This window comes from Bidens hawaiensis, unplaced genomic scaffold, assembly GCF_021521415.1.
Source record: "Bidens hawaiensis isolate Kalapana, Puna unplaced genomic scaffold, B.hawaiensis_p1.1 tig00024866_1, whole genome shotgun sequence".
Classification (NCBI taxonomy): domain Eukaryota; kingdom Viridiplantae; phylum Streptophyta; class Magnoliopsida; order Asterales; family Asteraceae; genus Bidens; species Bidens hawaiensis.
The window spans coordinates 99177-171265 of record NW_027493949.1 but is presented as its reverse complement, the minus strand read 5'-3'; the positions used below and the strand labels follow the sequence as shown (position 1 = coordinate 171265).

General features: G+C 35.4%; 1 protein-coding gene, 2 long non-coding RNA genes and 1 pseudogene across 5 annotated transcripts; 3 read left to right on the top strand and 1 right to left on the bottom strand.

Annotated features, from left to right (window-relative positions):
• Positions 1–4759: 4759 nt before the first annotated feature.
• On the top strand, positions 4760–6422 carry LOC143570259 (uncharacterized). The gene is made up of 3 exons (XR_013141896.1): positions 4760–4820; positions 6080–6166; positions 6249–6422. It is a non-coding gene; the product is annotated as an uncharacterized LOC143570259 (long non-coding RNA).
• Positions 6423–6492: 70 nt separating this feature from the next.
• On the top strand, positions 6493–7850 carry LOC143570258 (uncharacterized). 2 transcript variants are annotated; one of them, XR_013141895.1, is made up of 5 exons: positions 6493–6606; positions 6692–6808; positions 6898–7005; positions 7123–7289; positions 7437–7850. It is a non-coding gene; the product is annotated as an uncharacterized LOC143570258 (long non-coding RNA). The 2 variants fall into 2 exon arrangements; XR_013141894.1 differs by having other exon boundaries at positions 6692–7005.
• Positions 7851–10439: 2589 nt separating this feature from the next.
• On the bottom strand, positions 10440–10808 carry LOC143570266 (glutaredoxin-C6 pseudogene; annotated as a pseudogene).
• Positions 10809–51698: 40890 nt separating this feature from the next.
• On the top strand, positions 51699–55411 carry LOC143570257 (nucleosome assembly protein 1;1-like). 2 transcript variants are annotated; one of them, XM_077055948.1, is made up of 12 exons: positions 51699–51755; positions 52242–52324; positions 52399–52442; positions 52518–52613; positions 53530–53622; positions 53817–53904; positions 53989–54044; positions 54148–54332; positions 54426–54606; positions 54712–54755; positions 54837–55044; positions 55138–55411. In XM_077055948.1, the coding sequence occupies exons 2-12, from the start codon at positions 52252–52254 to the stop codon at positions 55138–55140; spliced, it is 1071 nt and encodes a 356-aa protein (XP_076912063.1). In that variant the 5' UTR covers positions 51699–51755; positions 52242–52251; the 3' UTR covers positions 55141–55411. The 2 variants fall into 2 exon arrangements, with proteins under 2 accessions (XP_076912063.1, XP_076912062.1); XM_077055947.1 differs by lacking the exon at positions 51699–51755 and having other exon boundaries at positions 52170–52324.
• The last annotated feature ends 16678 nt before the right edge of the window (positions 55412–72089 follow it).

Sequence of the window (72089 nt, the reverse complement as noted above, 5' to 3'; positions counted from 1 at the left end):
AATTTATTTTTGGTGTTCGGATGAAGATGTTCAATGAGATCACCCATCCTGATATTACACTTACATGAGCTTTTTTATTTGTGAAGTGTACACCCCTCATCCATAGTCATTTCCCTTAAAGCCCGTTAATGATATTTGGGGGTTTGATATTTCTTATGAACTCAAAATCTCTTATTTCTAATTAACAAATATTGTTTCTATCTCTTATGCTTACAAAACGAGTTTTCAAGAAATATGTTGTCTATCTTCTTACATGTGCTTCGACATATTTAAGATTAGTAGAGATACTCTCTTTCAAGTTTCAAACACCTCTTAACATACATATAGTAAGTTAAAATGACAAAATAAAATATGGTATTATGCTTGAATTTACGACTATTCCTCTTTTCTTTTCTTACTTTCTTGATATTATATACGAGTATAAATGAAAATACATAACAAAGTTGATATAAAGACAAACACATTGGAAGGAGACAGGGTCGTCTCAGAAAATTTATATGCCTCGGTCGAGCCGAAATAAAAAGACCCGTAGAATCTAACGAGTAACGAAATATTATAAGCAAAAAAAATTCAGGCCTTATGTAAATGAGTTTTTTGTTTGGTTTAAACAACTAAATTTTTAAATGAGCTTACTTGGTTATGATTTAGGTTGTGTAAAAAATTTTGTATATAAAAATATGTTCAAAAATCTCAAGTGAAACTAGAACCTACAACCTTGTGATTCAAAGTCATACCCTTTGCCACTAGACCAAGCTAGTTATTGTATAATTAGAGTAAAACATTAAATATACATATATCTTTTTCATAAAAACACACACACACACACACACACACATATATATATATTAAAAAAAATTGTGCCCCCCAAAATTAAGTGCCTCGGCCGGTCACTCACATCGCCCTATGCCGAAGCCGGCCCTGGAAGGAGAAAATGCCAGCAACTAACACTTAGTAAGAACAACTAACACTTGTAATTAAGACTACACATGACTTAGAAAACACGATTATACTTTTGTCTGGAACTAGAGAAGACATTGTTTATCAAATATCATAAAAAATGTATTATTAAACACTATCGTGTCTAATTCTAAATACATATTTAAAATTATTCGTCATTAAGATATTTCGTTATTGAGGATGAGTTGGATGCCCAAAATTTATGAATAAAGAAGTTTATAGGAAAGAAGTCAAATCAACTAAAAGATTGAAGATAATTAGAGTTTTTTCGGAGTAACAATGTTGAGAAAACTATGGCACTATGGCACTTTGTATCGAAAAGCCTCGTAGATATGATTCTAGTAGTGTGAACTAATCTAGGCACGATTTATTCCTCTTTACGCAATCAATCAATCAATCTTATACCTGGCTAAGTTAACTAATAGCGAAATTGGCATGATCTGTTAAAGCACAAATAAAGTACATCCAACGATTTTATAGCAAAATATGCAAGACTATCATTTCCAAAATAAATTTGATATCTCAATGACTACGTAATCAAACAAATAAAGCGTAACACAATTTATATTTAGTCCGTACTGTCAAGTTTACTTCAAAATCACATGATTAAATATTACTTTAATCACCAATTCTGGTAACAAATCACTTCGTAGGCCTTCAACCTGTTTTCCTTTCATGTGCTGTCCAGCCCATTAGGACAATAACTCATATCAAATATAGTCATTTTTATTTCTTGTATTTGATGTTGCAAAGAGTCCAGCCCAAATAATTTTTACGTTTTATACGAAATTGATTTATTTAAACTATCAAATATAATATTTAGTTATGTATGTTTTTATGCAATCTCGAGTCGCTTTGACTGTTTAAGCAATATCTATATGCTCAATTTACATTTTTTTGTAGGTATCTTGTTTAAAGCTTAATTGTATTGTTTTAGCTCAAATTTCTTCTAGGCCTTCAACATAACGAAAACCATCAAGCTATCGAAATATTATGTATGGATAATGTGGTGCCTATTTAAATAATTAAACCACAAAAGGAATATTTAGTGGGTGTTTGGGTGAGCTTCTTTTTTTTGCTTTTTGCTTTTTTGGATGTCCCTCCAAAAGCACCTAAAAGCTCCATTATGTTCAAAATGTCCCTCCAAAAGCACCAATGAAGCTTTTAGGTGCTTTAGGAGGGACATTTTGCCTCTCTAAAAAGCAAAAAAAAAAGCTCACCCAAACACCCCCTTAATATACTTGTGAATATCGTGTCAAACACAAGATCTCTTCATATAGCGATTGCAAAACATAAAAGAAAAATAGAGAAACTAAAAGAAAAGACATATCCTTGCTTATCACTCCAAATTCACAAAAAGATAATCATGAGTAATTATTAATTAACAAGATCAACCGAATCAAGATTGATAATAAAAGTTGAGATCAAACTCTTAACAAGTTAGGAGTCGTCTTAGAAAAAAATGGCAGGAGTAATGATTTTTTGCATGGACCTACTAATGATGTTATATGTAGAAGCTATCATCACACCATGCTATGTTATCAATCACGTTCATACGTGTGACATCCTAAGTATCCCATATATTATTACTCTCTCCGTCCCATTATAAGTGTCCTAATTTGAATTTTCAAGTCTTTCTTGTTTAACTTTGACCGACAATATTTTTGTTTGTGTTATATAATACTTGATGTAAAATGTATTTTACATTGATATAATTTTCATCAAGTATTATATAACACAAACAAAAATATTGTCGGTCAAAGTTAAACAAGAAAGACTTGAAAATTCAAATTAGGACACTTAAAATGGGTCGGAGAGAGTATAAAATAACGATAGGTTATTGTTGGTATGAGTTTAGTTTAATATTTTAATTTGGGCCAACATGTTAAAGAGTGTTAAACCAAGATTTCAAATTGTATATATTGGATTAGTGTGTCACTGTGTCTAAAGTTAAATTATAGTTTTTTTAACGACTAGTATTATAGTATTATGCTCTTAATCTATCTAAACCGTCTTACTACAGGATTTGAATCATCGATATTCAAAGGAAGAGATCATCTATTTGATGAAACTAATTACAAGTTTTATGACCAAGAGTGAGATTTTAAGATCATCACTAACTGATAGAAGAAACTAAATTATAAGTTTTATAACCAATCACAAAAAGTTATTTAGATGATACTCTAATGTCGGATTGTAAAATTATAATTTTGGCTAAATTTGATCCAAAATGACAATTTAATGAATTGATTAAGATATGGTTTATGTTGATCACGTATACTTTCACATGTGTTTCAAACTTTAAAATTAAAATCCATACAAAAGGTGATCAAACTCATTTTGAAACAAATAGGTTAAATCTGACTGGATTGAAATAGTTGATAATACTCACATTCACTCATAGGTGTTTAAACATGACCACATAAATGAATGTAATATATTTAGAACATCAAAAGTATGGTCGTATAAAGGTGAAGTCAGTGGCGGACCCAGGATTTTTTGTCAATGGGGTCCCAATTTTTTCGGTTTACAAAATTTTTCGGGTCGGTCGTTATTCGGGTCGGGTCGAGGCGAGGAACATAATAAAACACGGAACTATGGTGTCATTGGAAACGAGTAAGTAGAAAGAATCTAAATTAGAAACTAGATGAAACATACACTTTTAATTCATACCCGAAAAACATGAACGTAATCTATATATATGGTCTTACATAATTGACCAAAACATGAAAAAATAACTCTAACACAAATAAATGATTAATTATAATCCATGTTAACATTATATATGTTGCATGGTGATAATGACTATATGAGAGAAACTAACAAAAAGCACAAATACCCTAACTGAATAACTAAGACTAGGATATTAAAAAAACAACAAAAAAGGAGTATGGTGGGGCTTGAACCTAAAACCTCTCACAAGTAAAACAAGGGACTTTCCACTGTACCAGTTCAATCCTAATAGTATGGGTTCCAAGTATTAATTTTTATGGGGTCCTTACAAAATTTAATATACCGTCTCTAAGTAATTTTTAAAAAACATCGGCGTCCCGGGACCCCGATCGGACCTATGTGGGTCCGCCCCTGGGTGAAGTGCTTCTGTTGTGCTCAAATAAGCACCCTAATTACGCTTCAGGATTAAGTACATAAAATGTATTAACATAAAATATATATTGGCTTAAACTTTGCGTAAGATTTAAGAATTGGTTACCCACCAGGGGAGTAAACGGGTCTTACCCACAATACCATACCCGGACCCAGTTAATGATATTCTCATGACCGGGAACCGATCCTATTGTAAGTAAATGAGCCTAATCAGTTCGGCTCTTACGGGTCTTACCCGATTTATGCTCACAATACTAGGCACACAACCTTTTAAGCAAAGCTAAACTTTTGTTCTCTATACGCATACACTACATATGATAGGTTTTGATATGGAACAAATTATCTTGATTAATTATTGACACAACCGTATTATTTTATTTTACAATGGATTAGGCCATTCGAGAAGTGAAATGAATGTGACATGTTGTATTGGGATGAAATTTGAGGTGGAATGCAAGTTTTATATAAGTTGAGGGACCTGCAGAGAAATTACCCGTCACTATTAAATGACAAATCCCAATCATCATCAATTTCATTTTCATTTTCCAAATTTCATTTCAATGGATGCTCCAAATTCCGCCATTGTCGTCCTCTTCACCCTCCATAAACCTACTGTAAGTTCACATTCTTCGTATCCATTTGCTTTTGATCTTCTCGATTGTTAATGCGTCTTCGTAATCTCACATTTTATTTAAGCTCATTTGAGTGCGAATGGACAATGCCTCTACAAGGAGGGAACGCATCGCAAATAATGGCAGGTATATTATTATTATTATTATTATTATTATTATCATTAGGGCTTAATGGCTGGCTGATGTAATTATGTTACTTTAAAAATATTCAATATTAAGGCAAGCCAAGCATTGATGTATTACAATGTGTTACTATTGACAAATGCCATTGTTTGTTACACTTTTGTCTTACATTGATAGTCTTTTTTTATAGACTACTAGTACTTGGTTAGAAGTTTTATAATTACATTAGTTATAATAATGTAATGTTAAAGATATAAATATGAGTAAAATTAATACATTTTTCCGCATATAAGATGCATAAACATACCGTTGAGACGTGCTTATTTTTATCTACGTGTTGGCATAAACTTTACTTAGAACCGAGCTTGGTTTTATAGGACAGAAATGGAATCTCTCTCCACTAATAGGACATTTCGAGAATTTTCCCATATATATACACTAACGATTTTAGAAAAAAAAACTAAAAAAGTAATATATAATTAGTTTCGAAAATTCGTTATTTTGTATTAAATGTAATTTGACTTCCATTTACTATTTTGTTAACAATAAAGTTATATAATTATATTTTATAGTTTTTTAAAATATGGGATAATTTAAGGTAAATGTATTTTGTTAATATTATTACTATTTGTTTTAAAATATATCCTTATTAAAAAGAGAGAGAGGCGGACACATATCACCGACTCACCATTTCTAATAAAGAATAAACAATGGCACGTGGCGTGAGTGATTATTCTTTATTAGACCATGTGTAGTCATAACCCTTCTTGCAGTCTTGTGGGGTGTTATGCGACACGTGTCAGCCACGCTAACAAGGGGGCGTTATGACAAAAAATGGTGTAATGGTATAATTTCAATTGCTACACAATTTCTTTTTTAATTTGTTAATGAAATAAAAGAATTAATATTTCTCAACCAATCATATTTGTTGCCTTTCGGAAAACCACATCCAAGGGGACCCCAAATTGGTCCGTAACGCCCCATTTTATTTATTTATTTTTTTATTTTTTGGAGGGGGGGGGGGTGGATGGTTCCCCACTATGCATAGTCTTAGATGGTATAGATATAGATTGCAGTGGACACTGGACACATTTCATTGTTAATTTCCTGGTGGTCTTAGATAGTATAGATATAGATAGATTGCGGTGGACACTGGACACGTTTCATTGTTAATTTCCTGATGGTCTTAGTATAGATATAGATAGATTGCGGTGGATACTGGACACGTTTCATTGTTAATTTCCTGTTTAATTCTATGGCAGAGGATGTAAACTGTTGGAAGTTAGCAGCTCAGTACATTCAGAGAGAACTTAAAGACGCAGATGAACTAAATTTGTTTGATGAAGAAGGTAAGTTATCTTTTCATAATATAATAATCTAATCATTGAAGTATTATATCAAATTTCAATATGTTTATTTATTGGAATGCAGATATGGATGTATTTGGTTTGAGGCCTATGGTGGATCCTTTAATCTTGGTGATTTTCCAAATCTTGCTTTTATGTTCTTGTTGAGAATTATTTTGATATCTTTTTTCATCTTCTCAATTGCAGGTTTCTTGCAAGAATTGCAAGAAACCAGTGAAGGTTAGCCAATATGCAAAACATGCAGGTAATATTGTTATTTTAATTCTCTATAAAAAGGGTAAAGTAAATCATCTCCAACTTAATTTCAGAAATTTGCAAGTCATTAAGTTTAGTAATAGACAGTACAACCGAGACTGAAGTTGCAGGCAAAAAAAAGAAACCTCCAAGAAAGGAGAAGAGGAAGTTACAAATTAGTATTTCTAGTATCCTAACAAATCAATTTTCATTTGTAACATTTTGGTCATGTGTGTTTACAAGTTGCGTTTGTTGAGTTTAACTTGAATGTAGCACGAGCTGCATCAGTTGGTAAGCCTGGAAAATGTGCAATTGCTAATACCGTTGCTTCAAATTCTTATGTGGATGAACAAAGCATTAAAGAAACTTCATTTCCTGCACAACCGAAAGGTATATTTATTCTATGTGCACCATCTTTTTATATTTTTATTTGTCAAATATCAAATTCTACTGAGAATTAATCAAAACTCATTATTTAGGCAAAGAGTTACTAAGTGAATCACAGGCAAGAAACTTGAAGTGCTTTGATGGTGTCAACAGCCATCAAACGCCTACAAAACATAATGATCACCATTTACAGACCAAGGGTAAATTAACTCACTTTGCACTGATATATATATATATATATATATTTTCGTGAATTTAATGAACTTTATTATTATGATTATGATAATAATCATGGTTCATGGTTAAATAATAATCAGGAACGGTGTATGTACCAGCTCCACTTGCAACCAAGATTTTCTATTCTCAAAGAACTCAACGACTCAGATCCGCAATACGTGATATGTATTACAGTTCATCATCTACAGATCATGATCATGAGTTAATCAATATGCAATTTTCAGAAATTGATGACCACTCTGAAAAGGTATGCATAATCACAGGTCAAATTTTAATAACTTAACTAAACATGAAACCGGTTGAACTTATTCAAATGTAAATTATTTTATTTAAAAAAATTATAAATTATTGTTTGTATGTGACAGTTTAATATGTGATTTTATGTCCATTGTAGGATGGTCATTAGGACAATGCAGCAGTAATGTTCCTGTTGTGCAGCCACTGAAGAAATTTTGGTAGTCGAGTTAGTTATTATATTTTTAATCTTTTGAACCATGTTTCTCAGTAGTTCGTTCTGTTTCATGTGATCCTAGTTCACGTGCAAACTACAAATACAAAGTTTCATATTTAGGATGGCATTGGAACCAATTCAAACCAGGGTTTGTTATTGTATAAATCCTCGTATAGTATCGTTTTTTGGTCATTTTTTAAAAATGCCAAATGAAAATCTAGTTCCAGTTGAGCAGTAGTATGCCTTTTTGTTGCAATACTGTGTACATAAACCTTAAAGAATATTATCATGTACTGAATCAAGATTTTACATAAATTGCTAATTTGGTTGTCAACATACTGACACGAACGCTGAATCATGATTTGCTTACAAATGTATCTTCTAATGTCTGCAAGTAGTTCTGGGTTTGAAATTGATTTGTTAGGCTGTTGTTCATCCAACATATTCACTCCCGGGAAGTATCATTATTCTACACATTTTTTACTGAAAATCTTTGCGATTTCTTTAGGAAGAGTTTTATCATATCATTTGTCAATATCATTCAAGAAAATGTAGAAACTTGAACAACGATCAAACAAATATAGTTTTTTAAAGTAGCCCATTCAGCCAAAAAGGGCATTAAATGATTGGAATCATCAAAACCATCTCAAGCCTAACTGCAAAAAAGTTAAAACGCGAAACTAATACATTAACTTACCAGTTTCACCACAAAGTTAACACAAACGGGCGCTAATAAAGGAGTATATCAAAATTACATATGTAGACGATAGCTAGCATCATAAAATATTTGCTAGTCTATAAGAATAAAAGGGGTATCCTAAAAAAAATTTGAACCCAGGGGTATTCTAATATTTGCTCGGGGTATCCAATAAAACGGAGAAGAAAAAAATTTGCACTAATTTTCACTTCGCTGACAAAGTTGAAGGGTAGTGTAAATCTAAAATTACATATCATACATCTCTACTTTATTTATAGAATTCTAAGATTAAACACTAATCTAAACCATCCATTATACTGTAACTGTATATATGATCAACATTATGTCATCAAATTCTCAATATACAGTTATAACATAATGAATCAAAACAATCAGCATAATTTTGGGTTTTGAATGGCAAACAAATCCTTTTGAAAAACCAGCATCCTTGTCAAATTCAAGGATGACTCATTTGATCCCACCGTTATGATGTATAATCCTCGTTTGTTAATTCGATTCTGTATTGTATGCAATTGAAGCTAAGTAATTGTTCATCCCATGCATGAACTTGCTTTAATTTTCATATTGGAATGTCTAGTGTTAATTGGTAAGTCTCATCATGTATATTGATTTTGATCTAACAAATGTATTTTTAACTATTGGTTCATAATATAAAGTTGAAACGGTTTGAATGGGTCAAAAGGCACCCAATATATAACTTTTCTATATCAACCCTCTCCTGATATATTGTACACTACTTTTCTATCAGTTTTTTTTCTTATAATCACCCGTCTCATTAAAAGTGTATATATTTTCTTTTTTATTTGTCTCATTACAAAAGTCCACTTTCAAAATTTATTAGCCAATTTTCAAGTTTACCCTTAAGCACACACAACTAACATTAATAAACAATATTGATTGACCTAATTGCATTATTGTCATTTGGTAAGCAAAAAAATAAAAAACCATTTCAATGTACTTTGAACTTTGTGTTTTTCAAACCATGACACTTTTAATGAGACGGGGGAGTAATATTTTACAAAAAATTTACAAAATACTGACTCGTTAACAAAATGGTCATTTTTACCCATTTACTAAAAATGGTAAACATGTTCCATTTACTAAAATGCATAAAACTTGTTTTTAGTGGTCTCCGAATATAAATGCATAACTTTCTAAATCATATAAATAACTTGAATCATGAACCCGGTTTTCACCGTACTATTGTACTATTACAAGGACAACAAACGCTATGTTCCATAATTTCCTCTTTTAGTGAGATGTTATTGTCGGAGATCGTTTGTTGACCAAGTACCGAAGCTTATTTCATGTAGTTTAGAATTGCAAATGTTATTTTGTAAATATTTTAATGATTGAATTAAGAATTATAAAGAATGTATGTAAAACACGCTACCCACCAGTCTTCGATCACGCTGTAAAACATTGTGTAGAAAAACAACCCCACCATTTTCCATTGTTTGTGCCTTTTTGGAGGAAGTATATATCTACAAAAATTGTTTTTCATATATGATTATTTAATGTTTTAAAAAATAAACTAGTATATTTTTTCTTTTGGTAATATCCAGATTTTGGTACGTATGTTATCCACAATGAGGGAGCCAAAATGGGTCCATTTGAAACTGTTGTAAGCCACAATTTCATGGTCGGAGACTCAGAAAACCAAATAAATAACAAGAACCCCATAAATGCATGATTGGTTGAATATATTTAATTATTTGTTATGGTCATATTGATTATACCTACATACAATACATGATTAGGCATACAAGTATGTACCATACAAGGATATACCGAATAAGAAGTGATGTGTTTCTAAGATATTAGGGTGGCATGTTTTTTGGATAAAGTAAGAGTGGGGTGATTGAGATGTTTTACGTGTGTGCGGGGGAGATAACACCAATAAAAACTATGGGAACCCTCAATGTAGAGGGTTTAAGGCTTTAAGCAGCCACCATTCACCAAGATAGTGTTATCTTAGGTTTGATGAGTACATGGTGACGCATAACTTCTCTAGAGTAAATATGATACTTGTGTTTACTTTAAAAGTGATTCTTGGTCCCAAGTTTAACCTTTGTTTTGAATCTGCTTAGCGTTGGTGATTAGCATGTGTTAGATGGCTTAAAGATGGAGATAGTTAAAATTTTGACTAAGACGACGCTATTATTAATTTATTTTTATATAAAATAAAACTACAATAACACCCCTTTGGGATTAACAATTAACAATTGTTACAACACCACACCTTGAAGAGCACCAAGTCTTGATCCAAGATCACCACTCAAATGAATAGCCACCAAGTTCTCTAACCCACCCACAAGATCCCCGCCTATGAACACCGCAGGCGTAACCGCATCACCGCCATCATGAAACGCAGCAAGATCGGCTATCTCATCCTCCTCTAGCTCAATAACAGTAGGGTAAACACCTATGGAATAAAACAAACGTTTCATAACGTCACACATGTAACATCCGGAGCGGCTGAATATGACGACAGGGCTTTCGCTAACGAGGCGTTGGATACGAGTGTGGGTGGACTCGGTGGTGGTTGGAGAGAGTTGTAAAGTGAATTCGGGAGTGTAGGTCCGGAGGCCTTGCATGGTGTGGTGTATGTGGGATATTATTATGGAGAGTGTGAAGGTGGATTTATAGCCGATGGATGTGTGTTTTGTTACGTCATGAAAAGGTGGAGGTATTACGTAGTTTGTACTCTTACGACACCTTTACCCGGAAGTGGTGTACGCAGATTATTGGTGAATAACAAGAAATACTTTAATAATAATATTAAGTGCGTAAATCTATACGTGATAATGCGTGTCATATTAGTTTAAGTCATTATCATTGAAAACAAGTATTGTATATATTGTCTAGTGTTTTACTACGCGAGTAAAAGCAGAAACGTGACTAATGACTAAATGAATAATGTCTATATGTATCAATTGACATGGTTGTATACGCATTAGACAATGTGTTATGGGAGGAGTGAAAATAGCAAGTGAAAAGGGCAAATCGCAATGCAAGCGTCAAGGTGGCAAAAGGGTTTTCTTATTTCACACAAAGTTGGGTGTGTTATGATGGGGTGAAAGGTTAAATATGACTACGAGATGAGGTGTATATAAATGATTGGTTAGTTTATTAATTAAAAAAACAATCCACGCACTCTTCACGCTTGTTATTGGACTTGCGGAGGCTATCATCGCACTCTTTGGCGCCTTATGTATCATGGTGTTTAGCGCCCAAAGCATGCCAACATGCTTTGATCACTTTCACGCTCAAGTACACTAGGCCTTACATAGTTAAATAAATTATTATTTTTATTTTAGTATATCCTTTTTCTTTTATATATGAAAATCTATACAAGTTTGCATTAATAAATGACCTAGTGGATAAATTTTGCATAAGATATAGACGATGTTGTCTTTAGCTAAAAATGAATTTCATTTATATTTGGGGATAGCATACTTTTGACGTATGGAAACATATAGGTTCAAATGCTAAAGGGTGAAGATAAGAGCTAGTGAATATGATGAAACAATTATTATCCCAACATTATGCATCTAATAAGTTGCGGATGGTAAAATTATCTACAAGCTAAATTCGTAAGTGTATCTATAATGGGATTGACCTCCATGGATGTCAGCGTATGAAAGAGATGGGAGGAAAGAAGATAAATGTGAACGAGAGATGGTGCGATAGAGAACCTACTTTATGTGTCTATAGATATCTGATCGGTGAGAGAAGCTTGTTGGTTTTGTGAGAGGAGAAGAAACCAAAAGAATCGAAGTTTGTGGGAGAGGATAGAGCAAGTCAACGGTCTCTAGGATACTAAAACAAAAACGCTAATGAGGAGGTACGTAAACTATCCCGTATGTATGTTTAAAGGGAGATAATGCCTTCATCGTTAAAAGAACCATTATGATAATAGACTTTCTTAACTTAAAGCATCTATGTTGTTTTAAAGTCGTAAAGAGTTTATAATAGCATCACAAAAACATCTTTGTGTAAAATTTCACAAACATATTGATTCCTACATCCTACAAAGCTGAATGGACTCTTACATCATCCTACTTTTTTAATCACTTGTAGTTTATTTTTTGTATGTCCTTTTAGGCTTTTACATATATATTTTAATATTTTTATATTATATATACACACACATTATTTCTTTTGAACCGCAAATATCTCTTACCGTCCTACATACTAATTTGTACAAATTTTATGTTAGGAGGAAACACTATTCAACTTTTGGTTAATTCTTTTGATGATTAGTAGATATTGATGATTAGTGGATGATGTAGTATGTGATTGGTTAAAAAAATTCGGTTTTGTTTATTCGGTATACACTCACAAGCATAATATAGAAGCTTTTAATACATGTATATGCTAGTTTTCTTTCCTCTAGATTATTGATAAAAGTAACAATTACTAATCCTTATGTCGTATATGTCGAAGACACGACAATATATATTATAAAAAAATGTGTGTCACGTGATTGTGAAAAAAGCTCTAGAGGTTCTAATAGAAGATTATTTTGACGATAACGCAGAATACGATAAAGATAAGTTTCAAGCGATATTTCGGGTGTTAAATGCATCATTTTTATAAATTGTTGGAGATATAGAGGCCATGTTTTTAAGGGTTTCAGGAGGGCCTTGAGTAGTGTTGTAGAAATCGTTATGCGCTAGTCTAGCGGTGGGGTAAACACTAGCGATTAATCGGATTGGAATTTATATATATGTAATTTTTTCACATATATACCATATTTTATATATAATTTTTTCAGTTTTGACCGATTTTAACCAAATAACGATTAAACGGCGCCTAGTCGCAAATTTCACAACTTTGGCCTTGAAGGAAGGTTAAAACAAAGTTTCATGGCGTTATAAAAATGCGCATCGACGGTCAATCAACTTGTAAAAGGTAAACCTTTCCAACGAATATGATGAATATTTAAGTATGGTTTCGAGAATGCCTAGAATATTTTTGTAACTCGTAGCTATTTTATATGATGAAGTTCTTGCTTAAACCAACAAGCAACAACGTTGTACTTTTGTACAATACGCAAGAAGGAAAAACATGGTCGGTTAATCATATTCACTTGACTATAATCGTCGGTTTTATTTCATTATGGTTAATTTCAATTAACTTTTTTCATTAACGATTCAGTTTTTGATTATTGTCCGGTTTTTCTCACCCCTACCTATACGATCCCACTACTTCTTGTTTTTACTAGTTATTGGGCAAAACTATGGAGTTACTTAAGATATTTCTATTTATTATATAAATTTGAAAATTAGATGCATTTGGTAAAATAGGTAAAAAGGTAGGAGTTTGTGAGGGTGACGTATTGTGTTTGGACTACTAGGATAAAATATATAAAAATATCTCCAAAAAGCAATGCTACTGTATATAATATGACGTAAGCTTTGACGTTTCTCAGTGGTGCCGCCAGCTCCATATGTGAGTGAGTGAGTGAGTGACGGGTTAACAACTTTGCTTCCGTGTCTTTGAAAAAGAGAATTATGGTCTACAGCATGTGGGCTCCACGTCTACGTGTTTGGTTTAAAACCAAATACTTATTTAACACTTAGCGAATCTTTTAAAAGTATCCTTTGGCTAAATTCATTACATTTTTACATTTTATACACTCGTCTTACATTTTTACAATATCACTTTTAAATTAGAAGGATTTAAAAAGGAAAAGAGCATTGTAAATGGCATAAATTATATCTTGAAAGTAACGGTTTATATAACAAAAAAATGAAGCTTTAAGTACGAGGGGCCGTTATAAATACACTAGTTAAAAAAATTAGCACGGGAAATGTGGTTTGCGTGTGTATATAGAGGCTTAGACTTTAAGGGTGAATGGTTCAGGTCCTTTTGAGGAAAGAGTAGGTTCTCGAATATCTTGTGTAACTGGGTTTTACTTGAGTTTGGTAATTGTAGGGTTTGTTTGAGCTTGATGGGTTGGGTAAGTTGTGATCGACTAGCTTGGGCTTGGATACGGTTTGTATATGCATTTTGTGAAGATGGTTCAAATGGCTATTGTGGTATTTAAACTTGAAGGTTGGATAGAAATGGTATGACAACATGGTTTGTGGTTTGACATAGTATGGGTCAAGGGATTGAGTCATAGGTTGGTAAATTTTTGGTTTGTGTGTGTTCAAGGAATGTTTCAATGTGTTTGTCGGTGTTTCGTAGTGGTAGGATAGTAAAATTGGTAGGTGTTACATAGGGTAAGAGTATCGGTATTTGAGGCTTTTTGATGGGTTGAGGATGTACATCTTGGATTTGCATGGAGTTTGAGTTGGCGAGGGCATCGTTTAGATGAGTTGAGTATTGTTTCTCTTCGTTGTTGGGGAAAAATTGATTGCGCGTGGATATATGGTAGTGGAAGGAGGGAGTTGTAGCGATGATAATGGTGGTAACGACAGGTTGATTGTAGTGATGGTTTGAGTGAGGGTGTTCGGTGACTTGGTTGCGTTTTTAGAGGAACTTGACCAACATTACGTTTGAAATAGAACGTATCATAATTTATAAACGACTAAATTTAAATTGAAAAGGTTAAAACATTTATGAAATTTTGTGGACCAAATTACAAATTGAAACTTTTATGCGGAACCGAAAACTCTTTGTGAATCACCATAGATTGTTTGCGTTTTAAGAACAACATGAATGGTTCGATATAATTGTTATAGAGGAAGGAAAATATATATATATATATATATATATATATATATATACATACGAGGTATTGATAAAAATTTTTAAAACTTAAGGTTTTATAGGAAGATTGAGAAACAAGTTAGTGAACCACCACAATTTTCTTGCTTCAACTATTCTCACTAAAATAAGTATTGCCATTAAAACGTTGGGGCCGTAATTGCATTGTCTTAAATACTTTTATAAGAGAAAATTTCGAATTAAACAAATCCTTTTAATGTAAATAGTCCATGAATTTGATAAAATTAAGTAGGAGAAATTTATCATAACATTAAAACTAGAAAAGAATGAACAAAATTTTATATTGAATATTACCATAAGGAATAAAACAAGATTGTTATAAGAAATCAACAAAAAAATTTACGGGAATAAAATTTACTATGGGGGTTCAAAATAAGTATATTGTATATTACAATTTGTTTTGAGGTACCAAGATATATAATGAAAATCGTTATGAGAACAACATTATGTAACAAGAAATTTTACCATAAGGGTTATATAATATTTTGTATATAAAAAATGATTTTTGAGGATCTAAACTTAATAATTTTGTGAAACGAGGAATCAAGATTAATAAGGTTGTCATCAAACTAGAACTTTTTTGAAATTATTGAATGAGAAAAATCAAAGAATTAAAAATTATACAATGAGAATTACTTAAGGAATCTAAGTAAAATTGTCATGAGAAAATTTAATATACTTGAAATCGTATAATGAAAATTTTTGTTGTGAGAAATCATAATGAACAAAAATTAAATAATGGAAGTTGTCATGAGAATTCAAATTGTACAATATAAAGTTTAAAAAAAAAACCAAATAGACGAAATTATGTAATGAAAATTGTTGTGAGAAATCAAGATAGGGGAAAGTTTTGTATTAAATTTACCATGTAAAATCAAAATATAAGTGAGTTAATCATAACGAAAAATAAATCTATATAAATAAGAAATTCGTAATGAGAAACTAATATATAAAGGAAATGACTAAATAGATACTTGAATAAATAAGTCCTTCAAAAACATTTATAAAAAATATTTAATAACAATAACAAGTAAACAATAAGGCAATTTGGGGTGTTGAATACATTAGTCCACGTATCACCATGGCTCTTATGCTTCCAACAAAAATATAATGAGGCAACCAGAACGCTTGCAAACGACTACTTAAAGTTGTTTACATATATAACACGATTTGTTGGCCTAGCGGAAGAACACTACAATTCAATCATCCCAGGTAAGTAAATCACTTTTGATTATTGGAAACTTTTTTGTCAAATGATCGTTTCATAGTGTTTCACCCCCGATGGTGGCTACAAACCCATTTTAAATTCAACCTTTAAGGGATATTAAATAACGGGATCCAAATTAAGTTTGTGATAAAAAAAATCATAAAAACTATCTTTTTTTTGCGGTAAGGTAAGGATACCTTAGTATAATATGAGAGTGTGTGTGTATGTGTATATATATGAAAGTAAGGTAAGGATACCATAGACTGTTTTGAGTGCTTGTGTAAGTATATATATGAGATTAAATGAGATACACAAGTAGATATGTAAATAAGTTCAATGAACAATAATGTAGGGCAATCACGTATAAGCAACATGTATAAGGGCCCTAAAGCAAAAAACTATAATAAGCCCTTACGTCTAACCACCTATCCTATAGTCATGGCTCTGATACCAATCTGTCACACCCCGACCAAAGGCGGCGGAACATGCCGAGGTGCAACGGATTGCTCAAGAACACTATGACACTAATAAAGTGACAATATTTACTCAACTTTTTTTATTTCATTCAATAATCACAAATACAACTTGTTCAAGATAAAATACAAACAATTACATCAACACTAAAATTCATTAAAGTATCATAAAGGTATAATCTAAGTGATGAGTCTTCAATCTTCATAAGCAACCTAAAAGTAAACCTGTGACATGCGTAAAAATAGATTTGATCAACACGAATGTTGGTGAGTAATACACTAGTTTTGACATATATATATAATGAGCCAAAAATCACAATTCACATGTGTATATAGAATAATGCAACAACCATTGTAAATGTAAAGTAAATAATTGTGGCTCATTCCTATTTGGTAACAACCAAACTGCTCGGAGAATGAGACCTTATTCTACTAACACAAGGCTAAAGTAGTTAGGGTGCGTACGATCATACTTATTGAGGCTCAATGTAACACCCCGACCAAAGGCGGATTATACATCGGGGCGCCACATATTGTTTCATTACTCGTGACACTATTGGGTGTCAATATTTAATAAATACATTCATTCGCGCACGCGCAGGGTAAACACAAGATAACATAAAACATCATAAATCAATATATTATAAATTATAATATTCGAACAGCAAAAACTTGTCTTGATACATTTTAATCTAGGTCCAAAATAAAGAAACTTCCTATGTGTCCACAAGCTCCAAAACAGCTACTGCAAACCTGAACATGTGTTAAAATAAACGTCAAACACTTGCGTGTTGGTGAGAAATCAAGTTTAATACAATACATAGATAATCATAAATCTGCGCGCAACACGTGTATGTCTGGTGTTTAACAAGGGTGCAATCAGATTGTGATCAAGCCTAGATAGATCATAGCTCATAGTTCATAGTTCAATCCGTGCTCCCAATTGAGCACAAAACGAGAAAACATCTGTGCAAGTGTAAACAAAGAAAACCGTAAACGATAGGTCTCCCGTGTTCATCTAATGGATCCATGAAAACTGCGGAATAGGCCGAACAAAGCGGTTAATGATACACACATACAAATAAACAGCCAAGTAAACGTCCTCAACACATGGGATACTGCGCGACTAAAGCTCATAAACAAGTTTAAGACTCTAAGTTTGTATGAACACATGAACATCCCAAAACATTAAAAGCAAAAAGGGATTAGGTACGAGATTACTCACATGATAAACGATGCGGTGTAAGATAAAGCAAGAACCAACTTTAAACAAGCACAAGTTAACCTATAATTAAAGATTATTGTTTTAATGATTGGTTTTAAGTCTTGATTACAAGTTAGCATAATTAATAAGTAAGTTATTATATATAATATATTACCGGAAAACAGGGCAGAACAGGGAGGAAGACGGAGGCAGAGAGGGAGGCGGCAGAGAGAGCAAGGGGCAAGAGAACAGGAGAGATTAAGTGTTTTGTGTGTGTAGTGTTAGGAAAAATATTATTATTATTTATAGGAAAACCCTAGGAGACATAATCCCTAGAAAAGGGGAAAAAGATCTCAAAAAGCAAAAGATTCCAAAAGCAAAAGATATGGAAAGATATGGCAGCTGCAGGGGGCAAGATAAAGCTGTCAGGGAACAGTAAAAAGGCATGAGCGGTTCAGAAAAAGGTACTGGTCAAGCATGGAAAAAGCAGATCTCAAAAGATTATGTCAGTCACTTTATCTGCCAACCAATGGGGTTGGCGCGCATGCTGCGCCGAAAGTAACTTTTCAGACATAAAGCAGATTAGGTCAACAGCTCAAAAGATAAGACAACACAAAAGCAAACGGCTAGATTCAACAGAAGAAACTCAAAGGGTTCAGCGCGAGAAGGCTAAGGCGCGAAGGCAGACACAGAAGGTCAAGAGAGCGCGAGCGCGAAGGCAGACAGAACTAACCTTAACGCGTCGCGGAAAGAACTACATTTCTAAGCGCGCCGCGGGAAGAATCACATTTCTTAGCGCGCCGCGGGAGGAACTAAAATTCCTAGCGCGCCGCGGGAAGAACTATAATTCTTCGCGCGTCGAGGGATGAACTACGATTCTTAGCGCGCTGCGAGAAGAACTACAAATCCTTAGCGCGTCGCGGGAAGAACTACCGTTCTTAGCGCGCTGCGAGAAGAATTACAATTCTTAGCGCGCTGCGAGAAGAGTTCGTCTCGCGTATCGCTGAAACAGGTGGTCTTCACGCAGGATTCCTTGTAAGGGGTCTGGCGCGTGGAGCTGCGCAGACAACCTTAGGCGGGAAGGAACAAAGGACAAGCAAAGAGTTAGAAGAAAGAGGGAAACAAGGCGGAAAGAGAGAGAGAGAAAGAGGCGGGAAGGAAAAGTATATTATTATTATTAAAAGTAAAATATAAGTATAAATAAATATTAAATCATAAAAGAAAGAGATCGGATCGGAGAAACGGGTACCTGGGTCGGGTCGGATCGGGGCAGATGTCACAGTCTCCCCTACTTTAAGAAATTTCGTCCCGAAATTTATCTCGAAGTAGGTTGCGCAGAGAACAGGTGCGGGTACTTGATCTTCATTTGATCTTCCCTTTCCCATGTAAACTCGGCTCCGCGCTTGGACTCCCAACGAACTTTCACGATAGGGATACGACTGCGCTTGGTTTGCTTAACCTCGCGATCCATAATCTCAACAGGCTTCTCAACGAAATGCATAGATTCATCAACTTGAACTTCATCAAGTGGAATGTGAAGGTTCTCGTCAGCTAAACACTTCTTGAGATTGGATACATGGAACGTTGGATGCACATTACTGAGCGCGGGCGGCAGGTCAAGTCTGTAGGCAACTTTTCCTACACGCGCGAGAATCTTGAATGGACCAACATAACGAGGAGCAAGCTTACCCTTCTTCCCAAAGCGGACAACACCTTTCCAAGGCGACACTTTGAGGAGAACAAGATCACCAACTTGAAATTCGAGAGGCTTTCGCCTACGATCTGCGTAACTCTTCTGTCGGCTTCTGGCAGTCAGCAGATGATCACGGATCTTGGCGATTTTATCGGTTGTCTCTTGAACAAGTTCGGGTCCTGTGATTTGAGCTTCACCCACTTCGCTCCAACAAATCGGGGAGCGGCACTTACGACCGTAAAGTGCTTCAAATGGGGCCATACCGATACTGGAATGATAGCTGTTATTATAAGAGAACTCAATCAAAGGCAGGTGTGAATCCCAATTACCTCCAAAATCAAGAACACAAGATCGGAGCATATCCTCAAGAGTTTGAATAGTTCGCTCAGACTGTCCGTCGGTCTGAGGATGATATGCCGTACTCATGTCCAAGCGAGTTCCTAGTGCAGATTGGAGAGATTTCCAAAAGCGAGATATAAAACGGCCATCGCGATCGGATATGATGCTCAAAGGAGTACCATGGCGGCAGACAATTTCCTTGACATAAAGCTGCGCGAGTTGCTCAACACGGTAGTTTTCACGAATGGGCAGAAAGTGAGCAGACTTAGTCAAACGATCCACTATTACCCAAATGCTATCATGTTTGCTTGCTGTCAAAGGTAACTTGGTAATAAAGTCCATCGCTACACATTCCCATTTCCACGTAGGAATTTCTGGTTGTTCGAGCAAACCAGATGGGCGTTGGTGTTCAGCTTTCACTTTAGAACAAGTCAGACATTTAGCTACGAACACAGCAATATCCTTCTTCATACCGGGCCACCAATAAGTAATGCGCAAATCCTTGTACATCTTATCAGCGCCGGGATGAATGGAATATCGAGATTTATGCGCTTCACTCAGGATATCAGCGCGAAGATTCTCATCACAGGGAATCCAGATGCGATTAAGATAGCAGAGAATTCCACTCAGATTAGGGACAAAGTGCGCTTCCGCGCCACACGCTAACTCGGCGCGAAGGTTACCATTACTGATGGATGCGCGCTGCGCGTCACGAATGCGCGATTCAAGGTTGCTTTGGATCGGCGCGAAGTGAAGATGCGTGCGCGGCAAAATACAGTTAAGCTGGCAGGGTTTTCGGCTGAGCGCATCGGCTACCACATTAGCCTTACCAGGATGATACCGGATCTCACAATCGTAATCGCTGATGAGTTCGTTCCATCGGCGTTGTCTCATGTTAAGTTCCTTCTGATCAAAGATATGCTGAAGGCTTTTATGGTCGGTGTAAAGGATACACTTAGTACCATAAAGGTAGTGTCTCCAGATCTTCAAGGCAAAAACAACTGCACCAAGTTCGAGATCGTGAGTTGTATAATTCTTTTCATGAACCTTAAGTTGCCTTGATGCGTAAGCGATAACCTTGCCTCGTTGCATAAGAACACAACCGAGACCTTGGTTGGAGGCATCGCAGTACACGACAAAATCATCATTACCCTCAGGTAGCGCAAGAACAGGAGCTTCACACAACAAACGCTTGAGCGTTAGAAAGGCTTCTTCTTGCTTCGAGCCCCAAATATACGGTTTACCTTTGTGCGTTAGAGCTGTTAAAGGCAAAGCGATCTTCGAGAAGTTCGAAATGAATCGCCGGTAGTAACCAGCTAAGCCCAGAAAGGAACGGATCTCGGAAGGAGAGGATGGCGTAATCCAGTTCTTGATTGCTTCAATCTTGGATGGGTCGACATGAATACCCATCTTGTTTACAACATGACCAAGAAACTGTACTTCATCAGACCAGAATTCACACTTGGAAAGCTTAGCATAGAGTTGCTCAGCTCTAAGCTTTTGCAACACCAACCGAAGATGTTGCTCGTGCTCGGCCTTGGTCTTAGAATACACCAGAACATCATCGATAAACACAATCACGAATTTATCCAAGAAAGGCCTACACACCCGGTTCATTAGATCCATGAAAACGGCGGGTGCGTTGGTTAAACCGAAGGACATGACCAAGAATTCAAAATGGCCATAACGAGTTCGAAAAGCAGTCTTCGGAACATCTTCATCGCGGATGCGCAACTGGTGATAGCCAGAGCGGAGATCAATCTTCGAGAAACAAGAGGCACCTTGGAGTTGATCAAAGAGGTCGTCAATACGCGGTAAGGGATACCGGTTTTTAATGGTGAGTTTGTTCAACTCGCGGTAATCAATACACATGCGAAACGATCCATCTTTCTTTTTAACGAACAACACCGGAGCACCCCAGGGCGAAGAGCTAGGGCGAATGAATCCTTTAGCAGTCAACTCTTGAAGTTGGCTTGCCAATTCTTGCATCTCAGCGGGCGCAAGACGGTAAGGAGATTTAGCTACGGGGGAAGCACCAGGGACAAGATCAATACGGAACTCGACTTCACGAGCGGGAGGGATACCAGGAAGATCATCAGGAAAAACTTCAGGGAAATCACGCACAACAGGGATATCGCGAAGCTTCTCTTCAGCAGGTTCGACCACATGGGCTAAGAATGCAATACACTTCTTCCGCATAAGTCTTCGGGCTTCGGCGCAAGACATAAGCTTAAGACCACTGGAGGGTTTCTCGCCGTAGATATGAAGATCACCATTTTCTCGAGGAATGCGAATCATCTTCTTGGCGCAAATAACTTCGGCGCGATTATGCGTAAGCCAGTCCATACCAATGATAACATCAAAGCTTCCAAGAGGCATAGGGATAAGGTCAATCAGAAAATCGTTTTCGTTAAGGTTAAGCGTGCAATCTTTAATCACTGAGTTTATTAAAACAGTTTCACCATTAGCCAATTCAACTGAAAAATTTTCTTTTAAATCGTTGCGCGGTCGCGCAAGCTTCTGCTCGAAGGCGCGAGAGATAAAACTTCGATCGGCGCCAGTATCAAAAAGTACAGAAGCATAAAATCCGTTAAGCAAAAATGTACCATTAACTACGTCATTATTCGCTTGCGCTTGGTGCGCGGTTATGTTAAAAGCTCGTCCACGCGTTACTTGGTTTGAAATCTGGTTCACCGGATTCGCTTGTGTAATCTGAACTTGTAGTCTCGGGCACGCGTTCCGGAAATGACTGGGATCACCGCAGTTATAGCACGACCTGGGTCGTGGGTTTTGGTAGGTTGGTTGTGGGTTCTGCGGGTAGACTGGTGGTGTTGGCGCAATTGGATTGGCGGGAGGGACTCTACAGTATTCGGTTGAGTGACCAATGCGGCCACATCGGTTACATTGTCGACACGGGGTTTGGGTTGGGTGGTGAAGTCTACAGGTTGGGCAAAAGGGTTGATTTCCTGTGTAAGGTTTCTTAGGTGGCGGGGCAGGGAGTGCGGGATTGGTTAAGGCATAGTTGTGGACTACAGGAGGTGTTGGGTAGGTTGACAGTGGGTTAGGCGCGTAAACTGGAGGTTGATAAATGGGTTGCTGGACAATGGGCGGGTTGGTAAGCGCATAGGCCTTGCGCCTGCGCTTGAGGTTGTTACGGTTTGAGGGTTCTGGTTTGGTTTCTGTTGGTTCAGGGGCAGTCTTGGTGGGTTTGGTTTTCTCAGCTCCCCGCAGGAACAGGGTTCCTGCTCTGACATGGTTGTCGCTGAGCACAGCGGCCAACTCAATGGCGTCAGAGAGGGTTACTGGGTTTCTGGCCCATACAGAATCTTGAATTTCCATGGGGAGACCCCCAAGGAATTTCTCGATTGCTCGGCGGGAAGGGGTAACAAGGTGAGGGACCAGTAAGCTTAGCTCGTGGAAGCGCGTCACGTACTCGCGCGCTTCACCGCTGTATTGCTTAAGATTCCAAAATTCCTCCTCTAGGCGCTTAATTTCGTTGGGAGGGCAGAATTCTCGCGTCAGAATTTCCTCGAATTCCTCCCATGTCATGCTAGAAGCAGCTTCTGCGCCACGCGCATGAGCTACTCCATTCCACCATGTAAGCGCTCTAGATTCCAGGACACTGGAAGCATACAGGGTTCGTCTGTCTGAGGGGCATTGGGTATGGAGGAAAGTGTTTTCAATCTTTTCGAGCCATTGGAGCATCACGGTGGCTCCTTCAAGACCTGTGAACTTTGGAGGGTTACCCGCGTTAAAGGACTTAATGTTATAACTGGAGGTATTGTTTTGGCTCAAGGCTTGGGCTATCGCGGCGGCCATTTCCTGGGAACGTTGCTGTCTACGCATGCGCGAGGCTTCTCTTCTCTGAAATCGGCGAGATAGCGGAGGCATTCTATAAAAATTTTAATTTTAGTTAATATCTTGGTTTTAGCGCAAAGTTTTAATCTTATAAAGCTTGGTTTCACGGAGTCAGTTACAGTCAAAAGTTAAAGTAAAATAAATGATCCTAAATGCAGACTTAATAAAGGTAACAAATTCGAATCAAGAATCGACAATTCATGTATCACCATGACTTTCCGAATTCCCAATTTAAAATATACGAGCAAACGAGTATTGGAGATTGACGATTCATGTATCACCATGACTTTTCAATCCTCAATATAAAATACACAAGAAAATGAGTATTGGAGGTTGACAATTCATGTATCACCATGACTTTTCAAGTCTCCAACCTCAGAACATAATCGTAAATGGAAATTGAAAATCAACTATTCATGTATCACCATGACTTTTCGGATTTTCAAATCCCAACAAACGAATAGGCAAGAAAAATCAATAAAAATCGAAATTCAGCAAAAATCGAAATATCGCGAAATAAAACATAAAATCATATACTGCGCAAGTGCGAGCATATTCATAAATAACGAGTAATTAACAATAAGCGCGCGAACATGAGATTTCTCTCATGCGCGAGAAGGGACTCTTAGGTATTCTAGGCCGTTACGTCTAACCACCTATCCTAAAGTCAACGAGCTCTGATACCAATCTGTAACACCCCGACCAAAGGCGGATTATACATCGGGGCGCCACATATTGTTTCATTACTCGTGACACTATTGGGTGTCAATATTTAATAAATACATTCATTCGCGCACGCGCAGGGTAAACACAAGATAACATAAAACATCATAAATCAATATATTATAAATTATAATATTCGAACAGCAAAAACTTGTCTTGATACATTTTAATCTAGGTCCAAAATAAAGAACTTCCTATGTGTCCACAAGCTCCAAAACAGCTACTGCAAACCTGAACATGTGTTAAAATAAACGTCAAACACTTGCGTGTTGGTGAGAAATCAAGTTTAATACAATACATAGATAATCATAAATCTGCGCGCAACACGTGTATGTCTGGTGTTTAACAAGGGTGCAATCAGATTGTGATCAAGCCTAGATAGATCATAGCTCATAGTTCATAGTTCAATCCGTGCTCCCAATTGAGCACAAAACGAGAAAACATCTGTGCAAGTGTAAACAAAGAAAACCGTAAACGATAGGTCTCCCGTGTTCATCTAATGGATCCATGAAAACTGCGGAATAGGCCGAACAAAGCGGTTAATGATACACACATACAAATAAACAGCCAAGTAAACGTCCTCAACACATGGGATACTGCGCGACTAAAGCTCATAAACAAGTTTAAGACTCTAAGTTTGTATGAACACATGAACATCCCAAAACATTAAAAGCAAAAAGGGATTAGGTACGAGATTACTCACATGATAAACGATGCGGTGTAAGATAAAGCAAGAACCAACTTTAAACAAGCACAAGTTAACCTATAATTAAAGATTATTGTTTTAATGATTGGTTTTAAGTCTTGATTACAAGTTAGCATAATTAATAAGTAAGTTATTATATATAATATATTACCGGAAAACAGGGCAGAACAGGGAGGAAGACGGAGGCAGAGAGGGAGGCGGCAGAGAGAGCAAGGGGCAAGAGAACAGGAGAGATTAAGTGTTTTGTGTGTGTAGTGTTAGGAAAAATATTATTATTATTTATAGGAAAACCCTAGGAGACATAATCCCTAGAAAAGGGGAAAAAGATCTCAAAAAGCAAAAGATTCCAAAAGCAAAAGATATGGAAAGATATGGCAGCTGCAGGGGGCAAGATAAAGCTGTCAGGGAACAGTAAAAAGGCATGAGCGGTTCAGAAAAAGGTACTGGTCAAGCATGGAAAAAGCAGATCTCAAAAGATTATGTCAGTCACTTTATCTGCCAACCAATGGGGTTGGCGCGCATGCTGCGCCGAAAGTAACTTTTCAGACATAAAGCAGATTAGGTCAACAGCTCAAAAGATAAGACAACACAAAAGCAAACGGCTAGATTCAACAGAAGAAACTCAAAGGGTTCAGCGCGAGAAGGCTAAGGCGCGAAGGCAGACACAGAAGGTCAAGAGAGCGCGAGCGCGAAGGCAGACAGAACTAACCTTAACGCGTCGCGGAAAGAACTACATTTCTAAGCGCGCCGCGGGAAGAATCACATTTCTTAGCGCGCCGCGGGAGGAACTAAAATTCCTAGCGCGCCGCGGGAAGAACTATAATTCTTCGCGCGTCGAGGGATGAACTACGATTCTTAGCGCGCTGCGAGAAGAACTACAAATCCTTAGCGCGTCGCGGGAAGAACTACCGTTCTTAGCGCGCTGCGAGAAGAATTACAATTCTTAGCGCGCTGCGAGAAGAGTTCGTCTCGCGTATCGCTGAAACAGGTGGTCTTCACGCAGGATTCCTTGTAAGGGGTCTGGCGCGTGGAGCTGCGCAGACAACCTTAGGCGGGAAGGAACAAAGGACAAGCAAAGAGTTAGAAGAAAGAGGGAAACAAGGCGGAAAGAGAGAGAGAGAAAGAGGCGGGAAGGAAAAGTATATTATTATTATTAAAAGTAAAATATAAGTATAAATAAATATTAAATCATAAAAGAAAGAGATCGGATCGGAGAAACGGGTACCTGGGTCGGGTCGGATCGGGGCAGATGTCACACTCAACAACAACATAAAAGTAAACACTCGTGCACATAATCAATTTGAGGCATAACAAAGATCAAGAAAATATTTGTACAAACACATAATGTTGAATTGTGGATTTGATAATGAGATCATAAAACAAGTAAGATTGAATATGGTACGCATGCCACCCCCAAAAGTATAAAAGCGTAAAAAGGGGGAGTGTGATTACTCACATAGAATAGGTAACTTAAAGGATTTGATTGCGATAAAACGGAAAGGTAAGTTCAACGAGCAAGACCTAAGTTAAAAGGGTCTTGAGTTAGTAAACGATCTTAAAAGCTTTAAAGTAAATAAGATGTCAAGTATGTAAGATAAATAATTAGAATTTGAGGGTTAAAATGTAAATACGTAAGAAGTTAAAGTAATGGTTTTTGAAAAGTAAGTTTGCTCGAAATCGGGTCTTGGTATTCTACTCATTAGTTTTACTTAACATTTGTTAAGTAAATATGTTGGGATTGGTTTAATGCAATAGTGCATGACCCCTTGTTAGATATACCAAAACGGGATTTTAAAGAGTGTTCGGTTTGTCGGTTTGGGTCTTGATAAATAGTCAAGTCCGAACCCGGCATTCCAAGGTGATAAATATCATGAGATAAATTATTTAAAATAAAGACATAACTAATGTTAGAAGTTCTATTAAAGGAGAAACTCCAAACATCATCGTTAAGCGAGTGTTCAGTTTTATCGGTCCAAGCTTGTTATAAGATCAAGTTGCATCCGACATACCAAGTACTTTAAAAAATCATTTATAATTAGTTTGTAAAAGATCTCAAAAATAAAATGTGAGATTCGGTGGACCGAAACACAACTAGTGTGTTTCAAGCGAATGAAACCCGGTTTAGTTCGGTTTAGTTGGTCCAATACTTGATTTGTGACCAGGTTTGGGTCCAACAAATCCATATTAAAGTAACAAATACAAAAGTGTAAATAAAAGAACTTAAACACTTAAATCTTTCATACAACTTGTTTTAAAACAATTAAATAACGAGTTAAACGAGAGTTCGATTTCGGTTCGGTCATTGACTCCGAATGAAACCGAGGATGGTTGCCACATGCCCAATACAATGAAACTCATCAAGTAACTTTAGAAATTATAATACACAAATATTACATGTGACACATTATTAAATCATCTTAAATATATAAAGCATTTAAACGAGAGTTCGATCTTAGTTCGGTCCTTGACTCGGAATAAGACCGAGGATGGTTACCACATACCAAATACCATGGAACTCATTAGAATAAACTTATAAATGTTAATACTCAGGTCTTACATACAACATGTTAAAAATAAAATATTTAAACAAAAGTTCGGTTTTGGTTCAGTTCTTGACTCGAGATGAAACCGAAGATGGAAACCACATACCCAAATAACATTGAACTATTAAAATGATTTGTAAACTAAAAATTAAGAACTAAACAATATTAACAAGCTTGAACAAAATTAAAGTATAAATTAAAGTGTTTAACAAGGATTGCTAATATATAATCCTCCATGTAGTATTGCCTTATAAGCATTTCACCTCAACCGACCATGACTAGAGAAGTGAAAGCCGAAGGAAAACAAGGGGTATATATTATATATATATGTTGTAATAACAATATTTAATTATATGGAGTTAGTTAAAATCAAAGAAATGTTTTTGTTTGACTCTTAGAAGTCAAACAAGAAAGAACTTGAAAGATGGAGCTTGGAGCTTAGGTTGAGAGTGTTTGAAGAAGAAGGAGCAACTAAAAATGGGTGAGATGGTATTGTTTATATAGGGAAAGAGTAAGGGTTTGGGTATAATGCTTCTTTTAAGAGTTTACATGCAATTATGTATGTTAAAAAGGTCAAACAATGCACAAAACAACAAGGAGAAACGAGTTGGGATCTGCAGACACCCCTAGGCGCTGCGCGACCACCTCTGACCTTGGTGGCCGCGGGGCGCGGCGCCCTATGGGTGGGGATTGGTCTCCAGCTTTCGTTAATTGTCGATTCGGGTCCCTGAAATTCGTTTTAAGTCGTTTTCGATCTTAAAAGGGTGTTTTAATGTACCGAAATAGACGTTTCGCGATCCAACAAGTGTGAAACAAATTTGTAACATAAAACCAGTATCTTTAATAATATCAAAAAATCCGATTTATAAAAGGGGTCGGGTTTATCGTATAAAAACAAATACAAGTTAAAATGAAAATGCAAAATGTCACACAAACACATAATTGATTATGTGTTTTGAGGTCTAACACATGATATGGGTTTGAATGGGACATTTTTTTAATCCTAAAATTTAAGAGACAAAATAGAATCTCTTTCCAAAATAAGTATGCTTTGATAATTTTCCCGTTAATTTTGCATCAACCTTTTCTTATACTATTTGGTTCAACTAGATTCAGTTTAGGATCTATGGTTTGACAAACAAAACTAACATGGTTGGACGGGTTAGCTAGACAATGTTTTAGATCTCGTTATGCGCTAGTCGAACAGTAACGGAACGACTAATGATTAATCGGATTGAATATATGTGTAACTGTTATACATACACATATACTAAATTTCAATTTAACCGAGTTTGACCAAATAACAATTAACTAGCGACAAGTTAATAAGATATCAATTCACGGTCAAGCGCCAAGGAAGAGCAGAGTTTATTGGTTCGAAAAAAAAAGGAAAAAGAAGAGCAGTGATTTCCAAAATAAGAAAAAAAGTAGATTGGGATGGGAGAGGCCAATATGAGGGGAACAATCTAAACCGCGCATCATGTCACTTGCTGTTCAGCCTTTTGTCCCTTTTCACCTTCTTCTTTTGAATGGATACTTTATTTTCAATTATTTTATTGAATGCTCACAAACCATTAATATTCAATAGAAATACATTTTAAAATACAATTATAATTTCAAGTCGTTTGTGTATAACCAATATATTGTTGGTCTAGTGATAAAAACCAAACCTTTAAATATTTTTGATCAGAAGGTTTGGAAGATCTTAAGTTTAAATCCCCAAAAAAACAAGAATTAAAGAAATTTGTTGTTTTAAAAACAGTTGTTTTGTGTATAATTATACAATCTATGTTTCTTCTCTTTTTTTGATTTGTTTTTTTTTTCTTTTTTGTATGTTTATTTTTAACTTTATAGTGTATTTATTTGATCTGTTTTGATAAAATATCTCCTAAATCTAATATAAGATATTATAATGTATAACTTGATTAAAATATATTGCCTATGTATCAAAATTAAAATTTATATCATCTAAAATAAAAGTTGGTTCTGTTGCGAAACAAGCCTAATAGCTAAACATGTGAAAAAGAGATGTAGGGAGAAAGATGATGATTTCATTAATAGGTGTGTTATACAATATGATACAATGATATGTATATATAGGAGAAGATAACTTGGAGAAAAAGCCTAACTATATCTGGTATTAATAACCACAATAATATATATTTATAACACTCCCCTTTGGTTATCAACTCAATACGCTTGGAAATGTTGCCTCATTAAAAACCTTGCTAGGAAAACCCAGTGGGACAAAACCATAGCTAAGGGAAAAAGAGTGCAACGTATTGTCTCCCCCTGATTTATATATCCTTTAAAATGGTATATATCGATCTTCCATGAAAGTTACTCAAAACTTTTGTAGTCAATCATTTGTGTCTTCGTCACTTGACATTTGAATCTTTAAGTTGAATAATGTTGTATGATCTTCACGTGAAAACTTATATTGCTTCATCTGGTAAACACTATGACCTTAATGTGTTTCTCTGAAATATATGTTTTAACCCGTTGTGATGTAGTAGAACACATGCCAATAAATATAAATAAAGAAAATAATAATCATATATATCTAACAGTACAACATAATACACAAATGCATTTAACTATGGTATTTCCGAGTCAATAATATTCATATTTAGATAGACAAGTCATTGTTAGACATCCTTTAACATGCTAACAGGATTCAGTTTGTCCATGGTAAAAGGTCTCAACATTTTCTAGATGCACTTTGATGGATTTATAAACATATAATTATACATATACTCGAAGTATAAGTCGAACAATAATCACACTGTGTCAAGGTTTTTCAAAAAGAATTTTCTCTTTAAAATCTCATAAGTTTCTCTCAGTAATATGTACATCATGTGATTCTAATGACTTTTAAGAGTGAAATTTTGATAAAAGTATGACTAATTATATTCAACTTATCTCCCTCTTTATCAATATATCTCTTGATTTGTGCCAAGCTCAATTCAAATAGTTTAGTCCATACGTAATAAGCATAAATCCATGCATTTGCCAATCCATCATGGACTTCTTTTCAACTTGACAAAATGCATACGCATTCACTTTTCCAAGATTTTTGTTGCATAAACTTGCTCATTAACACATCATTTTGTATCACATATCAAAAATCCATATTGTACAATTTCTTTGTTTATTTAGATATTGTACTCATCATGTACATTTTATTCTATGTGTATGCTTATTAATGAACAAGAATTCCATAGCTAAGATGCATCAATTAACCTTTTAAATATTCAACTACCTTAGAAAACTCTTCGGGAGTCCCATTTATGCTCAACATATTCAATAACCGCAACATATTCAAATATGACTCTATACACAAAAATCATTGTGTTCTCAAGAACTTACTTTACATGATTTGTTAATTCAAATCGTTCAAAAACTTTCTTGTAAACTTTCAGTATCAACTGAATCACAATATTTATTGGACGCATATCAATTCTCTCTTTATATTACCAGATTTTTTTAGTTATCGGAAAGTCATTGCTTCCACCATTTGAGAATGTGTCTCCTCAATCCTCATAATTAATCATGGGTCTTTGCAAAAAATATAAATTTTTGTGCCATCAATTTTGCTTTATATCACTTGATGAATTTTCATAACTCATATACAAGACCCGTTTGTATCTAACACATTTAACAACTTTAGTTGTACAGACTGCTGGTCCAACAAACTTTCCGTTATTTAGAGAATTCAACTCTGCCCTGTTTGTGTTTTTCCACTTTGGCCAATCATTTTTTTATAGGCAGATTTAGAATCTTGATCCTCATCCTCATTTCAAGCGCTAATTATATATATAAATAAAATTATAACGACGTCGACTTTATTTCGATTCCATATATCTTTGTAGACATGATGCAATATAATTTATTGAGAGCTCTTTATTTTCAGGTACCTAAGGCTCTTCAAGAACCATCATGTCTAATCTCTTTCAAGAGACCTTTTACTGCACCTCGACTTGACCATCTTTATTACTTGCTCCAATTTTCGAGGAAATTTTAACTTTGGAACCGGTCAATCTACCACGCTACAAGAGTGCATTAGAATTATTATCAATTTGTGTTTGTCCTTCTGGGACATTTATTAATTGGAGCATTAGCAGTTCGTATAGGTATCTTAGCTAGACACTCTCTTTTGGTCAGTGAATCGTCTGGTAATTCATTCGTTGATCTTTATTCATGAATTATCCTTTGAACGTTTAGTTCATATAATTTAGTTTGAGGATCATTGATAATTCATTCCAACTAAATTTGTTTTCCAACTGCTTTAAATCTCCCCCTAATGTTGGGAATGTTGATTCACTAAAGTGAAAACTAATGAGCCATAAGCAAATATCTCATTAATGGCTCTAAGTATTTAATCATATATAATATTTAATACCTACATATATTCCCAACTTCCTTTGTGTTCTCATCTTTGTGTCTTGTGGTGGATTAATTTCAGTATATAACACATACGAAAAATTAGATGAGAAATATTTGGTTACTGACAAAAAACCAATTGCAATGGGGAGGAAGTATCATAACTTGTTGGCTTGATGCGAATTAGTTTAAAGACAGTAAAATCATATGTACTCAAATACAAACATGAACCTTTGCTCTCGTGATGATTTCCTTTGCAACGAATTATAGACGTCGAGTAATCGTCTTTAACAATACAATTTATGTAAGAACATAATCTGTTATGAAGTTAAACACTTATTCCAATGATCATTATTAACTTGGGAATCAAAATTCATTATTATAACCGAATGTAAATATACCAATATGGAATAATATGCTTGCAATATTATTAGCTAAGCCTTAGATCATGCAAACATGAAGTTGCGATCTTGATAACCATTTAGACGATGCATCGATTTTCAAAACACTAAATGGTATCATGTTAGGATATGTGTATCCTTTTCTCAATTCCATAAAATCTAGGGATTCACACCCTCCTTTAGTTGGTAAATAAATGGTTTCCCTTGAGAGCAATATTACATGTATAATTATTGTGAAGAATCTTGCAGTTCTTCAATATATTTCACATCATTGACTCGGTGTAGTCTAATCGGTCATGCCATTATATAATAATGATCTATAGACTTATTGTTTATGATCGTATATGTATCATGCTTCTTTAATGCATAACTATATATATATCAGAGAACATTGTATTATCTTCTTAAGTGATCATGTGATTTCACTTTTATATTGCTATAACTTGTTCTCATATATGATCAATATCTTTGTCACTTCTAATGATCGATCTCATTATTCACATTATCAATATCTTTGCCACTTGTGGTGGTCGATCTCATTATTAACATGATCATCATAACAATTTTCTCAATTATGTCAATGATTACAAATTTTCTCAATTATGTCAATGATTACAACGATCAACATATAGTCACATTCACTTCAAGGAATATAGTGAATACAAACAACTTTCATAGTTTCCCAATATTGTATTGGACACGTGGATATAAACCACTTCAAACCTTTCATACTCTTTTACTGATATTGCTCCTTTAGGAGCTTATTTAAGGTTTGAGAAATGAAAAGTGTATTATCGAATTTTCCTTTTAGATGATATTTCTCTTCACATAATATAAATTGAAAAATAGTTACATAGTTGAGTTATGTAAGATCATGTGAGTCTTAAATCTTATGACCCTTTGTAAGATGATAATGGGATTTCGGGAGTGTGACACTTCAAGAGTCATAACAAACATATTTATACCTTTTTATTAGAGTGATAATAAAACACAACTCTGTATTAGTTGTTCTAGTGAATATTATCTATATTAATAAATAATACTACACAGAATGAAAGATGTACATAAATTATAACATGACCATATAAAACAAGTTGTAATAAAACATCATGAAAAAATAAATTTTGATCACTTTTAAGCAAATATTTGTATAATTAGTGTATTAATCTATTATGGTATAACAAACCACAAATATATCTTATATATATTTGTTATACTTGCAAACATCAACAAATATATGGAGTATAATTATTTATTAAACAAAGTCTGTAGAATTGTATAGGGAGTTCAAAAAACTATCTCAAAATAAAACGGTGGTAAAGAATGAGAAGTAACGCATAAGAGTATATGTAAAAAATCAATTAAAAGCATATATTTCACTTATATGTAGGTATATGATAGCATCCATAAAAGCTCATTAATGCAGTTAATTAAGTTAAGAGATCAAACATACATTAAGTTATATTTTGTTTTTCTTTTTTAGGCTTAGTATGTTATGAGCATATTTACTTACTATATTACAATTACGATTAAAATTATTATTATAATTTTATCTCATAGCTTCCAATTTTGTCAGTGGTTCACCAAGGCAATAGGACAAAATATCACTAGGATGATTAGTTGACCGATTTGTACACAATATATTATCTATTCTTTTCATAAATACTTCATAATTCACACAACCAAAGAAACTTTAATTAATAGGAAAAACGTATAAGAATTATGGTTGGTAATGACATTTAAATATATTGAAATATAAATACTTAAAATAAAAAAAATCATTCTTGCAATCGTAAGAGCACATTTAAATGCAATAAAAATATATCAATTCAAATGTTACCCAACTACAATCTTCCCTCAAACAAAATGCTCTTAATTTAAGTTTCATGGGATAGTAATATTTAACCATTAATCAATGTCTTAAATTTAGAGGACTATTAAATACCATTAAAGAAAACTATTAAACAAATATATCTCCTTTTAATTTACCATATTCAAACGAACCAACAATTTTTCAGAATCAAGAAAGATTTATAAAAAAAATCACAATAAATCTTTTTCATAAAGAGATCATTCTTTATAAGTAGCTAAATCTCATTCTTTATTTGTAAAAAGATATATATGTGATTATAAACCGTAATAAACTGATTAATTTGCTTTAGAGAGATCATTCTTTATAAGTAGCTAACTTCCTTTTATTAATTAAACTGATTAAACGAATTATAAAATATAATATAACAAGAAAAACTCATTAATTCGCTTTAGAGATTTACTAAAAGTAAATAATATATAGTTAAGTAAAATTTGATTGTCAACGTAATTCATAATCGCATAAAAGTAAATATAATATAGGGAATCAAACTACTAGTTTGTGTTCATCCAGTTTCCTTCATAGTTTCCGTATGCAAAACCCAAGAACAAACAAGATAGTAGCATATACACATGTATAAGATATAATATAATAAGGTGTTTTGATTGTTACCTGAATGACGAGTAAAGACCGATTAGAATCTTGCATGAAGATTAGGAATGATCAAATAAGTTGTTAATTTTATATACGTAAGAAAGTTGTTGAAGGTATCCGCTCGTAAGATTGATTTTGTGAATTTCAATAAACATAATGATTAATAATTTGAACATGAACATAAATTCATACACAAATATATATAATTGAATATATAACTATAATCATAATTGAAAATAAAACTTACTTGTACGGTATCCTAGTTTTACATGCTTTGATGAACTTCATGATTATGTAACCTATTTTTAAAAGCAATTCGTGCTGATAACGTGTTATGAAACAAGCCTAATAGCCAAACATGTGAGAAGATGTAGGGAGAAAGATGATGATCTCATTAATATGTGTGTTATACAATATGATACAATGATATGTATATATAGGAGAAGATAACTTGGAGAAAAAGCCTAACTATATTTGGTATTGATAGCCACAATAATATATATTTATAACATGTTCAAGTAATTCACAAACAAGTGATCCCAAGAACAAAATTAAAATTAAAATTGCCTGTGTATCAAAATTAAAATTTATAAGCTTAAACAAGATAAAAAAGGATGACACAACACATGGGTAGACCCCAAGAACAAGGGAATCAAATAATGCAGCTTTAAGCACTTTGACAAACAAGTGATCCAAGTGTTAAAGCATGAACTTAATAATCCTGCTTTATATATTTATATATACCATCAACTCAATAAATGAATCTAACAATCATAGCCTATTAATGAAGTGTTAAGGGCTTGGTAAGAAGTACATTTGTATTTGTATTTATATTTATGTAATTATGTATTTATTTAGCTGTCATTCCCACTTTGTCCCTTAATTTTTGAGAATTAAAATATTTAGCCGATAAAAAAAATTGTTTAGTCAGCTAATAAATACAATTTGTTTTATGCTTATTTAGTTAAACTAACATACATGAAGTGACATCTAGTTTAATCATTTATATCATTTATTTATGTTGATTACATTAAGATTTATTTATATTTGTTTATGTATGTTTGTTTGTTTATATTAAAGTATCACGTTTTTGCGATTTAAATCCGCACTAGAGATATTTGGTGATCGGTTGCACCAAGCAGGAGAAATGGATTTTATTTGGTCGTTCCTACAAAAAAAAAAAAAAGAACATCGTTAGTCTCGCTAGGGGGCCCATGCTGTCTCCATGACTAATGTCCTAAGTGAGAATATGTATTTGTATATGAAAACAGAGAATTTAGTTGACCAACGCCAAAACTATCATCGGAATGCTCCTTTCGTGGGTGGGGGTGGAGGATAATAAAGCTTATATATATATACCTGAAAGTGCTTTGATGCAATTAATGATCTTTATTATGTTGTTTTGGCTATCCATGCTGCTATATAGTATGTCAAGAGTGTTTTTGCTAGTTATGTCTCCTATCGGACCTATCCGATGATAGTTTTGGCGTTGTCCATAATTAAATGTAAAATTGAAGTCTGATGGGGTGTTATGAATCTCTCGTCGAGTAGGCAAATTACAATGGATCACATAGTTAAAAGTTAGCAAATGAAGCAAAGTGACCGTAACACTTTATGAGGCACACCTAGGAGATATTTTTGTCTCACCAAACTTGTTTTATAAAGATTTATTGATATATGCATCACAGTCATGTCTTTGGGACTAATTAGACACGAGCAAAATCCGATCCATATTACTAGACCACTGAGCAACAAGAACCAACAGAAAGCGTGAACACGTGATTCGGTCTATCATGATTATAGTAGTTGAAAACTTATCACTCACGTTCTCGTACATAGTCTAAAAAAAATAATGTAAACAAGAACTTACATGTGGAGTTGTCATGCATTCTTTTTCCGTAAATATGTGCACAGCCCACAAATGAGACGATATTTACTTTGAACACTTTTTTAAATATAGTGCAATTGTGATTATACACGCGGTCTACCAATACTATACATGACTCTTATATCCGTTATACGAATGTATTCGATTTTTTTTTCTCGGGTATAATATAACATTTCAAATTATTATAATGAAGTGGCAGGTAAACGGGCAACAAGTTGCGCCGTGATCCCCTTTTGGATTGCAAACTCAATCTTACTAAAAACAAAATTTTGATTATTAGGATCCGAAGAATTACTACGCACAACCCGTTGAACCCTCTTCAGAAAGTCAATGGCCTTTGGGGCTAACCTTGTGACCAAAGGCTTTTAACATCTTGTTAAATTTGGCTATAACACTCACGGAAATTTTAGTAGATAGTTATATATATCAAAATGTCTAAAAACATTCTTTTAAGGGGTTTCGGGTTGAGCCAGTAGGTTTTGTCACATATGAGTCTCCTCCTGAGAGTTGAATGAATACGATGAGTAGGTCAGTGATCCGTTAGTGATACAAATGACCAATTAAAAAAAGGTGTACAACATTTTTGACAAAGTGCGAACACACAAGACATGAGTAGTGTGGCACACGAGTGGTGACCCAAGACGTAGGGCATGTCGATGGTGGACAATGAGTGCATGTGAGAGAGAATATCGAATATATATTTATGTTAAGTAAAAAAAAAAGAACTGCAAAGATGACATGGCGTTTAATTGTAGGTTTTAGATAGTTTGAAATTAAGATCCTAGTCATACATCAAAAGATTCAAAACCAGTAACTTTAAAATGTCATAACATAGTTATATAACATTAAAAACCATTTCCTTAATTTTAATGACTCGTTAAGAAATAATAAAAAAAGTAACGAAATGTATTATTACATGCAAACATTTCTTGTATTTTTAATGACAAATGTTACCATTATCCCTGTACATCTAAATTACACCAAATTTAGTTGTATTAAATTAAAACTTAGACCTATCACTCTCACGTAAAATGTATGTGAGCTATCCACAATAACACACAAGATATATGCTTCAGTAACTTAAACTTTTATTTTTATTTTATCAAAGTTATATGCATTTCAATTTTTTTTTTCACATATAAATACTCTCATATTAATATAGGTCAATGATATGTGACTAATGATTAAAGCTTGAGATTTTAAAATTTTAGATTCGAAATATAAGAGAGTTTTCAGTGATGGCTCAGACATTGGGGGTAGTTTCAAAGTTAATATTGATAATTGATATGTAGTTTCAGGAAAATTCAATAAGGTTTCAAACACTTAAAATAAAGAAAAAATGGGTCACCTTGTGGAGTTGTGGGGTTCATCGGTTTCCTTAATGGGGAAGTTTGAGGGACAATTTGTCTTCACCTCAATTACAAAATTACGTTGCTCATAGCCTTTTCACTTCCACTTTTATACTTTCCCCCTTTTCGCACTCATTTGTTTTCTTTTTGTAGTTGCAATAATTTTGGGATTGGCACCTTTATTATTTATTTTGCTCAAATTTAGTGGTTTAAATCACATAAAAATATTACGTTGTAAATGCACATAAAAAGTAATAAAAAGTTAAAATCCAGTCCACCCATATGGCTTGATTCTCTAGTTATGTTTCAACCGGTAACCATCTGATTCAGATGAAGATGCTTTATATAGGCATGATGGACCTCTCTTGTAGCCGGTTTCCGGTTCGACAGATACAGTCATACAACCAGTTGATGCCATCTGATTACGAAAAAAATGGAAATAAGTTTTTATTAATGTGACAAACGTAACTAACTGATAAAATCTAGGCTAGGAAATGGGCCACTAATTTCTGCCGCTTTTGTTATCGCATTAACACTTGATGCGATCAAATTTTCGTAAGGGCATTGAATAGTATAGGTAAACAATTTGTGAAATTGATCGGGTCATGTAGAAACAAAGTTCATACACGTTGATTTTCTGTTACGATACCCAATTGTATTGGAATTAGACCCCATCTTTTGACTGTTAACTAATCTCTTAAGTAAACCACTGATAGAAAAAGAAGACAAACGGACAACGGAAAAACGAACAATTTCTTCTTATTTTACCATGTTCAACTCTATGGTGAGAATTCTTATTTGAATAGTTGTAAATAGCCGTAGGGGCAGTATAGGCCCAAAAAGTGTTAGGAACCTGAAGTATGAATTGAAAAATATTTAAATGAAGGTATGAATCTTAAAATATTGTACTTTATCGGGGATCCTTGAAAAGATATACAAGTCTGAAGAAGCACGGATCGAAACCTGGATAGGTTAGACCGATGGTTCCACAGGGTACGGGTCAGGTAATGAACAACACGGTAACAGGATTGTCTCTCCCTAATTCCGATGACGGAAACCTGTAAAACAACCACCGTGAGCTCGTTACGGGAAGGACAAGAGGGGGGGTCCTCCCGTAATCACTCTCCGGCGTGAGAATAAGTACAGTTCTAGAGAGAAAAAGTACTTCAAGTAATTGATGAGTTATGTGAGATGTGAATGAATACCTTGTGATGACAAATGAAGTATTTATAGCCGAAAGGTAAGGAAATATTATTAGTACAATTGTCCCTTTCTAGAAGATGCTTTTTGTAACAACCTGAACACATGTCCGCATATGATAGGACGTGATATCTGGCCATGTGCACGGTTATAACAACCTTGCCAGTTGTCATTTCTGGTTGGTTGTTACTTCACGTGCTTTTCAATGAAAGATCTTCGTGTAAATCTTCTAGAAGAGAGTCAGTTACAACTGATTTGCTGACGTCACCCTCTAGTCATCTTTGCGCATAAAGAGAATACCTTACGGATGACTTTTGAGGACGTACAGATCAACCAACAAATAGTCTCTGGAGTTAAATTCTTTATCTTCCTCTGACTTGAGTTATGCGGGTGATAAGAATGCCTCGCGGGCGACTTTTGAGGAAGTCCTGGACTACCCGCGGATGATCTTTCATGGGTGTTTGGGTCTTTTCACTACCCTACCTTTATAAAGTCCATGAAGTATTACGTAGACTTCAGTGCAGAATCATAGAATGGTCCAAATAGGCAAATACAGATACTTGTATACATTGATCAAGAACAAAGCATTCTACACTATACACTAGTATAGTAGTATATTAGACGAAGGCTTCGTTTAGCCAACAAACTTATAAGGCTATCTCAAAAGTGACTTGAACAGTCGCTCGCATATTCACGTAATCTTGTATTCTGTAAGTCAGTGTTGGGATGAAATCGCACTTAGTAGAAACTAAGTGAGGCGTGAAAGTTTGAAAGATAGTTCCATTACAATTGTTGCTATAAGGTTAGTATTGCAAAAAATAAAAACAAAATAACAAGTAGCTTGTGAGATTAGATACGCGTAATATTGTAAAGTTACATATATGTAATGTAATCTCACTAACTACATATTTTTTTGATTTTATATTTTGGTTTTGATCGGCAATTAGCCAATTATAACATCTAAAAAATGAAACAATAAAAATATATAGGTAGAAAATCTATAACGACTCTTTAATAATCTAGATGAATCGATGAATGTTAGTTACATATTAGTGGCCTCAATAGTTAGCTGTTGACACACTATTATTTGTCTCTATACTTGATGTAACGTCGATCATCGTGCTTCCTTCTCACATTTTATTTATATTTACTTTTTGTAAGTTTCTTTTTCTACTTTGACCATTATAACTTCCCATTTTAACAACTAGATATACTTTATTGATATTTTGGTAGTTTTAGCCTTTAGAGTTAGGTCACATCTTGCAATACAGATTTACTTCTTGGTTCTAAATTTAGTTCAAAAAGATAAAAAAATAAGGGAAAATCCTCAAAATAACCCAATTATAATAGGAGATTCCATATATGTTCCTCCTAATTCAACATTCCAGATTTGTCCCCAAGCTATCTGGTCGCCGGAGACACGTCTCCGGCGACGAGATAGGTATGAAAAACACATCGCGGATGACCAGTTTCGGCCACATGTCGTTCACTGATTGGATTAATAACATGTCGTCAACTCGTCTCCGACGACCAGATAGCTTGAGGACAAATCTGGAATGTTGAATTAGGAGGGACATATATGAAATCTTCTATTATAATTAGACTATTTTAGGGATTTTCCCAAAAAAATAATAATATCTCAAAAAACCACCTTTGGAATTGGAATTGACGTAAGGCTGAAATTGGAGTCCAAAATCATGTACTTGGGGTCTAGTGATTGGTCCCAAATAATAATAATAAAAATGTTTTCGTGGGCTCAATATGACTGAACATCGTGGCACGCTACAATCACTACTCGACAATCCCATCGATCCATCCCATCCTGGATGCACATGATTCGACAGAAACAGCATAAAGAGTCTAAAGTGTGGTACTTGTTATAATATTAGCTCTAACTATAACAATATTATTAGTGTAATATGAGAACTTGAAGATAACAAAACAAGAGAATAAGAAAATGTATGATTCAGTAACTTTTTGATGGTGTCTTCTTAGATTACAAAGGTAGATATATATACAAAAAGGTAATACTATTTAGGGGACATGTTCATTAGTTGGGATTGAAAATTTGGCATCCATCACATGGATGTGTCTTACCGACACTTTCATAATACTTATGTGGAGTGTTCATGTGGCCAAGACTTTTGACAAATGTGAAAAGGTGTTATACAACTTGTAAAATCGTCGGTGGTTTCACAACACTCCCCCTTGGATGACACCTTTTCAAAACTTCGGGGTCTTGAAGTACTGCCTCATTAAAAACCTTGCTAAAGAAAAACCCAATGAAAAAAAGCTTTAGCTAAGGGAAAAAGAGTACAGTAGATAGCTCCCCCTCAAGTTGCAGGTCGTTACATTGTTCGTACATGGCGCATGCCAATATCATGGACATGTTTTCTGAATGTTGCTGTGGGAAGTGCTTTTGTGAAAAGATCAGCTGAGTTGTTGCTGGATTTGACATATCTCATCTCAACCTGATTTTCTTTAATAAGGTCCCGAGTATACTCAAAGTATCTTGGTGGTATATGCTTTGTTCTGTCACTTTTGATATACCCTTCCTTCATTTGCGAGACACAAGCTGCATTATCTTCATAGATAGGAGTTGGGATTCGATCTTTCTCTAGACCACAAGAAATCAATATGTGTCGTGACATAGATCTTAACCATACACATTCTCTTGAAGCTTCATGCAATGCAATGACTTCAGCATGATTTGAAGATGTTGCAATGAGTGTTTGTTTCTGAGAACGCCATGAAATCGCAGTTCCTCCATTCTTAAATACGTATCCAGTTTGAGATTTTGCTTTATGGGGATCAGATAAATAACCTGCATCTGCATAACCAACTAACCCTTCTTTTGAATCGTTAGAATAAAATAAACCTAAATCAACAGTTCCTTTTAAATACCGAAAAATATGTTTAATGCCATTCCAATGTCTTTTAGTAGGGGATGAACTGAATCTTGCCAATAAATTAACTGCAAAAGAAATGTCAGGTCTTGTACAGTTAGTAAGATACATAAGTGCTCCAATTGCACTGAGGTATGGTACTTCGGGACCAAGAATCTCTTCATTATCTTCGCAAGGACGAAATGGATCATTGTCAACATTGAGTGATCTAACAACCATCGGTGTGCTTAAAGGATTTGCTTTGTCCATATTGAAACGTTTTAAGAGTTTCTCAGTATAATTTGACTGATGCACAAGTATCCCATTATGCATATGCTTAATTTGTAAACCAAGACAATATTTGGTTTTTCCAAGATCTTTCATTTCGAATTCTTTCTTTAAAAGATCAATTGCTTTATTAATTTCTTTTTGTGTCCCAATTAAATTTAGATCATCAACATACACAGCTATGATCACATATCCTGATGTTGTCTTCTTGATGAAGACACATGGACAAATAAGATTATTTGTGTATCCTTTGCTTATCAAATAATCACTCAAACGATTGTACCACATCCTTCCAGATTGTTTCAGTCCATACAAGGATCTTTGTAATTTGATGGAATACATTTCCTTACGCTTTGAGCTTATTGCTTCGGGGAGTTTAAATCCTTCGGGAATTTTCATATAGATGTCACTATCTAGTGATCCATACAGGTAAGCTGTGACAACATCCATAAGACGCATCTCTAACTTTTTAGAGACTGCTAAGCTGATTAAATATCTAAACGTAATAGCATCCATAACAGGAGAATACGTTTCTTCATAGTCAATTCCTGGCCTCTGAGAAAAACCTTGAGCTACAAGTATTGCTTTATATCTTGTAACTTCATTTTTCTCATTTCGTTTTCTCACAAAAACCCATTTATATACTACAGGTTTCATTGACTTTGGTGTAATGACAATAGGTCCAAAAACCTTTCGATTGTTTAGTGAGTTTAATTCAGCTTGCATAGCATCTTTCCATTTGTTCCAATCTTGTCGATTTTTACAATCATCTATAGATTTTGGTTCAGGGTCATCATTTTCTTCCATGATATCGCTTGCCACAGAATAAGAAAATATATCATCAATATTTTCCATTTCATCTCGATCCTACATTATATGTGATTGACCATAGTTGATTGACAATTCTTTATTGGAATCATTTATTCCTTCCTGAGGAAATGTTATATCATTTATTCTTTCCTGAGGGAAGGTTTTGTCAATCATTCCTTCCTTAGGGCCAGTATCCTTTTCAAAACCCTTTCTTTTTCGAGGATATTTATCCTTTGAACCGATTGGCCTTCCACGTTTTAAACGTTTTTGAGATTCATGAGTTGCATTATTATGGTTTTGCTTGCTTGGAATCTCAACTCGAGCTGGAGCATTAGCAGCTGGTATATGAGATTTTGTGACCCTGTTTATATCAGTAAATGCATCAGGTAACTGATTTGCAATTTCTTGTAGATGTATTATTTTTTGAACCTCTGTCTCACTTTGTTTTGATCTTGGGTCTAGGTGTAACAATGATGGCACACATCATGATATATCTCTTTCTTGCTTTTTCATTTCTCCCCCTAATGTCGGGAACATTGTCTCGTTAAAATGACAATCAGCAAAACGTGCTGTAAATACATCACCTGTTAAAGGTTCAAGGTATCTTATGATGGAAGATGTTTCATATCCAACATATATTCCCAACCTTCTTTGGGGACCCATTTTTGTGCGTTGTGGTGGTGCAATAGGAACATACACAGCACAACCAAAAATTCTAAGATGAGAGATATTTGGCTCATTTCCAGAAACAAGTTGTGTGGGAGAGTATTTATGATTTGCACTTGGTCTCACGCGGATTAATGATCCAGCATGCATAATTGCATGACCCCAAATAGAAACAGGGAGTTTTGTCCTCATTATTAATGGTCTAGCTATTAGCTGTAGCGTTTGATCAACGACTCGGCTAAGCCATTTTGTATGTGTACATGAGCAACAGGGTGTTCTACAACAATCCCCACAGACATGCAATAATCATCAAAAGCATGTGATGTAAATTCTCCCGCATTATCAAGCCTTACTCTTTTAATGGTATAATCCGGAAAATGTGCACGTAATTTGATAATTTGAGCAATAAATTTTGCAAAAGCAACATTACGAGTCGATAATAAAGAGATATTAGACCATCTGCTGGATGCGTCTATTAAGACCATGAAGTATCTAAATGGTCCACATGGTGGATGAATTGGTCCACATATGTCACCTTGAATTCTTTCAAGAAACATTGGTGTTTCTTTATCGACTTTTAATGGGGAAGGCCTTGTAATTAATTTTCCAAGAGAACAAGATGTACATTGAGGCATTTTATCTATTTTGTGGATCTTTTGACCTTTCAGTGGATGCCCATGTGTATTTTCAATGATCCTTTTCATCATTGTGGATCCTGGATGGCCTAATCTGTCATGCCATAAGTTTATGATACCAGAATCACAACAATTTTCTTTGACTGCCATATGTGCTTGAGGCACATTTATATATGTATAACGCAAACCAGAATGGAGCATTGGCAATTTTTCCAATATTTGATCTTTGCTTATGATATGCAAATATTTTTCATTACTAACAGTCCTTGACTGAGTATCATATCCATTATGATATATGTTTCTGAAACTCAACAAATTTCTTGTTGATTTTGGGGAAAATAAAGCATTTTCTATTTTGAGCTTTGTACCATTTGGTAATGCTAAATTAGCTTTTCCCACTCCTTCTATCAAGTTTGTAGGACCTGATATTGTATTGATGATCCCTTTTGTTGGTTTCAGTTTATAAAAATATTTTTTAGATCTAAGTATAGTATGCGTGGCTCCACTATCCGCTATACATATATCTTCTTCATTTGTTTGATCTTGTGCTCCGGTGATTTTCATTTTAAATCTTGAAAAATATTAAGAAAAAAAAATAAGTGTATAACGAAGACATATGATATTTTAATAAGAACTTTATTTAATTGAAACACAAGTAGTACATGAAAGAGGAACTATATAATTAAAGATAATGAGAACACACTTAATAAATGCATCTAATTATAGTAGTCAAGCAACTTTGTTTCAAAGTTCTAACCCAAAGTCTTCAACGCTCAGCTCAGCATTGATATTATTAAAGTTATCAACATGGTTCACTTCTTTCTCTTTTCCTTTTAGAGAGGCTTGGTACAGTTCACACAAATGTGGAGCTGTGCGACAAGCCTTTGCCCAGTGGTTTGTACTTCCACATCTAAAACATGAAGTGCCTTTGTTTTCGGACCTACCAGCTTCATTCCATTTATTTTGGTGGTTGGAATTGGTATTGTGTGGGACATGATAATTATTGGCTCTCTGGTTACGACCACGACCACGGCCACGACCACGACCGTAAGAATTATTGTTCCATTTGAATGAAAGCTTACGATCATTAAAATGTCTTTTGTCAAAATGACCACGGCCACGTCCACGGCCTCGTCCTCGACTTTGTTCCCATTTATGACCAGAATTTTTATGAGAACTTTTGTGAGCAACATGTGCTTCTGGTATTGCTAATGAACCCGTGGGACGAGATTGATGATTTTTCATCAATAATTCATTATTTTTCTCTGCTACAAGGAGCAATGCATTTAGATCAGAGTATCTCCTAAAATTCTGCAAACGATAATGTGTTTGCAAATTTATGTTTGATGCATGAAACGTGGAGAAAGTTTTCTCTAACTTTTCTTCCTCTGTTACGGGATACCCACAAAATTCTAGCTTTGAGCAAATTCGGTATAAAGCAGAGGTGTAATCATTTACCCTCTTAAAATCTTGGAACCTAAGACTGCTCCATTCATCTCTAGAAGTAAGAAGTAAAACTTCCCTTAGATGACCGAATCTGCTTTTCAAATCTTCCCATATCATATATGGGTTATCATAATTAAAATACTCATGCTGTAGTAATTCATCAATATGTTTATGGATGAAAACATCAGCTCTTGCTTTATCCTGGTCAGAGCAATCATTGTATTCTTGGATTGTTTCTAACACATCCATAGATTTTAAATGTCTTTTGACATTTGCTGTCCAAGACATATAATTTTCTCCAGAAATGTTGAGTGCAGGGAATTCGAGTTTTGCTATATTTGACATTTTGTTGCTAAACATAATAGAGCAAATAATAAGATAAATATTAGAATCCATATATATCAATCAACAATGAGATACAATACATTGGTAGAGCTATAAACATATAAAAGAAAAAGAAAATGCCGAAATCTTCAGATGGGAGATTAAAAATTAGAATGAGAAGTAGTATAAGCATTATAGTGACCAACAGCAAAACCGGGTGAATCATTTTGAGAACTTTATCTTGGATAAATTTAATAAGAAGAATGTTTGTTGTAAATGAAATGGGGTTAATGATTGGTTATTTATAGTGAAAATTTATAACCTTTTTACAACGGTTACATTACCGTTTATAACGGTAACATTACCGTTTGTATGTGTGTGTGTATATATATATAATATATAATATTAATTATTTTAAAGTAAGATAATAAATAAGATATTAAATACAGTTTATTTTATAAAATATATAATTAGTATGCACAATAATAAGAATAGAATTGTTAGTGTAAATAAATCTAACTTCTAAATGAGATATTAGTGTGCATATATAAATAAAAGTTAGAATAGTTATCAAATTTTAATAACAATGTTTATACACATTATTGCTATTACTCAGTATATTAGTTAGTATATGTATATGCATAGATATATATCTAATGTACATAATTAAAGAAGTGTTTATGATGCTTATGTAGATACCTTTGTGTCTATTATCTTTCTTGGTTAGGATATAAGCGGCTCGTGCTGATAACGTGTTATAATATTAGCTCTAACTATAACAATAACAATATTATTAGTGTAACATGAGAACTTGAAGATAACAAAACAAGAGAATAAGAAAATGTATGATTCAGTAACTTTTTGATGGTGTCTTCTTAGATTACAAAGGTAGATATATATACAAAAAGGTAATACTATTTAGGGGACATGTTCATTAGTTGGGATTGAAAATTTGGCATCCATCACATGGATGTGTCTTACCGACACTTTCATAATACTTATGTGGAGTGTTCATGTGGCCAAGACTTTTGACAAATGTGAAAAGGTGTTATACAACTTGTAAAATCGTCGGTGGTTTCACAACAGTACTGGGTTTGTCTTAATAAGATCTATAATTATATGTATACCGACACAAAATCATTTTCAGATTTAAAAATATTTTGATAGTTATTTCGAAAGTCAATTGGACAATTCTAAAACAAGAACAAATAATGCAAGTTTTGCTATGAAGCATGTACTTGAATCAAACCAAAACCTTTTTATATGGGTGACAAACTATCATAACTCAATTTCTTATGAAACAATATCTTAGTTGACGGTTATAACTGTCAGTTACTTAGTCACATTAGTGGAAAAATATAACCGTCAGTTACTTAGTCACATTAGTGGAAAAAACACTCCAGAGAAACTGTAAACCGCATCACCAGTAACTCAACGATTGTTGATCGCTAAATTGCCATTGATATACAAGTTGTTGCTGACGACTAGTTATAGCTCAACGCCTCAACCATTGTTAATCAATGTTGATGATTGCTTGCCACTAACTGACCAATATGATTGCTACTTATCAGTAGGAACTTACTATTGTTGACTACTTGTAACACCTTAAATTTGAAAATGGCTTTTTAACATATTTTATTGTGGAAAATATGGTCCCAATCATTCACCTTCTCTTCCATAGTTTACATTATATGTATAATCTCATCTTCCTCAATCATTCACCTTCTCTTCCACAATCATCTCACTAACACTTGTTCTTGAGTCAAAACCATGAAGTTTAAGAGGGGAGATCGTGTGGATGTTATGGATATGGGTCTCGGGTTTATCGGTTCCTATTACGACGGTAACATAATCTCAACGTTCGGAACAAGTACATTGTTCAGTTCCGCACCCTGCTCGAAAATGATGAGTCCGGGCCTCTCCGAGAGTTTGTGAAGGCCGGAAAACTTTGGCCAAAACCTGCATTTGTGGAGGTGAGTAGTTTCGGTTTGGGTGAGATGGTGGATGTTTATGCTATGACGGATGGTGGACGGGAAGATGATGATGAAACACATGTTTATGAAAAATAATGAAAGTTATATTCAATGGATGGTCATGTCGGAGTAAATGGAATTTCCTAACATCTTGTCGGTGTAGACGGAATAAAAATTAATATTGTAGGTGTGGACTAGATTTCAACAAATAAGAAATAAACCAATATCTCGTCTCCTTTGTAGAAATTCACCACAAATGCATCTGGAAATACTGAATTTAAATGCACAATTTCCCATGTTTTTGGAATTTCAAGGGATCTGGTATGAAACATTATTAAACCGTCAGACAAGACTGTTTTATTAGAAGAATATTTAGTGGAAAATATGAACCGGTCCCCCAACATTTTCAAATAACTCGTCGGATTTCAGAAAACATTACACTTGTCAAATTTTTATTGGTTTAAAGATCTTGTAGGATCTTTTCCCTAAGCGTCGCCTCAGTCCAAATTTATTTGCTATTTGGGAATATTTAGGAATTTTGAGCTATATTAGGCTCTCTCTTTTAAAAAGGGTTATTTTGAGAATTTTCCCATATAATTATAATATAAATAACGAAATAATGAAAGTTATAGTTATACATCGGAATGTGAGATTGGAACTTTTCCTTCGCATTTGCTTAACCTTCTAAGGCCTCGCGCCTCCAGCGTTAATTATCCACCTCAGCAAAATACGCTGCCCCACCATTGTGAAAGACGACGCCAACAAGGTGGTAAGTGGATGAGCGCTAATATGTTAATGACTGAAATGGGTGAAAATTTGTGGCCCCAAAGTAAATAAATACATAATGGCGCTTGAAAACGCACTTTTGTAAAAAACAAAATTACAAAATTAATTAGTCTTTAAAACTCTCTCTCTCTCTACAACGCACACATACACACATTTTTACTCTCTCAATTTTTATAAATACATCTTTATATTTTCTAACACCATTATTTCCACTATGAACCCGTACAATGGGTGGAATTCGAGAAGCCTGTTATGGGCTCACCTTCCACCGATCGATCTGAATAACACATTTTTTCACTACCAAATGAGGGCGTGTTCGATCGATAATGCCAATATCGAAAACCCCTCAAACACCCAACGCAACCCTCGATTTTTTCTTCTCTTCTCAAGTACTCGAAACCCAACCAACACCCGTGTCACAACCGTTACCTCAAACACAACCAACCACCTCCATACGTCACACAAAAAGAGAGAAAATAAAAAAAAGCAACCGACCAACGCACCAAAAGAACCTACTTCTCGGGAGATAGAGAAGTGGACGCCTGCGGAGGAGCTTGCATTGATACGTCGAAAAATTCTATTGACGTCAATTGTTAATTTTTTTACAAGTGTATATTATTAACTTGTATATATTTTTTAACTAACGTTAACTTTCAATATTTAACAGGTGATGATCAAAGTATTAGTGTATTTTGGACGGATGTTCGGGCCAAGTTTTTTCAGGCAATGGGTCGGTGTGTTGACTGCAATCCTGACGCCATATCCGACAAATGGATGACAGCGCGCACCAAACTCACAAAGTTCAACAACATTTACCCCTAGCTTGCAAACAATCGAAATAGAAAAAGCGGTACAAATGATTTCGATGTGATGAAAGAGGCCCATAAACAATACAGAGCTGAAAATCACATTCGTTTACTGGCTGAACCTTCGAAAGTAATTAATAAATCAATAAAGTGGCATCTTGTTCCCCTAATGAAGGTCAATCGATCGCCCAAACGATCAATAACCTCCATTTCTACAACCGAACCAACTTCATCTCAAGCCGCATCGGATGATCGGTCTCATACAAACTTAAACGAATTCGATGTCGACTTGAGTGTGATGAACTGTAGGAATTACCTCGACCGTCTGGAAGAGACAAAAGCAAGGAGGCCGCGAGATCCCGACGAACCTCCTCATCTACAATGAATTCCGATGTGAAGGTCCATTTTGAAATTTAAGAAGATAAACTTTCGAAGCTTCTCTTGTTTAGAAAACAAAGACAAGTGAAAAAAAAAACCAATACATGAAGAGAAACAACAACCACTATTGGCACGGCAAAAGGAACGACAAAAGGAAAATATTTTGCGTTCGTTGCGAAAGACACCCCACATCTATCGATAGAGAATTGACTTATATTGGAGGCACGGAAGATTCAACTCGTGTCAAATATCGACAAAATTAGGCACTTTTATATTTTTATTTATTAATTTGCGTTATTGTAGTTTTTCTTAATTCGAAACGCGGTTTGTATTTTTTAAGTAATATTTATTTAGAATTTTGTTGCGTTTTAATAAAAAACCAAAAAAAAGAAGAAGAAATATAAAAACAATGATTAAGAAACAATTGTCTTCAAGTTAAACCATAACACACCGATTAAAGGATTGATTAGTTAAAGTGTGATGCTCACGTAACAGTGATTTGGCGCTGATATGGTGTTTTAACCAAGTTAGTTAAACCATAACAAATAGCCTAATAGGTCTTGACCTTACCAACACCCGGGGTGTACTAATCAATTAATCCTGAAAACCTATGTTCTTTTCTGACAAAATCAACCTGGTATAACCGTTCACATCATGTTGATATTAACTGAGTTATATAGTTCTTTCTTTGTTTTTATTTTTTCAATTAAAGAACAAATATATTTTTCATTTTTTCCATATAAATGACAAGTAATTAACATAGGTGATCATATTTTCCAAAAATAAGAAAAAAAGTTATGATTTAAATGACAAATAATTAAGATTGGTAATCATATTTTTCAAAAATAAGAAAAAAATTATGATTTTAAATGACAAATAATTAAGAATTTAAGATTGGTAATCATATTTTCTTAAAATAAGAAAAAAAGTTACGATTCATCTAGCTGTTTCCACATGTCACTAGAATTTTGTTCACTAAATCTTTTGAAAAATGTTTCGACCGCCGGCCCTCACTAGAACCCCATGTAACATTTATTCTGAAAAAATTTACCTGTGTTTTTATAAAACTCATATAATACATGTATATTTAACATAATTAATTATTAATAAATAATAATCGAGTTTACACAAAATTAAAAAAATCCATTAGCCTTGTTTAAGTTTGAAGAACCACTCATAATCCAAATCCAAACCCAAGCTTTAGAAATCTTGTTGAGCTTGACTGAGTGTCTGACTAGCTGAGTAGGTGACTCAAGGAACACGAGTCAACCTATTTAAAAACAAAACAAAACAAAACAAAACCCATTTTCTCTTTCTTGTTCCGTTACACTTGACTTGTTCCAGCAAAGACACAACACAATCCAGCAAATTAAAGGTACTTCGCCAGTTCATCCATCTTCTCCTTGGGCCGAGGGGTGTGGGGCGCTAACCGGGGAGCTAGAGCCCCTCCGCTCGCGCCCCGGGGCGCTAACCCCACACCACCGGGGCGCGAGCAGGGGCGCGAGCGGGGCGTGAGCGCGGAAATCCAGGCAGGCGTGAGGCTGGTCGCGGGAGAAGAGAGATAAAAGGTGTCTTGAGTTCGAAAAAGAGCCGTTGAGGGGTGTGGAATTAATTAAAAAATATATATTAGCTGGAGCCCCTCCACACCAGGGCCAGGGGCTCCAACGGGGGCTCCAACGCCCCCTTATCCAGTTTCTCTCTCTGCCACACGTCATAATATTATTGGCTGGAGCCCCCACTAGAGCCCCATTAGAGCCCCCACAACCCTTAGCCTTAATAACAATAATAATAATTTTTTCTAACTCCATCTTTTGTCTTCTTATTCACTCTCTATCAAATTCAATCACTCAACTGTCAACAGATCAATCACTATGAGCAGCAATCAAGAAGAAGGTCAATTCAACATGTCCGATCTCACCTCCACTCTACCTGCTTCAACCACCGGTACTTGTTACTTGTATATTGTTAATCCATCTGTTGGTTTTTAATATTTGATCTGAATTTTAATTGTTTTGTAGGTCTAAGTGCTGAGGATCGTGCTGGTCTTGTTAATGTTCTCAAGGTTTGTTTGGATTGATCTGTTAATTGGTTTTGTTTTCGGGTTTCGGTTAATATTTTGATTTGTTTTTGTGTGCAGAGTAAGCTTAATGATTTGACTGGGCAGCATCCGGATTTCTTGGACACGCTTTCGGCTAATGTTCGGCAACGTGTTGGTGTTCTTAAGGAGCTTCAGGTCTTGATTTTATAAGTTTGTGTTTATTAGCCTGAGTTTATTCGATTGATTTCAAATCCAGTCATGTGTTATTCTGGTTTAAGTTCGTTTTTTTAACTTATTTGCGATTCATTATAACCCCCTTTTATGTTTTATTGAGGCATTGTCGCTAGTGATAGTAGACATACTTAGTGCTGTAAATGAACCAAACCAAACCAAACCAAACCAAAAAGGCCTTGCTCATGTTCGTCCATTAAGCTTTTATCAGACAAGTGGACGGCTCATGAACAGCTAACCGAACAAAATTTGTTGTTCGTGTTCGTTCATTAAGGAAATGAACCAATTCGTGAATGGTTCACAAATACAAATGAACACTAAAAGTGTTTATCTGATTTGGCTCACCGAGAATGGTCTGTGTTAATGGTTTGGTCTGGCTACAAAGTTTGTGTTAGTGTTTTTTTTAACATTCATATTCACATGTTAATTTTTACATTTATATTTATCACATAATGCTCATATAATTTTTTGTTTTATAGTTAATAATGTTGCTTAAATCTATATGATGAGATTAGAAAAGTCATTAAAAAGTACAAGAAACCTTAAATGAACAAACATAGACAAACAAACATTATCGAATATAAACGAAAACATTATCGAACGTTCACGGACACAATTGAACGAACATGGCCTATGTTTGTGTTTCATTCATTTAGTTAATTGAACGAAATTCCCTGTTCATGTTCGTTCATTTATTAAAACGAACGAACATAAACAAACTTCCCTCTTAACAGTTCACGAACAATTCGACTAACGTTCTGTTCGTTTACAGCCCTAGACATACTTTTGCAAAATGAATTGCAGAAAGAAAATAGGGGTTTAATCTTATGGTTAATGCACAAACATAGAAAGTTAATTTTCTAACACTTTGCTCATACAGAGTCAACATGATGAGCTGGAGGCCAAGTATCTTGAAGAGAAAGCAGCACTGGAAGCAAAATACTTAAAGCTGTACGAGCCACTGTACGCGAAGGTATCCATAATCTTCATACCTTCAGACACTAAACACATAACCGATACAAATTTCTATACATCCAATGATTATTAATTTGTAATCTTTGGTATAAAGTTTTAGCCATATTCATAAGATAAGTTTTAAATTAATTAGTATCAATAACGGTTCTTATCTGGTTGATTATTCATCTTCATGCTCTTCATCACTTGCAGAGATATGAGATAGTAAACGGTCTGACTGAAGTTGAAGGAGTATCGAGTGATAATACTACAGATAAGGAAAATAATGAGTCAACAAAAGGTACCTTTTCCAATTACAAGTCTTTCCTTTTACTTTTGTTTTGATCAATATTTAAGCCTGAATGCACTTATGTTATATGTAAAGGTGTGCCGAGTTTCTGGCTTACTGCAATGAAGTCCAATGAAGTGCTAGCTGATGAGGTGATTGAATAAGCCACAACCGTTTCCACACACACAAACATATACATATGTTCAAGTTTCACGTATATTTATTATCGGTTAAAATTTTTCTTTCTTGATTTAGATTTCCGAGTCTGATGAAGGAGCTTTTCAGTATCTCAAAGATATTAAGTGGTGTAGAATTGACGGTGCCAAAGGATTCAAGCTTGAACTATATTTTAATCCCAATCCTTACTTTAAGAACTCTGTGCTAACGAAAACATATGAGATGATTAACGAGGAGGAACATATTTTAGAGAAAGCAATCGGGTATGATGTTCTATTTTTTTAAAATTCTTTTCTTTTTGGAAAATTTGTTTCTTCATTGTTGTTTTAACTTTTAATAATCATGGAAATTTGTAGGACGGAGATTGAATGGTTTCCGGGTAAGAATTTGACACAAAAGGTTTTGAGGAAGAAACCTAAGAAGGGGTCAAGAAGCGTTAAGTCACCGATTACTAAAACAGAAATCTGTGAAAGCTTTTTTAATTTCTTTAACCCACCGCAAATCCCTGATGATGAAGAAGAAATTGATGAGGATACAGTAAGTTTTATATTGCTTTATATCTTAATGATCACAAATCAATTTTTAAGATTTTAGAACATGGTTTGATTACTTACTATGCTTCTTGTCCATGATGTTTAACAGGCTGAGCTGCTTCAGAATCAGATGGAACATGATTATGACATTGGGTGGGTATTTTCGATTGTGCAGTTTCATAATTAAATGAATTTGTAGCAACAGTTTCAAAAATTTCACATGTTCTATTTCAGGTCAACCATTCTAGACAAAATCATTCCTCATGCTGTCTCTTGGTTCACTGGTGAGGCTGCTCAGAACGATGAATATGAAATTGAAGATGACGACGATGAAGAAGATGATGACGATGAAGATGATGATGTGGACGACAATGAGGCTGATGATGATGAAGATGAAGATGATGACGAAGACAATGACGAGGATGTAAACAATAAAAATAAGGTAAATATTCACTCATTAAATGTTTTCAGTTTTTACAATTTAGATACACGTTAACGCTATTGCCCATACGTCTATATCCTTTTGTAAATGCAGTGAAGAATCTGAGTGGAAAAACCAAGTTTAAATCAGCATCCAGCTCGGACTTGGGTTCTTGATGTGAGTATGTGTTTGATGTCTGATATTGCAGTGAGTCATGAGTGAGTGATACATGTGTGCAGTTGTCAATTTTTGCTCCAGTTTCTTGTTTGATTCATGACATGCCTATTCATTATTGTGTACATTTTTTTCTTCAGATAAATTCTTGTGTGTATACTGGATGCGGATATAAGTATGTCCGTTTACATCAATATTGTGTTTGCATGTCGTCTCTTATTTGATTAAACAAGTTAAAATATATTGATAACACATTGTCATTGGTCTGATATTGAATTATTGTGTACATTGCATTGATGTCTGTTCCTGTGAAACTTATTATTTTACTTCCAAGTTTCGTTATATATGTTATGTATGTTATCTACAATTAGAGGCTTAGAGCATGGCCAACTATTTTGGAATCTAGTTTTGGTAAGAGCTCACGGTCAACTTTTAGGCTGATCAGCTCGGACAATATGTATGAGAACCGTTTTTCTTGGTTTGAATATTAGCCTGCAGTGTTGAATGCCCAGTTATGTCATGGATTTAGATGCAGCCTTTTATTATACACCATCTCCATGTTCATCGACATCAACCTCGGTTTCTTCTTCAATCGAAAATCAGGGCAGCGGAATCATGCTGTACCTCTGCCTTGATCAGTTGTAGAACACTGTTAATTGAGGTTTCGATTAATAGAGATATATGATACCTCTACAAAAGTTTGATTCATTTCAACAATAAATCTTTTATTAGTTGAAAGTTACCTTGTAAGCAATTCATCATTTTTGATTCTTTCATCTGTCTTTTGGGTTGAATAAATTTGCATTCATTTTCAAAAATAATACCAAACCAGACACAAGTAAAATTAGCTTTAAATGTCCAATATTTCAACGCACACAATAATGAACATGGTTTTGGTTTTATATATGTTACATAGAACACCAAATGGTGTCACCAAACACTCACATGCTTCAAATAACATGATATCTTGGATCAACCCTACTGATGTGTGTCTAACGATGCTCTCACAACTAAGCTTTAAATTTATTAAACGAAATTCCTAAAGAAGCCACACAAAACCGGCAAGTGTACCGATCACTAATAGTATAGCACTAAGGAAGTCCGAGTGTCGAACACAAGGACATGTGAACACGTATCTAATACTTAACCCTAAATAAGACTCACCTAAGAATAATATATTTTAAATTGATTTTTATATTATTAAATACTTAACCTAACTTAATTTAATTAACTTAAAAGACTTAATTTAACTTAACTAAACTCTTAACAAAACTTGGAAACTTAACTGCCATCGGAGAAAACGTCTACCTAGGTAAGAATCATATTGAAGGTATAATAAGATAATGGATTGAGGATTCTCACGACACCGATTCCTAAGGATGACAAAACTAAGGTTCACTCAAGAAAGCTAGATCACCTCTCAGTCTCACTAACAAACTCTAACTTACACTTAGTTGATTTTAAGAACAAACCGAGAAACGAATTGTTAAAGTGCTCTAATGTCGACTCTCCTCTCGGTCTCACCGACACACTACCCTAATGGAGACGAATACTACGCAACCAAGGATAGAGGAACAATTTAGTTTAACTTAAACTAGATCAACTAATCGCTCAAAACCCAAACCCGACAAGAACTAAACCCGCTCTCGCGCGATCTTAATCCTAACAAGTAAAAGCTAAGAGACGACCTTACTTCCTATCACCTCTCGGTCTCTAAGAAGGTGTTCACCCGCTGATTATATTCAATTAAAACACTCACTTAAACCCTACGGTTGATCACCCCGCAAACAAACCCTAAACACCAAGTAAAGAGTTCTAACAAGCAACAATCAATCAAAACGTAATCAATTAATCAAAGCAAGAGGTATATGAGTGTAATTAATAAATTCACAGCCACTAAACACAACCTAATTCAATATTAAACCAAACTTTTCATTAACAATTCAAGCCATGATAATTAACAATCCATATTACTCATTAAAACCTAACAATATTCATCTAACCTAGGTAGAACTAACAAGTTTAGCCGAACATGATATTTGGACAGAAATTATACATCAAAATAAACATCATATAACTCAACATAAACATAATTAAAATCATTCAAGAATCAATCTCAATCAAGCACAAGTCAATCTTCAAGTTACTTGCAAAACAATTCAAGTTAAAGATCAAAATTAACTAGTTATGAATCTTGAACAAGAACATAAAGTTTATGGATGAATACTTAAGATATATGGCTGAGTTTCTTGATGAATATGGTCCCTAGCTGCTGTACCAAGTTTTCCTAAGCCTCCTTCTTCTTCACTTGGTCACACAAGATGCAAAAACGACTTTCTTTGAAACCCTAGATGCTGCCAAACGGAAGTTTTATGGCTGGTTGATGCTGATTTCGGGATTTAGGGGCTGTTAGGGTTCTTTTTTCTCTTGTTTAATTAATATATTATGCATGTAAGGCTTCTAACTTGTGGGCTTGGGTCGGGCCTTGAGTTGTAGTCTTCAAAGTTGCTCAAATAAGCCCCTAGAGTCTTCAAACTTGCCACTTTTATTCATTAAAACTCATAACCTACAAGTAAACATCCATCTTTGTAAAATTAAGCAAAAACAAGCTAAACCTCTTAATAATTAAACTAAAAAGCAATTAAATCATGATAAAACGATAAGGAAAGTAAGTATGTTTTACAACACATCACCTACTCAAGTTTTGTCAAACACAAAGAATGTAAGTTCGACATTGATTCAAACAAAAAACAAAAAACAATTAAGCACATCGTCCGCAGATTCCTGTTGCCGCTGATGTCCAAAGTTGAACATTTCCATTCCACCTTGTAGTCTAAGTGTCTACTGCAACTTCTTGATGAGAGCTTGAGTGCGAACACCGTTATGAGAGCTTGAGGAAAAACTTTTGAAATCGTCATCCAAAATCAATAGTGTATCTTCCCTGTGTCCATAAATGTTCCAAAAAAATCTCATTAGGCTTCTTCAAGATTGAGATTATGTAATTTTCCCAAGAAGGAGCATCTCAATTGCTTTACCACCAAGAAGGGCGTGATTCTTTAAAGACTATTTTAGCTGGAGTGTGAATGACGAGATCTTCTGCAAGATTTACGCTTCTTATTTTTTCTTGGAGAAAAATGGCAGAACTTGAAATAGTGATATCAAATATACATGAGCACCACTATTCTGTTGTTAAATATACTCAAGTAAGAGAGAAAGAATGATGATGCAGAACACAACGATGACGAAATAAAACAAAAGGATATACTTGTGTGAGGGAGAGAATATCACTTATATATGGAACTTTAATTTTTATGACCGTTTTCACAACGTTCGCTTTTATTAATTACTTTGGATTCATATATATATCCACTATTGATTTTAAAATTTGAAATGCCACACAACGGTCATAAAATTCAGTTTTGATTTACAGATAACTTTGAACTGTTACATATGTATTTATCATTTTTTTGTGATGGCGTTTTCTTTTAACTTTGAAAGTTATACGCAATATAAGATAACATAATTATATATACACTTCACACTTGTTGTGAATAAAAATAAGAAAACTCTAACGAGGGTTCGAGACGATAGGATAGGACATATTTGAGGTGAGTGGTGTGTGGAGACGATATGAAGTTTTTGAGGTGAGGCCTGATGAGTGAGTAAAGAATGTGATTTTAATGTCTAATATCGTGTATTTTAGTTACTTATATATATCAAACACGATTACTTTAAGTTCTTTTATGGTTATAGGTATTTGAAGCTTTAAACGAGTTAGTAACGTCTATAATACATCATGTCATTTTTAAATAGTTATTTAATATTTGAGTTAAATAGTTTTTTAGAGTAAACAAATAAAAGAAAAAAAAAGGAATTGTAAAGGAAATAAAGTCACAGCTCCCAGCTCGGGACTTCAGAAAAGAGAAAACTTAATTAACTATTAATAAAGTCATGATCTAATTTGTGTAGCAGTGTAGGAACCGAATTGAAAGAAAATGCTATTTGGGCTAGGAGTTAATACAAGCCCACATGAACTTAGAGCCATAAAGATGGAAAGAGCTAGGCCTTAAGCCCACACAATACAAAGAAAAGTGGTAGGGGGGGGGGGGGGGGTTATTTTCTGAGTACGGCAGTTTGGGGGGACGAAAAAAACAGCCGAGGGCTGTTTGGTGTGAGGATTTTGACAGCCGCAAAGAGATGATTTGGCTAGTATACAAGCAAATCAAGAAGCAATAATTATGAGGAGGCAAGCCTAATATCGTTGTAACTTCTAACGGTTCGTTTAGGTTAAACATTAAACTTTGTTTTATTCATGTTTGGATTTGTTCTTGACATTAATAGCGTTGTATGAACATATTGATGTGTTGGTTTATTTAAACTATTTGCATGTGTTAGTAATTCTTGCTTTACAACTTGTTCGGTTGATGACAAAACCTAGTAGCTTGTTGGGTGACATAGAATAGGCCGATTCACACTAATAAATAGTGTAATTGAATTATAAAAGATCCGATGACAAATATCTGTTTTTGATTACTACCTCAATTAACCGATTTTCCAACACCATGTCTATGTGATGTCCATTTAATGAAACGAGTTTTGTGTGAAACCTAGAACCTGAGACCTGGAGGAGGTTGCATTTTCTTTAAATCGTTTTTAAAATCAATCTTCTATTTTCTCGCTTGACATCGTTTGTCCATCTTAGTTAATTAATTTTATATTAAAAATCAAACAAACTTTGTAATACTGATCACATGCTCCTCGTAGATACGATACCCTACTTACTCTAACTATTTAGTTTAGTTGGGTTTTTGAATGAATAAAGCGACGGTCTTCAAGGCCTTGAGACCCCTCGTTGTGCAGCCTTTTATTATACACCGTCTCTCCATGTTCATCGACATCAACCTCGGTTTCTTCTTCAATCAAGAATCTGGGCATCGGAATCATGTTGTACCTCTGCCTTCATCAGTTGTAGAATACTGTTAATTAAGGTTTCAATTAACAGAGATATATAATACCTCTACAAAAGTTTGATTCATTTTAACAATAAACCTTTTATTAGTTGAAAGTTACTTTCCAAGCAATTCATGTTTTTGATTCTTAATTCATTTGTCTTTGAGTTGAATAATTTTAATTCATTTTTAAAAAATAATACCAAACCAGACACAAGTATAATTAGCTTTAAACGTCCAATATTTCAACACACACAATAATGAACATGGTTTTGGTTTTATATATGTTACATAGAACACCAAATGGTGTCACCAAACACTCACATGCTTCAAATAACATGATATCTTGGATCAACCCTACTCAAGTTTTGTCACACAAAGAATGTAAGTTCGACATTGATTCAAACAAAAAACAAAAAACAAAAAACAATTAAGCACATCGTCCGCAGATTCCTGTTGCCGCTGATGTTCAAAGTTGAACATTTCCATTCAACCTTGTAGTCTAAGTGTACTGCAAACACCGTTATGAGAGCTTGAGAATAAACGTTTGAAATCATCACCAAAATTAGTTGTGTATCTTCCCCGTGTCCATAAATGTTCCCAAAAAATCTCATTAGGCTTCTTCAAGATTGAGATCATGTAATGGGATATGTACGTGCGTCATTTTCCCAAGAAGGGCGCGATTTCTTTAAAGACTATTTTAGCCGAGGGTGAATGACAAGATCTTCTGCAAGATTTACTCTTCTTATTTTTTCTTGGAGAAAAATGGTAGAACTTGAAATAGTTATAACAAATATACATGAGCACCACTATTTTGTTGATAAATCTACTCAAAGTAAGAGAGAAAGAATGATGATGTAGAACACAACGTCGACGAAATAAAACAAGAGGATATACATGTGCGAGGGACATAATATCACTTATACAGGGAATTTTAATTTTTATGACCGTTTTCACAACGTTCACATTTATTAATTACTTTGGATTCATATATATATATATATATATATATATATATATATATATATATATATATATATATATATACACACACACACCCACTATTGATATTAAAATTTGAAATGACACACAACGGTCATTAAATTCAGTTTTGATTTTGTAACATCGTGAAAATTTCGAGTTCAAAATATAAACTTTCCAAAGTCTAGGGACTAAAATTGCCAAAATCCAAACCCGAGGGTTAAAAATAAAAATTCTGTTTTTTTGACCCATCGCGCTACGCGATGGATCAGAAGAGACTCCCATCGCGTACCGCGATGGGGTGTCTAACAAAGAGACGCGTGGCACGCCACGTGTCCACACGTGGAACATCGGTCGCCACGTGTCCCGACACGTGGCCACACGTGGCGCGACGTCCGCCACGTGTCAACACGTGGCAGACCTACCCTTTGCGTCATCAACTCTATATCGCGATACGCGACGGGTGCCCAGGAGCCCATCGTGTACCGCGATGGGATCCGATTTTTCGTCTATAAATAGCAAGGTCCAGGTTCTCATTTTTTACACACCAAACTAAGTTCCCAGCTCTCTCTCTAACATCTCTCTAAATCCCGACAATCGTATACTCGATCCACCTCGATAAACGTGCCATAATTCCTAGTTAAACGTGCCCCAATCCTTCGTGTTTGTAAGCCAACGTTTCCTCGAAGTTCGTGCCACCCTCCACCCACACTCAATCAAGAAGGCGTTGATATCATGGCAATGAGTCTCGATAAACGTGCCAACAAGTATTGAAGATTTGGCGTTCATTGATTTGCGTGTCGAGAAAAGGGAAGCGGCGTTGGAGTGCTGCTCGAGTTCCTAGAGTTTCCAATACGCCAATAAGGTTAGGCGTAACGACAAATTAATATAATATAATATTATATTAAAAGGGCTTAAGCCCTAAGTCGAGGTTATACTCGATACCTCGAAAAAAGAAAAGAAAAGAAAACATAACAAAGAAATGAATGAAAGATAAGATATTGAATATTGATACGTATATATGTGTGTAAGTATATATGTATGCTCTTTGTTATGAAAATACTATTTAATGAATAATGAGTATTCTTAAATAATAAAAGAAAATGATTACTTTTCTTGGAGAAGAAGAAACGTCGGGTTTCTATATAAACTAAAGGTTTATAAATTACTTTTAAACTAAAGGTTTTTAAGTAAAAGAAAACCAAAGGTTCATCGAGGTTGAGATATAAAATAAGACTAAAGGTCTTAAGCCGGATCGTGTATCCGACTAACAAATATTTATACTCGTACTATAGGTGCGAGATAAAAAGGGAAAAACTCTCGGACGGTGAGTGAAGCCGATCCCAAAGAGACAAGGTGAATACGCCCCCAAAACTTTTATAAACTTGTTTTCAAATAAATCAAACATGTTATATGAAATTGTTTACAAGGAACTACGTGTTCCTAAAACCATTATTAATAAGGGTATGAACCTAGTCCTCAGGCTGTGGTATACGTATGTCTGGATTCTTACATAGGTGGTACTACACGATGAATGGGCACATCGCACCACCCTTGGTCGTAGGACGCTCTCCTGTAGGGAGTACGACCGTTGTGTATATTTACGGGTACTTAACTAAGTCGAACGCTACGGTGTTTGCTGGGGTGACCTAGAGTAGAGGCTCGAGTTTATAATGTGTTATTTAACTTTGTTATTCCTAAGCCACAATGGGCCGAGGCAGGCGTAGTCTCGAGGGGTAATAAAGTAAAAGAAAATATTTTTGCGTCAGCGTGTTCACCAGCATTCGTTGTTGACGTATTTTCTTACATTTTGCAGGTGAACAAGTTTAGCGCTTGGAGTATCGAAGTGCTACTTATATAAATCCGATGGCTCGAATTTCTTTTGTAAACTTAATATGGTGGTTTGTAATTATAAACAAGTAAATGGTTTTGTTAACTCAAACGGGTATTTTATAATCCCATCTTTTGAATGTATATATAAATGTTACACTTTTGATCCTTAAAGTTTTACAAGTCTTCCGCATATTTACGCAACTCTGATTTATATACAATTATGGTAACAACTGTTGAGTCATACTCCTAGGCCTAAGATGGGGGTGTGACAGGTTGGTATCAGAGCCATCGATCTTAGCGAATTGGATATCATAAAACAATACCGAAGCTTCAATCCAAGTATAGGAAATAATTGTTTATTTGTTATAGGGATAAGATAGGCGGGTAACCTTTCTTTCCCTCTCTACATTCTGAACCAACCATAATATTAGATGTCATTCAAAGCTCATATAGAAGAATTTATGCGCAAGGCAAACGAGGCCGGAATTGCCGAACCTTACCCCGAAGACAACATGAGTGATGGGTGGGTATTATGAAGCATACTTCAACCAAGATGTGGAACACGACTTGACCAAACCCGTGTACTACCCCGGAAGTAGACACTACCTAATAGACATTCCGGATAGTCCACCAAAACAAGGAATTGAGCCACCAAGACACTCAAGTTACCATCTACCAACAATACCGATGTATAATCCCTCCAAAATAGCGACGTACAATCCAACAGAGATCCTCACTTACCAACCCTCAGAATTACCGCAATACTACCCAACCGGATACCTACCAAACTCTCACCCATCCTCCGAGTGGATGAAATATCTCTCTGAACAACACCAATGGCATACCGGAAGGTCCACCTTCAATGAAGTTAATTCCCAATCAAATAACGGTGAAGGACCGTCCCGCAAACCTAAGATGTGGGTAATGATGCCCTCTGAAATTTTCCAGATGCCCCCAATAAACGTGAAACCACACAACCCATGGAGGAAGATGGACTGGAAGAGGAAGAACCTGAAGAGGAAGAAGAGGAGCCCGAAGAAGAGGAGTATCCTGAGGAAGAATAGGAACCGGAAGAAGAGCATCCTGAAAACCCCAACGAGATATCAAGTCCAATGGAAGGATCACTCACTTCCCAAAACCCAAGCTATGGTTCTATGGACCCATATGTCCAATATCTCGAGAAACTTAGGAATCAAGCTTCGTCAAGCTTCCCACCATTTCAAGGAAGGATTCCATCAATTGAAGAGCAAGCTGATGAAATTCGAGAACAGAACCGAATTGCCAAGACTTAGCTCTACCTTTCGTCCGACATGACTTACGTTCCGTATCCAGAACCGAGGAATCACTACGGGATGGTGACACTAGGTTACCGCGACCTACCTCCACAGTATGGATACCCCAACGTAGTCCCGCAATCGTATGAAGAACATTTGGATCGTGCTTTACACGAAACCGACGATTGGAGGAAGAAGGTAGATGAGGAAGGAAAGAAAAAGAAGAAGGTGGGAGAAAACACTCCTTCGTAAGTGCAGCAAAATAACGAAGGTTGTGAAGAAGTTCTTGAAGGACTGAAGATGTTGAAGAAGGATGTATGTGTAAAATAGTTTTGTATGATATGTGTAATATGTATGCAATAAGAATGTTGAGACTTTCTTAAAATAAGGATAGGATAATCTATATATATCGTTGGAACGATATATATACGTTTATGTATTATGAAATAAATATATATATCTTTGTGAGATATATATATATGTAATAAAATATGTGTTTAATAAAAAAAATGTTGTTAAAATTTTCAGACTTAATTAAAAAAAAAAAAAAAAAATGTCTGAACAAAGTAATAACGAGAATGCTCGAAAAGATGATGAGAAAAGAAAGGGGAAAGGCCCCGAGAAAGAAAAGAAGAAATCATTCCCGATAAGTACCTAAACTAAATTCAAAATATGATTAAGAAAGCGGTTAGGGAAGAGTCTGATTTTAGATCTCAATCTCGACATTCTCAATCCAGACAAACCAAACATTCTCAATCCGTTCATCCCTCAGAATCCCAAAAATCCCGTACAAAACCCTCTCATGATGAAGATAGTGTTCATGAGTCAAACGATGATGGAGGCGTTCGTCGAGAGTTCAAGAAACTCAAAATCGACGGTTGTTCATTTAAAGACTTCAAGTACTATGGACCGAAAGAATTCCATGTTGACAAAGGAGCCATCACAACCGTGAGGTGGCTTGAGGAAATGGAAACAATTGTGATTACAAGCAAGTGCTTCGATGAGGAGAAGATTCAATATTCTGCCCTAATGTTTAAAGGAGAAGCGCTTGAGTGGTGGAATGCCTTATTAATGAGTAAAGGGAGAGATGTGATGTATGGTCTGATGTGGGATGAGTTTAAGGCTCTGTTGATGGGAAAGTTTTGTCCCATGCATGAAACCGACTAGATCCAAACAAAATTTCTTAATCTTAAGGTCGTAGGGACAAACCTCCGAGAATACAATACCAAATTCCATGAGTACTGTCGCCTTAATCCCCAGCTGGTTAACCCTGAGTCCAGCAAAGTCACAAGATATATTTGGGGATTGCCGCGGGAAATCCGCAACATGGTGAGGTCTCATTTACCTTGATGTGCTAAAAGTAGTCAAATAATTATTAACTAAAATTTTACTAATCTAGACACTAAGTAATACTCTAGACCTTTAAACTACTAACCGGCAAGTGAACCGATCAACTCTAGTACAGCTAAGTAAGTCCGGATATCGAACCCACGAGACTCTTTAAATTACGAAACTAGAAAATTAGACTCAACTACAAGACACGACTATTTATTAATAATATTTGAGGGGGAACTTAATACTAAATAATTAAAACTCTAAATAATAATTAACTGATGATTACTTTAATTAAACTAATAATAAACTAATAAAACTTAACCCTAATTAATATAATAATAAAACATAATCATGACCTTAAAACTAATTAATTAATTAATAATAAAACTTAAACCTAATTACTTTTAAACTAATAAACAAGTAAACACAGATTAATTCAGATGACAAAGATAACTACCTAGGATAGAATCCCCAAAGTTACGGTTATTAATTAAACGGAAAACTCACGTTATGAAACTGGGATCATAAAATAGACCCTTGACAGAAAACCCGAACAGGACCCTTGAACTTCAAGAAGACGTCTATGGATTTCTAACAAGTTTTAAGACTCACCAGTTTTATATTAAACTTCCTTACGGTTATTTAATCGCTTATGTGTAAGTATCTTTTATGACGAAAACCTACCTTACAGCGCGGAATTCAAAAGATAGCAAAGCAGACTCAATTAACTTAATAGACTAAGCTGACAATCAAACCTAGACGGACTCCTTACGAAGAACTAAATCTAGCAATCCTGACCAACAAAGATCTATCAACAACCTATCACCTTACAACTTTCTAGGCTGGCAGTTCACTTTTATCTGTTTAATTGATTTTATTGTTTCTATGATTTTTAATGCATATTAATCACAAACTAGCCAAGAACACACAGTAAATGACCTAACAAAACCCTATCCTATGAAACAATCAACAAGGGCAATGTGAAACAATAAATTCAAGTAAACAAAACCAAGCAATCATACGCATCAATTAAATCAAACTCAACCGTTTACTTAGAACATAAAATCCATAACGAAACGAAATCCAAATAAAATCAAACCGAACTAAGGTTCATCACGACCTAGGTAGTTTATGGAATTTAGCGTAGCATCATGAAGTCTAAATTAAACAAAACAAGTAATAACGAAAACATGGTGAAAATATAAAGAACGGGGAATCGAAGATGATAAAACCCGTAAACTCGAACGTGAACGTGTAGCTCTTCACCGGCTATCTTCTTGCCTTCAAAATCACCGCAAAGCTCGAAAATATGCTCCAATAACTCTCCAAAATCGGCTAGGGGCTTTCAGGTTATGTCAGGTTTAAGTTAAATGTGTTTAAATAACCAAAACAAGGCCCGAAATTAAGCGAAAACGAAATTATTCCAGCCCAGTATTGCCTAGGCGCCGCGCGGAGGGCATTTGGCCTCCCCCTTCGCGCGGCGCGTTCTGACTCTTCCTGACGCGTTCCGGATCTCCGTTTCGGCTCGTTTTAGCTCGTTTTCTCCCTTTTTCATCACGATCAAATCCCGGAACCTACGGAACATAAAAACGTTAGTAGTATACAAAAAACGAACAAAAATCTATTAAAATATTAATTAAAATATACAAGGGAAACATATATATTTAGCATTATATCTTACCTCAAACCGCCGACTCCAGAATGGAGTTAGCTGGTTATTTGATGGGCGGCTTGGTCCGCAACAAGGAAGAAGACAAGAAGGTGACAATAACAACTGCCCAATGGAGAACTGGAGGAGGTGTCAACTTCAAAGGCAAAGGCGTAAACCAAAGTCGATTCAATACAAACGCTACGCCTTGCAAGACTTGTAGGAGTATCACAAGGGTCGATGCAATATCGCCCCACCTCCAAAGGTGTGTGAATCATGCAACCGTACGGGTCATGCGGCTGCTGATTGTTGGAAAAAGAAGATGACGTGTTATAACTGCAAAGAGATGGGCCATCTAAGTTTTGAGTGCCCAAAGAAAAAACCCGCTGCTGGTGGTGCGGGTGGAAGTGGCAAGGACAAGAAAGGAAACGCTTGAGTTTTTATACTCGACACAAAAAAGGCCGCTGACATGCCGGAAACCATCACCGGTACGTTTCTAGTCAACGACACCTATGCTAGAGTTTTATTTGATTCTGGTGCCAATTTGAGTTTTATAGATTATAGTTTTTGTAGTCTATTAAACGAACCATTAAGAAAATTAGATAAAACTCTAAGCGTCGAGACTGCTAGTGGCGAAATCGTTAAGATCTCCGAAGCCCTTGAAAACGGATAAATTCTCCTAGCTGGTTATATTCTGCCTATTTGTTTGTTGCCTATGAGTCTGGCTGGTTTTGATATTGTACTTGGTATGAATTTGTTATCCGATAACCATGCCCGTATCATCTGCAATAGCAAAACTGTTGAACTTCAAGCCCCCGATAAACGAACAATTCGAATTGAAGGGGACAAAGACGCTGGCCAATTTAGCATAATCTCTATGATTAGGGCTAACAAATGTTTGAATCAAGGATGCCTCGCATTCATGGCCTACGTCACTGAAGAATCATAGCCAAAAGAAATCAAAGAAGTTCCTATCGTTTCCGACTTTTCTGATGTTTTTCCTGATGAACTTCCCGGAATTCCTCCTGATCGCGAAGTAGAGTTTAGGATCGATCTTATTCCTGGTACTGCTCCGATCGCCAAAGCTCCGTATCGCTTAGCGCCAACCGAGATGAAGGAGTTAAAGAAACAACTCGATGAGCTTCTGGAGAAAGGCTTCATTCGGCCAAGTTCGTCACCTTGGGGAGTGCCAATTATATTCGTCAAGAGGAAGGACGGATCTATGCGTATGTGTATCGATTATCGTGCGTTAAACAAAGTCACAATCAAGAACCGATATCCACTCCCTAGAATAGATGATCTTTTTGACCAACTTCAAGGTGCTAGCTTCTTTTCAAAAATCGATCTTCGTTTCGGCTATCACCAACTCAAAGTCCAATCTGAAGATATTCCAAAGAACGCGTTTCGAACAAGGTATGGACATTATGAGTTCACGGTCATGCCTTTGGACTTACTAATTCCCCAGCTGCGTTCATGGATATGATGAATCGTATTTGCAAACCTTACTTAGATAAATTCGTTATCGTATTAATCGACGACATACTTATTTATTCTAAGTCAAAGGCCGATCATGAAATCCACCTTCGATCGTTGCTTGAAATCCTTAGAACCGAGAAATTGTATGCCAAATTCTCAAAATGCGAGTTCTGGTTGCACGAGGTGCAATTTCTTGGTCACATCATCAACATCAATGGTATTCAAGTGGACCCCGCTAAAATAGAAGCTATCTCTAAGTGGGAGGTCCCAAAGTCGCCAACCGAGATCCGAAGTTTCTTAGGTTTGGCTGGCTATTACCGTAGGTTTATCGAGAACTTTTCTCGAATCGCTGTTCCCCTAACCTCCTTAACTCGTAAGAACATCAAGTATGAATGGGGAACAAAGCAACAAGAGGCGTTCGATATACTTAAACAAAAGCTCACCTAAGCACCCATACTGGCCTTGCCAGAAGGTACTGAGGATTTTGTTGTCTTTAGTGACAAATCTCACTCTGGCTTGGGATGTGTACTAATGCAACGTAAGAAAGTAATCGCTTATGCATCACGTCAACTCAAAGTATACGAAAAGAATTATACGACTCACGATCTAGAGTTAGGCGCCATAATCTTTGCACTTAAGATATGGAGGCACTATCTCTATGGAGTAAGGTTTATCGTGTACACTGATCATAAGAGCTTGAAACACATCTTTGATAAAAAAATAGCTTAACATACGCCAACGGCGATGGATGGAAACGCTCAATGACTATGATTGTGAGATTGTTTACCATGAAGGCAAAGCCAACGTCGTGGCCGATGCCTTAAGTCGCAAAGAACATGAGAAACCCAAAAGAGTTCGAGCATTACGTCTAGAACTTCAGGTCGATCTTTTCGAACAAATCAAATCTGCTCAAGCTCAAGCTCAAGCGATCAATGAAAACCAAATCGCCGATGAAAAACGCAACGGCACCATTGACTCGTTAGTCAAAGGTGACGATGGTATCCTTAGACTCGGTAATAGAATTTGGGTACCAATCGTTGGAGGTTTGCGTGAGAAAATCTTGAACGAAGCTCACAAATCTAAGTATACGATGCATCCCGGGAGTGACAAATTGTACCACAATCTCAAAGAAAACTATTGGTGGAATGGAATGAAAAGGGATGTCGCTTCGCATGTGGCGAAACGTTTAACTTGTTTACAAGTCAAGGCTGAACACCAAAAGCCTTCAGGATTGTTTCAGCAACCCGAACTGCCCGTATGGAAGCGGGAGTTAATAACTATGGATTTCATTACCAAACTCCCAAAGACGACTAGACAACACAATGCTATATGGGTAATTGTGGATCGATTGACGAAATCCGCACATTTTATACCCATCAATGAGTCGTACACAATAAATAGATTAGCGCGTATTTATGTGAACAACATTGTTGCTTTACATGGAGTACCGCTATCTATAATTTCTGATCGAGACAGTCGTTTCACATCTCACTTTTGGAAAAGATTCCAACAAGCTCTTGATACGAATCTTAACCTTAGCACTGCCTATCATCCTCAAACTGATGGGTAGAGCGAAAGGACTGTTCAAACGTTGGAAGACATGCTTCGGGCTTGTGTGATTGATTTAGGAGGAAGTTGGGATGACCACTTACCCCTAATGGAATTCTCGTACAATAATAACTATCACAAAAGTATTCAAGCCGCACCATTTGAGGCGTTATATGGTCGTAAGTATAGAACGCCCATGTGTTGGTCTGAAACCAGAGATAATCAATTATCTGGACTTGAGATAGTCCAAGAAACCATCGACAAGCTTCTCCAAATCCGAGAATGACTTAAGACGGCACGTGATCGCCAAAAGAGTTACGCCGATGTCCGTCGTAAGCCGTTAGAATTTAATGTTGGTGACAAAGTTTTATTAAAAGTCTCGCCTTGGAAAGGCGTAGTTCGCTTCGGTAAGAAAGGAAAATTAAGTCCTCGATTCGTTGGACCCTTCGAGGTGCTTGAACGAATCGGCACTGTTGCATAACGATTGCGACTGCCCGAGGAAATGCAAGGGATACATGATGTATTCCACGTTTTGAATCTGCGTAAATGCTTGACTGATGAATCTTTGGCTATGCCATTAAAAGACGTTGAAATAAATGAGAACTTAAAATTTGTAGAACGTCCAATTCAAATAGAAGATTCGAAAAAAAAAGAAATTAAAAAGAAGAACTTTGAAAATTGTGAAAGTAAAATGGGACTCACGTAGAGGGCGCGAATATACTTGGGAACTCGAATCGGAAATGAAAAAGAAATACCACCACTTGTTCTTGTAAATCAATCTCGAGGACGAGATTTATTTCAAGGTGGGGAGGATGTAACATCGTGGAAATTTCGAGTTCAAAATATAAACTTTCCAAAGTCTAGGGACTAAAATTGCCAAAATCCAAACCCGAGGGTTAAAAACAAAAATTCTGTTTTCTTGACCCATCGCGCTACGCGATGGATTAGAAGAGACTCCCATCGCGTACCGCGATGGGGTGTCTGACAACGAGACGCGTGGCACGCCACGTGTCCACACGTGGCACATCGGTTGCCACGTGTCCCGACACGTGGCCACACGTGGCAGACCTACCCAATGCGTCATCAACCCTATATCGCGATACGCGACGGGTGCCAAGGAGCCCATTGCGTACCGCGATGGGATCCGATTTTTCGTCTATAAATAGCAAGGTCCGGGTTCTCATTTTTCACACACCAAACTGAGTTCCCAGCTCTCTTTCTAACATCTCTCTAAATCCCGACAATCGTATATTTGATCCACCTCGATAAACGCGCCATAATTCCTAATTAAACGTGTCCCAATCCTTCGTTTGTAAACCAACGTTTCCTCGAAGTTCGTGCCACCCTCCACCCACACTCAATCAAGAAGGCGTTGATATAATGGCAATGAGTCTCGAGAAACGTGCCAACAAGTATTGAAGATTTGGCGTTCATTGATTTGCGTGTCAAGAAAAGTGAAGCGGTGTTGGAGTGCTGCTCGAGTTCCTAGAGTTTCAATGACTTTGACAAAGGAACTTAAGATTGTTTAAAAGGAACTTCGATTGCTTAAAGATCTTAGATTATTGAAGAGTGCTATACAAAGAGTGCTTTTTATTGTTGTAATTCTGGATGGATACAAATGAGCAGGTTTACATCTATTTATACTTGCTCCCCCTACTTCTAGATTGTTCCATTCTAGACCATTCTAGTATTAAATAATTACAAAATATCTAAGATATTTACAATGGATCTTTCTAGCATGTTTTAACCAGATTTTTCTAAGGAAAAATCTAAGGATTTCCTTAGAAAATATCCAAGATATTTTCTATGTCTTGAACCCTTGAACTTGCTGGAATTTTCCGGATAAAC

Coding starts and splice junctions, on each gene's coding strand:
- LOC143570257 (XM_077055948.1), top strand. CDS start 52,252: ATGAGCAGCAATCAAGAAGAAGGTCAATTCAACATGTCCGATCTCACC. Junction 52,614..53,529: donor GTGTTCTTAAGGAGCTTCAG/GTCTTGATTTTA, acceptor TTGCTCATACAG/AGTCAACATGATGAGCTGGA. Junction 54,045..54,147: donor ATGAAGTGCTAGCTGATGAG/GTGATTGAATAA, acceptor TTCTTGATTTAG/ATTTCCGAGTCTGATGAAGG.